This window comes from Sciurus carolinensis, chromosome 17 (genome assembly GCF_902686445.1).
Source record: "Sciurus carolinensis chromosome 17, mSciCar1.2, whole genome shotgun sequence".
NCBI lineage: Eukaryota > Metazoa > Chordata > Mammalia > Rodentia > Sciuridae > Sciurus > Sciurus carolinensis.
In genome coordinates, this window is record NC_062229.1 from 43,608,504 (window position 1) to 43,663,236 (window position 54,733).

At 39.6% G+C, this 54,733-nt stretch overlaps 1 protein-coding gene across 1 annotated transcript; it reads right to left on the reverse strand.

Moving 5' to 3' along the window:
• Positions 1–3,074: 3,074 nt before the first annotated feature.
• Nr1d2 (nuclear receptor subfamily 1 group D member 2) lies at positions 3,075–31,686 on the reverse strand. The gene is made up of 8 exons (XM_047531187.1): positions 31,377–31,686; positions 24,052–24,318; positions 22,792–22,880; positions 20,083–20,227; positions 17,293–17,918; positions 15,068–15,253; positions 12,930–13,140; positions 3,075–6,454 (listed from the first exon to the last, which is right to left on the reverse strand). Exons 1-8 carry the CDS (start codon positions 31,390–31,392, stop codon positions 6,258–6,260), a joined length of 1,737 nt encoding a protein of 578 aa, XP_047387143.1. The 5' UTR covers positions 31,393–31,686; the 3' UTR covers positions 3,075–6,257.
• Positions 31,687–54,733: the final 23,047 nt, after the last annotated feature.

Consider the following 54,733-nt stretch of genomic DNA (forward strand, 5'->3'; position numbering starts at 1 on the left):
AGTCAGAGGTCTACTCAGTAAGAATACAGATAAACCATGGGATACCCATACAAGAGTGCTACTTTGCAATAAGAAGGAATAAGCTATCAGTACCTGAATGACATAGATGAATCTCAGAAATGCTATGCGGAGTGAAGCAACCTCATTCAGAAGAGAATGCACTGCCTGACTCCATTATGTGAAGTTTTAAAACTGGCTGTTCTGATCTGTTGAGGAAATGGCTATGTAGGCCTTCCCTCTTGGCAGAGTCTTTGAATACATTTTGCTTCCTCTTGCCACTTTATTTTATTGCCTCTTGAAGTTAGGAGATGAATTTATGTGTGAAAATAGGGGTGCACTGGTAACTAACAACCAGCCCTCTGGGGAGGAAAAATGTATGTGCATATTTAGTGAAAGGATATACAGAACACAATTTATAAAACATACAATAATCTTTATTGTAAATTCCATACAACCAATTAGTTCTCACAGAATGTAGTTCTTGGTTTCTGTCAAAGTTACAACTGACAGAGTTCTGATATAAAAGCTGATTGGTATTTAATGTATATTAATTAGCAAAACAAAAATGAAACAAAACTACATTAGAACTTATTAATGATGTGAACAGCTAATGTGGTGAATCAGATAGTAGTTCTCAAGTACTGAAGTATTCAATTTTATGTGCTATTCACAACAGCTACACACACGACATGCTTTTAAGACTAGATATTACACCTTGATTCATCCACCTTGATTTTCATAGTATCTGTAGATTTTCATGGTATAAATAACTCCACTCTGGTCAATTCTGAGCTACAAATGTACCATTACTAGCAGGAAAGAGATGTTGCAGGAACACCATATTATAAAGTATTTCTACCATACTGGTAAGAATTAAGGCATATAACCTCAAAAACATGACAGTAAAATTCAGTAACTAGAAAAGTGGGAATTTTATAGAGTATTACATATATATATTTGTACTAAAGATTGATCCCAAGGATGCTTAACCACTGAGACACATTCCCAGCCCTTTTTATTTATTTTGAGACAGGATCTCACCAAGTTGCTTAGGGACTTGCTAAGTTGCTGAGGCTGGCTTTGAACTCATGATCCTCCTGCCTCAGCCTCCCAAGCTGCTTGGATTACAGGTGTGTGCCACCACACCTGGCTGTAATTTTTAACAATGGTTGTGTTTATCACCGGCTCCCTAAATCTCTGGAAAGGTAACGGTCAGATCTTGAGTCCTTCAAGCCAGCTGTAGTACATTACGACTAGAATACCAGGTCCTGGCACTTTTTCTTAAAGATCCTGTGATTGGAGGCCCTCGTGCTCCATGCGAACGCAACTCCCCCAACACAGGATTAACTCCCTGGCTTTTTATGGAATCTCATTTTGCATTCAGATTTAAAAATAAAGATACCCAGGTGTTCAATAAATGTGTGCATTAGTAAATGACTAAACCATTATTGCTCCAAATTCTTATCAGGTAACAGCTAAGAAAAAGAGCAGCTATCACAAGGAGCAAGAAGTTCATCAAGAGAATGAAAGTAGGTGCTTTCCACTTTGGAAACTACCCTATTGACATTTAACTGCAAACCCCAAACAGGAAATGAAATGGCTTTTGTGGTGGAGGGGGAAGCAACAAAGTAATTGGGGGGCGGGGGGTTTGCTGAGGTTAAGGATAGGTGTTCAGAAGAAAATGAGACAACAGGACAAAAAATGCACACATCTTACCTCAGAAACTTTAGGAGATCACAGTTGACTCTGTAGACTCCATTAGGAAAAAGAGGGGGAAAATATCAGGAACACCATATTTATCTATGTATTCTGTATTTGAGATACATAAAAACATTGATCCCACCCTCTTCGGTGCTGTACATGAAAATGTCATATATGCTAATTCCGAAAGCAGGGTGACATTGCAGGAAATGTGCCAGTCAACCCTCTGGAGGGGGCCAAGCTTCCTCCAAGACTGCGCTCCAGGCTCCCACGCCCACTCTGTGTTGTCCAAAGTGCAACCGACCCTTTGGTGTCTATCAATCCCCCCACCAGCAACCAACTCTCATAGTGAGGAGCACCTCTGCCCTGCTACTAGACTACATGCCACAGCTGTTTCTAAACTTAAACTGAAAATTTGTAAAAGCAAACTTAACAAATTTTAACGTGGGCCCAATCCAGTGCAAATACTAAAACCGATCCATCAATTGGTTGTCTGTCCTCACTGACTCAGAGAGAACAGTTTAAAAATTCAGCAGGAATACAACCCTTTTTTTCTATCAACCAAACGTTTATCTGGAGTTCAGTGATAACCTTGTCAGGCTATGCCAAAAGAAGGGGGGACAGAACTGCAAATTTTGGGTAATCACTGAATTTAATCATCCCGATCAACACTCAAAAGTGGGTATAAGATTAACAAGGATTTTTTTTTTTTTTCCTAAAAGCACAATTTGCAAAGGAAAAAAAGGAGGAGGGGAAGTGGGGTTACTTTGTGGAGAAAAGTCTGTGGCAAATGGCACCCCAGTAAACCCTTCCTTAATTCACAATGCTTATTAGAGAACAGGGCTGACAGGAAGCCTTCTGAACCACCTCACTTAACCCAACATTTCCAAATGTATTTGATCAAGGAGCCTATTTCTCCCACGTAACATCAATTAATATCCACAGAAAAGCATTGGGCATTATCTGTTTAAGCAACTGCCCTGATATGATCAGCTAGCATGGGTACCTGTGAGGAAGAGAAGGGGACTGTCTCGCAGAAGTGCTTCGCCCCACTAATGGCCAAGGCTGACTCTTGTTTATATCAAGCACCTCCTCCCTCTCCTTCCCCACCCCCCAAGAAAGACCTCCTCAGATACAGTGGACCATGATTCAGTTGGCATTACAGAACACACCAGCAGTCCTTGCTGGAATCTCTAAACAAACTCTGAAATCTTTTTTTAAAAAAGCCACATATATGTATATGTCTTCCCTAGGCTGAGTCAGAAACTTACATCGGGGTTCCTGCTATGCTCAGGGGAAAGATTAACTTAGAGTACATTAAATTATAAATGGTTTTATAAAAAACATCAAGGGAGGTAGACACCAAACACCACTCTCAGTTAGAAATATTTATTATCCCCTCCCCCCATGTACAGATTACTTCTCAGAAACATGAAGATATTATCCATGTCCTCATCAATTACAGTATGTAGAAAATAAACAACTCACATCCTGTCAACAATATATTTTCTATCTTTTTAAAACAATAGCCGTTTTATTTTTTTCATGTTAGTTTAAGAATAGTTTCAAGTTTTATTTTTTGGATCAAATCAATACAGTCTTTGTTTACAGGTAACAATTTTCTGACAGAGCCCCTCCCCCCAACCCCTAAAAAAATTCTATATCCTAAGTGATAAACTCTTCTTGTACATTCAGCAAACTTTATATTGGAAAAGAAAAAGAATAATTGAGATAGGTATTTACTCTCGTGCACAGTAATAAAACTAGCTGAGCTTCTACACCTTGCTTTGCGATGTTTGCAAAAAATAAATCACCTCTTATCAAGTTACAATGGTAATTTCTTGAAATGTAGATATGAAAGCTATACACTTAATCCACTGAAATTTCCTTCTAATTTTTTAATCTGTAATTAAACTATTACCATAAGGACAAGCTTCATCCCAAGATGTTTCCCCTGTGCCTCAGCCATTCCTCTCTAAATCCTGGAGTCCTCTCTCAGATCACGTAGACATACATGAAAAGCAGAGGGGGAAAAAATGTTTTAGCTTGCTGACATAATGCCCTTAAGTTTGCTGACATAATGCCCACATTTTAACTTTAAAATGTAAAATCAGAGTTAAAGCATCACTTACATTGTACAGTACATTATTAATCAACAGTGTCCCACAGACTCAGAAGTTCCCTACACTGGTTGTCTTCTTTGCATTTAGCAAGTTTGTAACATGACTCAATCAAACAATGTGCTTATAATAGGCTGCTGGTTTAATTTTAAAATTAGAAGTTTTATACTGGGCTATTTTCAAATATAGAAAGGCTATGAGTGGTATATGAACTCTTAATTTTGTTTCCCATTACCTACAGGAGGAATTTATTCAAATAAAATTTTACAAGACAAAATGAGAATCTATATGCCTATATGTGGATGCATACATGTATATATTAAACCTAACTAAAGTTTTACAAGCAATAATAACATAGTTCTGGTTACACATTCCTAAAGACTTAATGGTCTTAAAGATACATGTGATAAAGAGGCTTATGCAAAAGGCAAAAATTAAGAACGTGATCTTTGAGGTTTTCAATATTACTTCAAAAAGCTGTTTCTAACCCTCGTAGAAGAAAACTATGCAACTGTTTATCTTAGGAAAAAAAATATAAAAAGATAATGCTATCATGTAAAGAATTCACAAAAACTCTAACTGTATATTCCATAACAGTCATACCTACTTAAGGTAGATCACAATTGTGGTTTGTATTGTGTTACAGACCTCACCATCACCTTTCCTCTTTTATAATGAGAGGTTTTATCTTTTTTTAAAATTACTTAACAAGTGCCACAGAAATTCAAATCCCAGTAGCAACAAGTTAAACAATATTACAAAATAAGGCATTCTGTTCGCATGTCAGGGAAGTAACAGGCTTAGTGCAGGAAAGCAAGCTCTAACATTTTACAATTTTATATAATCCAAACATTATAAAGAAGGCAATCTCTACCAAAAGTCCAATTAATTTCTATTTTTCAGGGAAACAGAAAAACATACATTAAATTCTCAAACTTTGGCTATTTCTCCCACTGCCATACACAGAGAGAGGCTGATCTTATCTATTTAATAAAGCCATTAGACATGTGGACGAAAGTCTTTGACTATACCATTTTTAAGCCTGTAGGTCACACGATAAATGATTTCAAATTATAGATTAAATCTAATTGACAAAATCCCTGTAGTGTTATTTAGGAGGAAAAAACAAAAACAAAAAAGTGAACTCAGGACACACACACACGTGTGCAAACACACAAAAGCACACGTGCCAACACAGTAAACAGTTTCCTTAATTAGTTCTCCAGAAAGAATCAAAATTCTTTATCATCAAGCTGCAGCATGTATACGAGGGGCAGCAATGCAACCTTAGAGCACAAGGTAAGAATCTGAATGAACTTTTAAAGAACTAGTACCTTGAACCAAAGATTTTACCCAAGATGAACTCTAAAATACACATTTTTTAAAATTTGGATTTGACTGCCTGTTGCACTTTTACATTAAGTGTCGCTTAAACAAAAATAGAGGCATAAATTCAATATTCTACTGTCTAAACATTTTAAAGCAATGGTTATGTTATCATCAACAAGTAAAATGCACCTAAATTGGGTCTTTTGACACCTCTTAAGTTTATTGTATGATAAAGTTCTTCACAGTTTAAAATATTGTGAAGAAATATATTTATGTATAACTATTCACATACATACTATGTACACATACTATGTATTTGATGTATCCATAAATTCTGAGTGTATGTATCAGTAGGATACCCACACATATGCAGGAACCCTGAATAGACTGGTGTTAAGTGTGAAATGTTTTCCCAGAAATGCTCAGAAATAAGAAAAGAATATTATTATGAATAACTGTAATAACAAACATTTTACCTTATTTACATAGTGCCTATCCCCCAAGAGGTAAATATGCTTTATAAACATCTCTTAGTATCTCTGTGAGGTGGGGCATTGGGGACACTATCAATTCTCATTTTCCACAACCAAGTACCTGCCCAAGATCATATATTTTAACAGTGGCAGAGTAAATAAATTACAGACATTAAGCTCTCCCAACTCCCAAAGTCTTTGATAACCAGATCTAACAGTCTTGTGGTGATACCAAGATTTCCAACATTCAACACCACTTCTATCACAAAGAATTAATTTCTACATCCTCCTGTACTTGTGATTGTGCGTTATATGTATATCACAGGGAGATCAAAATGGTTTTTGGTTTTGGCAGATGAAAAAGTCTAACATTCAGTGTGATTATAATTCAGTGTAACTTCTCCAGTTTAAGTGCGACACAGCTGATTGGTCTATTGGGGAGATGCGGTCAATGTCTAATCAGGGCTGAAGAGTTCTTGATCCAAACAGCTACTGTATGATTACAGAAAGAGCCTACAATCTTGTATTGTCTTAAAGGTCTTTTCTATCTCCACATATGGTATACACATATAAATAAGCATTTTAGCACAAAATGTACAGTTAGCATCAGTTCATGTTCAAATAAACAAAGGCCTTAAGGATGAACTTTAAAGGCCAAGAGCTCCTCAGAGTGCATGTTGTTTAAAGATCGAAGATCTGGCAACTTTAGAAGTAGTTTTGTAAAAATAGAGGCCTCATTTGGATGGTTTTTCATTATTAAGGTCCTTAGTGCACGAATGAGGGTTTCCTGCAAAGCCTCCACAGAGTTGACGTTTTCTATTCCAGATCGATCTAACAGGAAGTAAGAAATACAGAAATATAAAGGAGAGGATAAATTATTAACAATAAATAAAAATGCAATTCTTGCTCATCAATCTTACTAATGAATTTAAACAAAGTCTTTATACTTCAGAACAAAGGCAAAAGATAATTGACAAAATTTTAAAAATCTCAATGGCAAGTTTTCTAACTTTATTAAAATATACACATATCACACAATATATTTGATAAATCAAAATTCTTCAGTGCTTTGGAATTTTTGTTCACATAAAACAAGAGGTTTTGATCTGTTAAATCAGACACCATCTGCCAATGTCAATGGCTTCCAAGTGCCAAGATAAAATGAATAATGTGATATAGAAATACATTTTTATTATACACATGGTAGGCATGGAGCCTCTAAAATAACCTCCAAATTCCCCTCACCCTGGTAGTCACACCCCATGTAATACCTTCCTCTTTCATGGACTTGACTAGATAAATCATATCTAATGAATAAAATTTGGCAGAGGATGTCTCATCTAAGTTTAAGTTACAAAAACTTGTGACTTCCATCTTAGGTACTTCTCTCTCCCACTGAGAAAAGTCAGTTACCACATCATGAACTGCCTTATGAAGAGGCCCCCAAGGTAAAGAACTGAGAGCAGTCTCCAGTCAATAGGCCACAAGGAAACAAGAGGCTCAGCACAACTTTCAAAGTGGTGAATCCTGACAATGATCACGTATCTCTGAAAGTCCCCTTGCTTTCATATGAGGTCAGAGCCCTGTCCACAGCTTGACTACAACCTCCTAAGAAACCCTGAGCCAGGGGTATGTCTCTATACCACACCTATATTCCCAATCCTCAAAAAAAGAGAAATAATAAACATTTGCACTTTTTTTTTTTCCTTTTTTGGTACCAGGGATTGAACCCCAAGGGTGCTTAACCAGAGTCACATCTCCAGTCCTTTTTATATTTTATTTAAGAGACATGGTCTCACTAAAATTGCTTAGGGTCTCACTAAGGCTAGCTTACTTGTGATCCTCCTGCCTCAGCCTCCTGAGCTGCTGGGATTATAGGTGTGTGCCATTTGCATTTTTAAGGCACTAAGTTTTGGGATAATTTATTATGCAGTGATAGATAACTACTATGCCATGCAACTTTATTATAGTAGTTACATTACCCTACACTCACTTTCATTTAGCAGACTATGTTTATAAGGCTTGCCATACAAAATGCTAATTAGTGATTTAGCATAAACCAGCAATAAAGTATCTTAAAATTAGCCAAATCATATGTAGTTTGCCCACAGTCTTTTTTCACCAGCACGAGTTATTTCCTCTCTTTACAAACAGAGGCAGTAGTGTACAGGAAATATGCAATGGTCCCTAATACAAGGCAGTTGTAATTAACAAGAAAAAAAAAATTCTTTTCTAAAAAAAGCAAACTTCTCTAGTCATTCATGCCTTTTCATTTTTCACAAGAATGTCTTGCATTAAAACTGGCAGTTGAAAAAGGCCATTTGCAAGCATTCAGAACAAGGACTAAAATTTAATAGCAAAGGGGGGGAGTGTGGTACAGAAAATGCAAGGTAAAAATGATGAAAAGGGCTTATCTTTTTTCATAAGACGACAGGGGAGGAGGGTACACTGGGAACGGAACCCAGGGCCTTGCCCACGCTCGGCAGGGTTTCTATCGGGCTACGATACCAGCCCTTTTTATTTTGAGACAGGGTTTCACCAAGTTACCCAAACTGGCCTTGAACTTGCAATCCTGCCTCAGCCACCCAAGTAACTGAGATTAGAGGATGCACCACCATGCCTGGCTGAATTTATCCTATAAGAAAATCTGAAATTATAACCATGTCAACTCTTATGCAAAAAGAAACAAACTGAATACTAACTATTGATCTGAGGAGTCAAAACTTTTCAGATAAAACTATTGAACAAAAGACCTCTTTCTCTTGGCATCTTTTAGCCAACCGTAATGTTATCTTTGCAAAAATTATTAAAGATTTCCATAATGCTTCCCAGAGTCTTTCTTGCCTTTGATATTCAATTAACTGTTTTTTTAAAAAAAATTTCTGTAACTTATTAAATCATTTACCAAACTGAATATATATGCTGGCTACTTTTCTAGGTGCTTGGGAATCAGCAGTGAACAAAACAAACCAAAATTCTTTCCTTTAAGGAGCTCATATTTTAGCAGAAGAATATAATTGTCTGTAATTGTAATTACCAATACCAAAAAGAGAATGACAGCGATCCCCTCAAATAACCCAAATGAACAAAGACAGAAACCAATGCTAAGTAGGGAAGGCTATTTGAGTGGGAACTCGGATCGTGAGTAATTGGTCCTTCAGTGAACACTTGGTGTTTGGATGACCTATGCTTGTCTACACAGCTCAGAACTCAGGGCAATGGACACTTATACCTAAAATGCAAATCAAATTATGCTTTACAGAAGCCTCTATTTCTTTCTTTTCTTTTGATACCAGGAATTGAACCCAGGGATGCTTAACCACTGAGCTATGTTCCTGGCCCTGTTTTATATTTTGTTTTGAGACAGGGTCTCACTGAGTTGCTTAGGGTCTCGACAAGTTGTGAGGCTGGCTCTGAACTCCAGATCCTCCTGCCTCAGCCTCCCAAGCGGCTGGGATTACAGGTGAGTGCCAGTGTTCCCGGCTCAGAAGCCTCAATTTCTAAAACCATGTTCTTTATGATTTTGAGGCCAAAGGACCCAATTATAAATCTTGCTGGACCATGAACAACAGACTGCGCAGACTGTAACACTGAATGCACAGACTAAAGTGAAAACTCCTAAACAGTGCACTGAATTAAGTAACATGTTCACATCTGTCCCCTGCTTCTTCATCCCACTCCCCAAAGCCTGTATACCTCATAACCTCCTCCAGGATGTATCTATAAAGACAACTGAAATCTCTACCTAGAGCAGTCTTGGCCAAACACCAACATGCTAATCCCTAACCTTCAAGTGGAAATGACTGCTGTCACTTCACACAACCTGAAAAAAACTTACCTTCCAGGTGTAACTCCCCTTCAGTAGCATCAGGATCCTTCCATTCTCACAGACAAGGGTCATGTTGAGATCCCCCTCTCCCTTAGCAGCTACAGTACAAGGGGAAGGCTCTGAAGCCAGGCACTGGAAGCTCATACACCTGCTCAGCCAATTATTAAAAATGTGACCTTGGGTAAATCATTTAACCCTTTATTGTTCAAATCCCTTGCTTGTATGACTAAGCATAACATGTCCTGCTCACAGGAGAAGTCCATTATGGGGACAAAATTATACAACGAGATCTAGAAATTAGCCAGCATTTCTTCTAATAACCCCCAATTTTTTTAAATAAATGAAAAAAAAATCAAAAACCCATAAGATAACTATAGATTCTAAGGAAAACAAAAAGCTAAAGAGGAAGCAAACTATAATGAAGAGAATATAAACAATCCATTTGTTACTTGACACACAGAACACTCCCCATTCAGGCTTCAGCCTATTTGGGCTTTTTTTTTTTTTTTTTTTAAATGTTTTTATTAGAGCATTACAGCTATACCTAACAGTGGGGTTCATTTCTGACATACTCATACATGTGTTATACCCTGACTATCATTTCAACCCAACTAGTGTGAACACTATGAGCACCATTTACATAATCATTTATTCCTACAAATACGATTTTTAACATTTCAACTTTGAAGTTGATCAATGAAGCATGGAAAACAATCAGTTCCAGAACAGGATGTAAATGTTCCTGATCAGGATGATTCCTGATTACACACACAGAAGCCATAGTGTAGCAAGAGGCCAAGATATGGCAGAAGGAAGATACTCTGTGTAATGGAGAAACTCTACCTAGACTATCTAAGAAAGACAATTAGAAGTGAAGGAACAGAAAATGTTAATGTACTTAAATTACAAATAAGCAACTGAAAAAAATAGTTGTATCTGCTAAATAAGAGTTAGAAGCAGTATATTCAGTGTTGGTTGGTCAACCGTCAGAAAATTACAAAGAAAGATTGTTAGAAATTTAGTCCTCTGAAGAATGAAGTTGAGATTAGAGAAAAGAAGTAAAGACTTTTCAATTTATGCTCTTCTAAATTTCTTAATTTCATTTTCCCATTTTAAAAATAGGTGATTTTTAAGTAGTAAAAATTTAAATATGGGGCTGGGGATGTAGCTCAGTTCATAGAGTGCTTGCCTTGCAAACACAAGGCCTTGGGTTCAATCCCCAGCATGGAAAAAAAAAAAAAATTTAAATATGATGTGAAAAGTGCATTTGGGTATGCTTGTATATCTTCAAATACAGACATAACAAAAAGGAGGAGGCATTGCATTCTTTTATAATCAGTCTTTCTGCCTGATAGTTCAAATATTTATATATATTTTATATTTCAAAAATAGGTGAATGGAGAGATGAAGGGATAGGTAAATGGATAAAGACTCAAATTTACAAGATCTTTTTTGGTAATGATGCTGTCATCTTTATTTTCATAGTAATATTTTCTAATTTTTCAAATAACCCATATTAATCATAGGATGGGGGAAAAGGCCTTTTTGAAAGATTAAAACAAAATATAAACATGTGCCTAGTGGAAAACATCAGTGAAGGAAGTAACCTGGCTCCAGCACAGCATTCCCTTCACTTCCCTATCTACTGCAGGACCTGGTCCCTTCTACTACCTCGCCCCGACCTGTTCCAGAGCACTCATTCTGCCGCCTCACTTCTATTGCTTCTGCATCCTCTCAGGCTGACTTGCCAGCCTAGCGACTGCCCTATCTACCCACAATAAAAAGGCAGAACTAAGGTTAAGCTCTGCTGTGTTCATGCCCGATCACTCCCCTACTGAAGAAGTAACAGACTTTGCATTGCCAGCTTCATTTTCAGCTAGCAGCCCACCAGCACGAACTCCTCTAACTCTCAAGCCCTCTGTTCCCCCATCTGACAGACACCCCAAGGTTCTGGCCACCTGCCCCTTCTTGTGCATTTGAGCCTTTCCATCTTGTCCACACTGGGAAAATTTAATAACACAACCTTCAAATTCCAGCTCCACTTCCATCTTCCCCACAAAGCCTTCTCTGATCATTTCACCTTCCTTTCTCTAACTCCTGCCCACTAGTCAGAACTATACAGTTTAGTACCACAAAGTCTTCTGTGTTAGTTGTGTCTCTCCAAACGGAACACAGACACTTTGGGAGTAAGCTTGTGTCTTAATGCTTTTTGTCTCCCCTGAGCACCTACCCACATAGAGTATATTCATCAGATAAAAAATTTAAGTAGTATTGATTATCACTGGTTTCACAAAAACTAATCTGATGTCAACTCAAATCAATACTAATTACTAATCAAGAGACTGCAAAAACAGTACAAGACGCACTACAAAGTTAATAAGAAAACAGGCATCCCTTATTGACTTTCATACTATTCCATGTCATAAAAGTATTTTTATTAATCCAGGTAGAGCTGATCAGAAAAAGCGGCCAAATTGTACTTCCAAATGGCATAAGTCTTTATTTATCCTAACGATATAAAGGCCTTTGAGTTACACAGGGTTCTCTAAGATTTATTATAGCTTAGCCATCTAATCGGAGGCCACAATTTATAACCCTCAGTACCTAGCACCTAAGATCCTTTACAGAGTAGGAAACAAATGGGAAATTTAAGAGTCAGATCAAAACACTGTAAAATTTCCAAAATATGTTTTAAAATAAAGTTAAGTGATAACTAAAAATGCCTGGCACTTATATAGATACCCCCCGGGAAAATCAGTGTCTCAACTTCCAATTTGTTTTTGGGACAACCTGTGTCTTAATGGCTACTGTCTGAATTGAACTGAAAAATTTTGGTCGGAAACAACTGCAATATAAGTTCAAGATGGCAGGGAAATTCAGAAACATTATCAATGACTCACATAAGTAAGTATTAAATATAAGAACTCAAAAACCTTAATCACTCATTCAAACAGTGTCTGACACCACAATAAGTTCACATAGTGAATTCCCTTCCTTTAATAGGATGAGGAAACCAAGACCCAAAGGATAAAATTACTTACCAAGTCACTCAGAAAATTCAGCAAAGCTGGGCCAAAACCACAACTTAATCATGTTTCTTTGCTCTTGATACCTTTAACATTTTCAGGTAACCCACATTATAATTAAAACTCAAGATTCATATTTGAACCACCTACCTGAAGATACGTAATGTTCCAAAAAATAAATTCATGAAATAAAGATTTAGACTCACAAAAGTTATTAACACTAAAGACTATAAGTGGTCAAATTTAAACATTATTTGATTACTATAGCATCTTAACTTGTACTGTCATTAAAAAACTAATTACACAAAAATAACAGATTCATGTAATATAACACTTTCCTTAAGGTCTTATTTCTTCGATGTAGCTTGCTAGGACCTAGTTAATTGCTACCTTCTCCCTGCCGTGGTCATTATGTTCTAGATGTGTCACAATTTAGAACCAGCTTGCTTACCTGCAGACACTAGGACAACTGCGGTAAACAAACTCATCTCTTCATCACTAAGCTGCAGGGCATTTAGCTTCTCACTAAATTCAAACATGGAGTTTAGCAGATCCCCTGCTCCCATTGAGTGTAAATCATCCACACTATACTTCTTTCCACTTAAGAAGGTGACAGTACGCTCCTTTGCATCAAATAATGATGCAAACCGTACCATTAAAACCTGGAAAAAGAAAAAGACTTAAATGTATTTGGAGATGTTCAATAGTAATATTAAGAAATAACTCAGTATTCAAGTCAGTTAAGAAACATCCTACATATAAAAAAAAAGGAAGATGTAAAGAAAAAGGTTTATTTTTACCTAGAACCACTTTCTTAACATAATTTCTCTACCAAAGCAATAAATATTCCAAGGGGAACATCAAGAGAAATTCCAGCAAAGACAAAATACTTGAGTCCTATGATACTCTGAAACTCTATTAATACAGATTTTGAAATGCAAATATAAAATTAAAGCAGGCAATAACACCAAGAAGTTTTAAAACGGGGCCTGACCGAAAGCATTAAATAAACTCTAGACTACCAAATACATCACTTGGTCTTTGTGCCCAAAGTAAAAAGAGTAATATTTTCAGTGCAGCAACTCCTGAAAACATCAAAACACCAAATACAGACAAGGCAAACACAGCAGATGCACTCTAATTGGGCTAGTTCAAGAAACCATAAACCAAAGAGACCACAGACAAGACAACTATCACAATAAAAAAGTATTCTAAATGCCAAGTTATGATTGCCATTCAAACCAAATCAGTGAACAATCACATTACTTACCTACAGCATTCCCTCCGTTATACTAACTGGTGACATCTATGTCATACATTTCTCTCATAATCAAAGGAACACTGAACAAACATCTTCCTTTTGCAATGCTCCCAAGCAAGGACTTGTTTTACCCAAGACAGTTCAAAAGGGAGTGAACCTCCGATGAAAATGTGGTTACCTTAGAATACAGCAATACCAAGACAAATCACAAGGTGGAAAGAATACAAGTCCTGGAATCTGGGATTTGTGTTCTAAACCTGGATGTGTTATGAATTTACTGGTAATCCAAGAAAAGGCTCCTGGCCTCTCTGGGCTGTAATTACCCCTTCAAACCAAGTGAACTAAACTGAACTTGATCACTGACTTCCCTTCTGGCTTTAAACCTTAAACTTAACCTTCTCCCTCAAACTGAAAAGCCTAGCCTTTAAGCGCTACTTTTTAATTACTCCATAGCTGTTTTATTTATGAAAATGTCTTTTCTGTTCTAGTCCAGGTGCTCCAGAAAACAGAGCCTGGGGCAAAAGCTCCTATGGACTGTGGACTGGCACATATGAAAACAGGAATGACGAAAAAGGAAATGAGACAGAGAAGAAGAACAAGCAAATATTAAAGTATGGGTTACTGAGCAGACCACCACTGAACAGAAAAAGCAACTGATAGTTTCATCTTGTGGGAACATCCCAGGTTCCCTTATCCTGTTGATCCAAGGTTCAAAGATCTGGCCAGCAGACGTCACTTCCCACCACCCGCCAAAGGCGTCTCACACCTCAGCAAGCAATAGGGAAGCCCTGGAGCAGACAGAAGTGAAAGGTACCAGCTCACCAGGTCCAACCCAGGTGACAAGCAAAGGCTGCCTCAAGCCCAGGCTGAATGCAGAAGAAACTGGAATAGAAAAATTAGCCAAGGATCCTAAAGCAAGGTGATGTCCAAAGGATCTGAAGTTGCACATAGAGACGTCTGATAAATTCCCAAGATATTCTACATGTTCCTAAAAGACAAAAACCAAATTCTATTCTCCCTCTGATTCTGATTAAACATAGCGAACACCAGGCTAGACTATCAGTAGGTGTCTTAACACTGCAGAAACTACCAAGTCCACCCCTAAAAACAATACTAGAACTTGGGATTTTATATGCTGGGGATACAGAGCCCCTAAGTCACAACTAACTCTGGATATGCCTAGTCTCTTACCTAACCCTGAGACGGTTATTCTTTGGTTGCTAGTTTCAGACTATGAACTATAAATACTTAAGAGAAAAGAACGAAAACACCAAAGAAAATGGGACACTACATGTCCTATATCAATATTTGGGATAAATAAGACCTACCTCAAAAGTTCCAGCTTTTAAAAGGTTGACCTGGTCATGCTGAGAGAGATCTCTAAATCCCGGAATACGTTTTGCAAATTCCACCACTTCTTTCACTGCTGGAGTGAAGCTCATGGAAAATTCTTCCCAGATTTCATGCCCTGATTTATGTGGATCCACATATGGAGACTTACTCATTGGACAAACCTAGTATACACAAAACAGAAAAACTCTTAAATTGTAAGAGGTGGCAAAGAAATTTCAAGAGTAGTATCTCAATCATCAGAAACCCTATGATGAAAACACCCCCAAACACAAGTAAAAATCTACTGATAAATACTCCATTTGCTGCTCACACCTTAACATAGGAAGCCTCGGGGCAATAAATAGATAAAACTGTATATCATAAATTTACAGTAATAATAATTTCTAGTCAATGAAAGGTGTGCAAGCATTTAAAAATTAGAGGTATAATAAAGTCCATAACCTTCACATAAGAAAAAGAGTCTCATGGCAACCCAATATAATAATAATTAATTTACTATAAAAAGAGGTGGCCTAAAGCAAAAATGCTATCTGTAATCTATTTCAAAAACTGACTGCACAGGTTTAAGAGTTTATTTTGTTAACACTGCTGCCACATTATGCTGCTCTATAGTACTTCAGGTTTTTCGAAACAAATTTATGTATATTTGTTTGATTCTCAACTCTGTTAGTTATGACCAATTATAATTATCTTTTTTTTCCAGTGCTGAGGATGAAACTCAGGGCCTCGTGTATGCCAGGCAAGTACTCTATACCAAAGATATACTCTGGCCCATAATTATTTCTTAGATGAAGAAATGAGACTCTGAAAGGTTTAGTGACTTTTCCATATACAGTTAGCAGTCACAGGCTTACAACCCAGAACTGTATTTAGTTAATATCTTAAAACTCACTTATTTCTAAATAAGCAGAATTACAATGTTGTGATTTCCAAGAGGAAGAGAGTAAGGTGTTTCACTTTTTAGAAAAGGTCACTGACTTTTTATTTCATAAACAATTGTGTGATCACTGACTTCCACTGCTCAATTAAGAATGACTACAGATACAAGGTGCACTTTCTAAATGCAGACTAAGGCAGGGAAAAACAGGAAGCCAGGAAGTCAGGAGAACACTATAATAAAACATGAACTGTATATTCTATCAGTAACCAGACTTTAAATTTTCATTAAATCAATGTGAGTTCCTGGAATGGGATGATTCTAAAACCATGGAGACAATCATGAAATCAGAACCTGAATGTTTAGGAATGTTTCCTTCTTTAAGGAAATCAAATGGCTTAACAAAATATAAGTCTATCTTTCACACAGATCCTAGAATCAAATACTTATAAAGGACAAAAAACTGAGAGTCAACTATTTTGAAAAATGAAAAAAAGAAGACTTTAATTACCTGGTGGTAGAAAAATACCAAGCACTATCAAAGGACCTCATGGTTTAAACTGGAAATAGTGCAGTACTTTTGTTTTTGACGACATTTTGGCAGAATATAAACACTGTATTTTCATGTAGAATGTTGTATTTGATGAAAAAATTTGAATGATATGAATACATTAACATCTCACAGAATGAAAGCTGAGAAAATCCTTAGATTAGCCTGTTAAATTAAAATGTTCCTAACTTCTCAAACAATAAATCATCTATATTCTATATTCAAAGACCTTTTTGGATAATAATGGTGGTACATGCCTGTCATCCCAGCTGAGGAGGCTGAGACAGGAGAACTGTTTGAGCCCAGAAGCTCAAGGCCAGCCTAGGCAATAAAGCAGGACTCCATCTCAAAAAAATAAAAACAACAAAACCTCTCTCCACCAAAATCAAAGAATTTCTGACTATGATAAGCTAAAAGATAAGTCCTTTGGAGAAAAATCCCAAAACTAATACGGTACTAATTAACCACACTACTTAAGTTTTCAAAGGGATTTCCAAGAATTAAAGGCCCAACTCTGTATGAATGGTATTTTACATGAAATCTTAATCCCAATTACAGTATCAATTAAATCACATGCTTATATCTAGCCTTGTGTGAAATGAGCATTCTACAGATGCTGTTTATTAAATTATTTGACCTAAATACTATACAAAATTGCCTCTAAATTTCTTAGGCTTTCTGACCCACCTCCCAGGTTGGTACATCCCCAAATAAAAGAAAACCTTCAAAGCTTTCCTTGATACAAGGTGAGCAAAAAATTGATTGCACTATACCAGATGCATCCTCCCTCCAGTGTTGCACAGGTAACTATTCTTGTTCTCATTCTGAGAAAATCCATCTATTGGAACTCTATCACATACTCTTTGAGTATAAGCATTGGAGAAGTTCATACAATGTCCATTTGCAATACAAATGGCATGCCCATTTGGGTAATGCATTATGTTCCTCCCTTTGTACTGTCCATTGAGATGCTGCTGGCTCTCACTACAAGGAAAATGGTTGTTAAGCCCATTGCCACAATGGTCGTGATTTAAATTATACTGCTCCATGTTCTTGGGAATCCGTTCTCTCTGGGGCTGCATGCTCTCAGCCGAGCTTTCTCGCTGCTCTTGATTATACATAAAGGTATCTTTGTGGGCTCTGGTCACCATGCCAATCACTTCTTCCTTTGCAAAGTCAGAAGAGGGAGGAGGAGAGCTTTTGATGTTTTCTTGCTCCATTTGGGGCTTGGGTCGCAGCTGTTCCTGGGCTGGTAAAGCTGTCTGTTCATGATGTTCTACTAATGTGTCATTCTGCAAGTGACCACTGAACTGGCTGTTCATCATGGTCTTCATCGCACTTTGCATTTCAATGAGCATCCTCTGTTTTTCGCGCTTAGGAATACGACCAAACCGAACAGCTATTGAAGAAAAAGATATTTAACATCTAAATTCTGAGTAAGATCTCTTAGTACAAAAGAATAACAAAAAATTATCTCCGATAGCTAAGGCCTTTAGTCTTACAAGTGAAGAACATCTATAGGTCTCTGGACCAGAGTTTTCTAAACTTGGTGTTCATGCCCCAAAGAAAGTAGGAAATAGGAAAATGTTCTGTTCTCCTTCCAAATCAAAGCTAAGGAGATTTATTTCCTGGGTATTTTATAAATAAAACCTAAGAAAAATATAAAATTAATAAAAACCAGAATTTGAAACAGACCAGCATTACTAACTAGCACCTATTAACAAGGCTGAAGATGCTGTTTTCAGGACCCACGACCCAGGAGGCACAATCACTCCCAGAATGTTTAACTCATCAATGCACACTTGAAAGTTTACTCTCAAAAACCTAACTATTAAATCATCTGTACCCCAAAAGCACATCATTTTCAGCTTCCTAAGAAAGAAAATCACTTTAAAACATATACACATATATTACACATACAATCAAAAGAAATGTAGTTATTGGAAAATACACTTGCTGGGTTGTAATTAAAATCAATGGAATAAATAAAAATTAAATCAGTCATCCTCCATTGTTTTAGAAGCTAGCCTGAGGAAGTATACTGTCCCCAATAATCCTATCTCTGAGGCAAAGGAAAGCTACTTTCTAATCTAATATTCAAGCAAAGATAATAAAAATTCTATATACCTACCTAGTGAGAAAGCCTTGCTAGTCTAATTGTAGACCCTGACAATATCATTATCAAAGACAAACAATTTGGGGGCTGGGGAGATAGCTCAGTCGGTAGAGTGCTTGCCTTGTAAGCACAAGGCCCTGGGTTCGATCCCCAGCACCCAAAAAAAAAAAAAAAAAAAAAAGACAAACAATTTTATCATGTTTCATAGTTTTACTACTTCCCTTACAAATGAATATCGGTTTTCTTCTTTTGGGGCAATCATACCTATTCACTATTTTTTCTTTTTTTTTCCCCCACTGTGGCTTTAGGGACTAAATCCAGGGGTGCTCTACATCCCCAGTCCCTTTGTATTTTATATTTTGAGTCATGGTCTCATTAAGCTGCTGAAGCTAGCCTTGAACTGGTGATACTCCTGCCTCAGTCTCCCAAGTCATTGGTATGAGGCATGCACCACCATTCACTATTTTTATAGCACTAGTCTTACTAGTCTTATAAATACTACAAAATTCCAGGCAATTTAAAAAATAATAATAATAATTACTCAAATCTCTTATTCTAGAAATTCCTCATTGCAATATTCAGTTTCTGTTATCAGGAGGATATTAGACTAACCAAAGGGACTGCCTAAATAGTCCTCTTTAGATGAACAGGACTGCTCAGTAACTCCTAACTATTCCTACTAAAGCCTCTGAAAAGCTCACAAGGCTCTATCATGTTACAGAAAGACATCAAGAAATCATTTTCCCAAGTACAAGAGAAGAGTCAAATCTTCCAATCATGTCAATCATAGATAATACTAAGAATTCTACACTTTTATTTTCAATGGAAATGGATTATGCCAAAATTGAGCAACCACCTCCACTTCAGATCCTAATGTTTCTTTCAATTTTGTATCTCTTTTGCATGTGTTTAGAATCTGTGCACCAAAAGCACATTTTCATCTCAGGCTAAAACACTTTAGAGACAATTCACATTAAAAACAACACGTTCCTCAGTAATCCTAAGAAATGAAGAAGACAAGAGTCAAAAACTCCTATGTCAAGAGCAACCAAATCTTTGTCTTAGAAAAAGTCTTCATATTGTTTAGGGGGTAAAAATTGGTTTTTATAAGAAGTAACAGCAACAAAAAACGAAGTCAGTCAAAAGTTGTTTGAGGGCCAGGGATGTACCTCAGTTGGTAGAGTGCTTGCCTCGCATACACAAGGCCCTGGGTTCAATCCCCAGCACCACCAAAAAAAAAAAAAAAAAAAAAAAAAACTGAGATGACGCTAAAATCTGAATTTAATGAATTCAGTGTCCTACAAGGAATCATAATGTGCTTCCTGAAATCTGCTTCACCCTAAATACAAGAGGGCCATAAGTAACTGGCTTATAGCTCTAGTTCATTCTAAGGAATAAAAGTCCAGCTTCATGCACATTACAAACATTCTTTAAACTAGGAACATACCATCTCTCGACATTCCCACAGACAGACACTTTTTGAAGCGACACTGCTGACATCTGTTCCTATTCATTCTCATTATAGAGCAGTTTTCATTCTTCAGGCACTTCTTGTATTGGATGTTTTGCTGAATACTTCTCCGAAAGAAACCCTGAGAACAAAGGAAGATCAACCCACCCTTTAAAAACATCCAGATGACCTCCTCAAAAGCACTGCTCCCACACCTACCTAGTGTGAGACTAGCTACCTGGGAAATCATTTCAACTTAGGACAAAGGGATATATGATATTGACACAGAGAATTTAATCGGATCCTTACTGGTCTGAAATAGGAAGTGCTATCCACACACTGACCGATTCTTCTTCCCTATGAGGCCCAAAGTCCCCCTTTTCCACACTGTACCCAGTTACCAAGTTCCCACCTACAGTCACATTTGCCATCTCATATTTCTAATTACATACAAATTCTAAAACTTTTGAAATAGAAATGAAAGATTCTTAAAAAGTTGGTGGAGAAATGTGTTTCACAGCTATGATTTCCTCAGCAGAACCCGGAATTATGTTGCTAGAGCTTGGTCTTTCCTGAATCATTACTGGCTGACACAGGCAAGGCCTACTCGTACATGCCAGATGTCCTTGGCCAGTATCAGCAATGAGCGTTGGGCACGCACCCACAGGCCACCTAACCACCCAAGGAAAGAGTTCCCAGCTAGAGGGCTACAAATAGCCTTTACTACACAAAGAATTTAAGTACATGCCCTGAGAGGTCCTCAGAGAACTCTGGCTTAATGGTTCCCCAGAAAACAGAAAATCCAAGCATACAAGTACCAACGTTATTTCTTTCCCTTTTTATTTTCTATTTTTCCCCTGTACAAGGGATTGAATCCAGAGGCACTCTAACACAGCTACATCCCCAGTCCTTCCTATTTTTTATTTTAAGACACGAGACAGGGTCTTACTAAGTTGTCCAGGCTTCCTCAAACTTGCAATCCTCCTGCCTCGGCCTCCCCAGGAGCTGGGATTACAGGCCTGCACCCTGCACCCAGCTAACAAAGTCATTTTAAACTGCATTTTCCCTGTATATTATGATTCACTACACACTTCATAAATCTTCACTCAGTACTTGTAGGATTTCACATTTTTATATTTTATAACTGTGATACTACACACTTGAACATGTAAGAGCTAAGTTTATCACATTTCAAGAGAGTACTGAACAAGTATATGTATTTATCAAGATCACACAGTGAATCTCATTCAGTCTGGGTTTATATTTTCTTGCTATAAAGTGAGAATATCTGCCTCACAACTACTTCACATTTTTGTAAAAAAATATATATATATATTGATTTTTTATATATCAATATATATATTTTATATATATCGTATATATGTATATAAGATTTTTTAAAACAGTAGAAAATACCTATGTCAATAAAAAGTACTAAGTAATCTTGCAAAAAGACTTAGGCATTAAAAGTGACTGAACTCCCAATTCACTCTAAGCCACCCTAGAAAAGATTTCCTCTTTCATCATGTACATTCATTATCTTGTTCATCCACCATATCCTGCCAAACTGGATTCCCGCTTCTGGCCTTAAAAGTCAAAAAACAGCAAGAACCTGTCTTCACCACACTAATTTTTGTAACAGGAAAAAGGACTATGCCAGTTATTAAAGAGACTCAGGGAGAAAAAGCTATTGACTGGCTGACTGATTCCTGGGCATAAACTCAGACAGACTTTCTCATTTTGGAATTATATAACCAACATCCTAACGAGTGATAGCTAGCAAATACTCAATTTGCAAATTAACTGTAGCTTTCCCAAGTGCTCAATATATACTCAAGATTTTACTCATTTGGCACTATTTCTTAAGACATTACATTTTTACAAGTAACTAGGAATCATTATTTTCAGCTCCCAGTACCTGACATGTCAGAATATCAACGTATCCAAGACCTGCTATGTGACACGCCCCACCCCCCTACCCACAACCCGCCAAAGTTCATGTGCTGGAAACTTAATCCCCCTTGCAGAAGTGTCAAGAGGTGGGACCTTTAGGAGGTGATTAGGTCATGAGGGCTGGGCCTTCGTGGATGGATTATGTGGTTATCCTGTGTATGTTATCTCGATGCTCATGCTCACATTTTTGTATACTCTTCCTCCCTCTCTCCCTCTACAGTGCTCCCTTCTACAGTGTTATAATGTAGGAAGAACCTCACCATATGAAATTCCTTGATCTGAGACTTCCCAACATCCAAACCTCTCAGCCAAATAAATTTTATAAATTACCCAGACTGTGCTACTTTATTATAGCAACACAAATAGAACCAAGACCTACTTCAAAGTTCTGTTTAAATGAACTTCAACAGGGCAACAGAAGTGCCTTGCCTGTTTTGCTCCATGCCGCTTCCCAACCTCCCAGAACTGTGCCTGAGACTGTATGGTGCACCTGGCTCACACCATAAATCTGTCTAACTGAGACAGCAAATGTATTTTGGTCAACAGTTTAAAGAAAAAAGAAATGCTTCCACAGCATAAAGAATATTTTTCAAAACAAGTTATGTTTACACACTACTTAAAACGCATAAAACTTAAGAGGAACAGCTGACTTTTCTCTTCCTCCCAGGTATTCAGTGGTGGATATCTGCAAACCTAACCCCAATTTATTTAACCCCAGAATCCATAGTTTAAGGAAACGAAAGCATGCTTTACCTTACAGCCTTCACAAGCATGAACTCCATAGTGGAATCCTGACGCCACATCCCCACAGACTTTACACAGTAGAACCATGCCACTAAACTCTAGAGCACAAACAGAAGGAGGTGAAGAGCTGGAAGAAAGACTTTGTGTTTTCTTTCCAACTGAATATTTTATTTCATTCAACTTGCAAGATACATATCTGCTTTCATAATTTGAAAGAAAAATCTCCACACCAAATTAACAAATGAGGAAATCATAGTTTTCTTCCCTTTTTTTTTTTTTTTTTTTTTTGGTATTGAGGATTGAACCCAGGGGCACTTTACCACTGAGTTACATCCCCAGTCCTTTTTGTTTTTTATTCTGAGACAGTTTTTGTTTTGAGACAGTCCTTTTGGCTTTTATGTTCTGTTTTTTATCTTGCTAAGTTGCTTAGGGCCTCACTAAGTTGCTGAGGCTGGCCTTGAACTTGTGATAATTCTTCCCCAGCCTCCCCAGTCGCTGGCATTATAGGCGTGCACCACCACACCAGGCCATGTTTTTCTTTTAAACACAGCTTATGGAGCTGCCAAAAATACCTCAGAGTGCTGTTTTTTTTTCTTTTTTTTTTTTTTTCCCTTTCTTGATAATCTTAAAAATACACTGAAATTTTTGTAAATTTGTAGTTGCTTTGCAGCAGATATGCAACCAGAACTAAGAAAATAGTGCTCCTGGATAAAAATCAAGATTTTAGGCAGAGAAATCAATCAATAAAAGATGCAAAGTGATGTTTCCACAGGCAACTGTACTCATTCTACTCAACTACAGGAGCAGATGAGTCCACTCCTTCTGACCCTTCCCTCTGTCAGTCCTTGCTACTTTCACACTTTCTCAGGAATCCAGATCCCACTTCTCATTGGTTACCCAAATCCTGCTTTGTTGTCTAGTCCTAAACATTCCCAACTCCAACTTCAACAAGTAAACCGGTTCCCACAATTCTTTTTAATACTCTGTTCAAGAAACAAGATTCAATCCAATAGAAAGGTACCTGTGAGCATGTGGTAAAAGGGAGAATCCTAGAGAAACATGTTCAGGCAGATAATATAACCACACTGACAGCCCCTAGGCTGTGACTTCTAAAATCACTGTTGATTTTTTCCATACTGATCTATGATTACCCAGAAGAGAACGAAAATTATACTCAGAAATATAATGCCCCCCCGCAACAAAAAGTTGATGAAATAAGCCCCACAGGCAACTAATGGCAACAACCTTTAAAATACTGAAGTCACTTACTTGTCACACCACTATGACTCTTTGTCATCCCAGGAGCACTTGATTTGCTTGTTTTCATAGAACAATCTATTCGATCATTCTTCAGGATGCCTTCAATATTGGAGAGATCACCATTCTTGGGATTACCATTGGTATCAGAATTAGAGCTATTTGGAGAAGATGGAACAGAAGAGGAGGAGGACTGGAAGCTATTCTCAGAACCCTCACTGTGACAAGAGGCAGGGCTAGAGGCCGAGCTGGAAGAACTGATATAGGCGATCACGCCTCCTAAAAAACACAGGGAAATCAGACAGTTAGACACAATGTGCATTTTTTTATTTCTGCAAATCTGAACATACTAATTTACCGAATTATTCATAAAGTCATTAACTTTAGAAACCAGTTACTAGTATTAAATGTTTGCTTACATCAAAAGTAAAAAGGAACCTATTCCCTTATTTCCTACTAACCTTCTTGCTTCCGCAAAGGTCAAAGCACATATAACTCCCACTGATTTAAAAACTGAGAAGGTCCTTGTTGGCTCAGAGTTGAGCACACACAGACCCAAATCTAAAGCCTTTCATTTTCAACTCTTTTCCTAAAAGGACTGAAAATCATCCTTGAGTGACTTCATAACTTACAGTAAACAAATTGTTCTGGCTGTAAAAAAATCTGGTTCTGGTCCTCTCCTTGGTTCCTCCATTATCTCCGCATCAAACAGAGTCATAAAACAATGAATTCATCATCTGCCTCCCCCCGCACTTGGCTGAAATATGAGTTGATGGGGAACAGATGTAACCTTTGGAACTCCAGATAAAGTAATTTATCTCACAATGTGGAATTTTTCATAGCTGTTGTTCCCAAACCTTTTCTTTTGATGCCTCTGAATATGTCTGTGACTATTCACTAATCCCTAGTTCCTCTCCTTCTTCCACCCCATTATTCTGCCACTGGACTTGTAGACTCTGAGCAGTTCATAAAGAATCCAGACTCACTGCTTGTTCTTCTTACTCACTATTCACAGTACATGTTAAAGAGGCTTAAAGGAAGAACATGTGCTATGAGAGAACAGTAAGGCTGCTGCTAATGCACTCTTCACGGACCTACTCTCAAAATGCAGTTCACCAATTCACCAATATAAACCCATGACCCTCTAAAAACTGGCCTGAACCTCCCAGGTTAAGAAGCCCTTCAAATTATTCTTAGGGTATAATTTTCAACTTCTCTCAAAAAGATAAAATGTTGTAGGAGCAACTTCAAGGCCTAATATAGTATTTTTCCAAATCCCAGGCTAAATAAGTAATTCTCATCCTCCCTGCCAAAGTCTATCACAGTTCTTATTCTCTCGATCATCAACAAATATTTATTGGCTTTTTCAGTGCACAACATATATAAAGTTTAATTATCTCTTCCACACTGTCCTAAAATCTTACATAAACCTACTGTTTTCCTGTTTCCATCTCTTTCTCAACTAGACCACGAGCACCAGGTGCACAGTGTCTTAATTTTCTGTACATGCTTCACAGATAATCTGCCATACATAATTTTTAAGATCTACTTTTCCCCCTTTATAAAGCCCACAGCCAGTAACACAGACCTTAAGCAGTGTGAAACATTACTGGAAAGCTACAAGTGTAACACAAAATATCCTCTTCCTGATAATAGTCTAAAAGCTTCTAAGAGTCTAAACACAAAGAAAACATCTTCCCAACCTTATTTTCATCACAAGAGAAATTATGTAAAATATATATCACCAAAGCTACCTGGTGCTCTTTCAAAATACACGCTTCCAAGGCCCTTCCCAGAATGAAGGTACTCTCAGAAACACGCGTTTTTGCCTGGCAGTGGCACAGCCCTGTAATCCCAGTGACTTGGGAGTTCAAGTTTGAGGTCTCAGCAACTTGAGACACTGTCTAAAATTAAAAAGGGCTGGGGATGTAGTTCTGTTGGTAGAACACCCCTGGATTCAATCCCCGTAAATCTCCCCCAACCCCTAATAAGAAAAAAGAGAAAAAATATACATTTTTTTAATAGGCTCTTTGTAAACCAGAGTTTAATATGGCTACAGTAAATTCAAACATAAGTTGGTCCATAGTTGTAAAGATTGACACCTGCTTGACACAACTGCCCCAAGACCTTCAACACCCTGTGAATTCAGAGAAACCATTTTAACCTGGAAGTGTCTAATGCCATATTACTGGGCCATCTGTCTTTAAAAAACTTTAGGGATCTGAAGTTCACATTAGGAATTCCAGGTGTTAGCAAACTGTTACCTCTTTTATACTCAGTACAGGAAACAAAGAAAAAACATCGTTCTTAGTCCTCAATAAATTCCCAAAGGAATGTCTCACAGCTGTTTGTCTTTCCTATAGTGCCTTAAGTAGAAGGACAGAAGATGAGAAAGTGATTTTTTTCCTTGAAATAAGACTTTCCTAGGGCCGGCATTTTGAATCAATCATCTTTGTTCACAAAGTCTTCTAACTACCTCTGCTTAAAAATAAACTTTTATAAAACAGATGGCTTAAGAGCTGGTTTAAAGCACCAAATAAATAATGGAAAGTATTGTAATGAGTGTCCTTTGCAAAAGTTCCAAAACCTAACCTGAGAAAAGGTACTATGCTACTATCAATTAAAATGTCATTGTGTGAGACAGTCAGCTGACCAGCTTAATAAAGACTCTCAAATTTGGGGGAAAAAAATGTCATTACCATGTTTCAGGAGTTCAATCATTTTACCAGGGACACAACCAAAGATCACCGACCTAGAAGCAGCTGCACCCTCCCAGCAAGATCTTCAACACTGATTCAGTTGTCTTAATATCTATTCTTGCTAATACACACCTATCTACCAACCTAATGTTTAGCAAACCTGATGGGTTAAATTTTAATTTCCTAGAAGGTAAGGACTACACCAAGTAGTTCCTCAACCCAGTGAAGAAAGGGAAGTAAAACTAGTCATCATATACCTTTCGGACACCAAGCATAAAATGACACAATTTCATGTTACATTTCATCCTTCTAAGTGTCTTGTGAACCAACTTCCTTTAACCCATTTCATACATGAGGAACTCAGTTCAGAATGGTTAAGTAATATAGCTACTTCATGGCAGGGCCAGAGAGGAAAAGTGAAGGCTGAGTGAGCCAGAGTACAGACTACCACTTCTTACTGAGAACACCTGAGCAAGCAAGCCACTTTCAATCTCTAAACCTGAGTCATTGTCCATAAAATGGTACCATCTGCCAGAGTTATTACACAATAAAATGCTGTCCATAAAAGGGATTATTAAAGTGCTTTTTTGCACAGTTTTTGATGATAAAGCAATAAGGTAAAATCCCCAAACCAGCAAGTCCCAACACCTCCGGAAACGGGCTGAATATACTTCTTAGAGGCCTTGTGCTAAAATTAGCTGAGGCAGAGTCTTCTCTATTTTTAGCTGAAAGGGACCCTGGCGCTGGGCCAGGTTCCCAGGCTAGGGCTTACCCAGTGGTCAACTGCAGACAAGCCAGAAGTCAATATCCAATTTGCACTGCTGGAAAGCACTGCTCCTGCACACACTGGAGTTTTCTTGCCCCTTTTCCAGGTCTGCCCACCCTCCTGGCAAGTATGCTTGATGTCAAGTCACGACTATACTTTTTTTGCCTTGTGACTTAGAATAAAACAGTTTTACCACCGAGAAATTTCAGTTTTCTCATCCTAAAAGTGGGTTATGAATAATTCCCCCCTCACACCACAGATCTAATAGAAGCACTAAACTTCCATGTCCTGAGTGTCAGGGCTCCAGAGAACAGCATGGTCCCTTCCCTAAAAGGTTTCAGAGAACAACCTGGTAAACACCCATGGAAACGTGTGCAACATTTCACACAAATGACTGAAATGCTAAGGATCATAAAGCAGAGCATAAAGATGGCAGAGATCATGAAGAGCACAGTAAAGGTGACAAAGTCAAAGTGGGGTCTTAAAGAACATATAAATTATTAAATGATGTATCACTATGACTCATTCTTAAATAGGGTGACAAAAAATGAGGTCTTATTCTGTAAAATGAGCAGTACTTCATCTCCACGCAAATGAAGGCCAAGGTGTAATCTTGCATCTAGGGGGAAAAAAGCCAGTTTAGCAACAAGGTTAAAAAAAAGAGACCAATGCTGATATAAGGAGGCTCTGCACAAAGCTACTTTTCCACCAGCTATGATCTCACAATACTGCAATCCAAGTGGATCCTTACAGTATTTTCTTCAAGTCCACGAACACAGAACCCCCAAGTTGTGCATACATTTTCAAATGTTATGTAAGCTAACATCTTTGATAGCATCACAGTAATTTGAGCAACCTGAATGGACTTTGCAGGTTCAAATTCTTGTTCTACTGCTAAGTTATTTAGCTTCAATTTTCTTAGCCCCTCACCTTTAAGACAGTGGCAAAGTGCTTTCCTTCAGAGAATGTGAAGGAATATACTAATGACATAGTACACAGTTCAATATCAACAGAGAGTGCTGTTATTTTGTCATTATCACACTGGAAGAGCTCAATGAGAACTAGAAGAGTTGATTGAGAACAGCTCAAACAAATCTAAACCCCCTTTTCCTTTCTTCTTTCCTTCACTTTTTACTTCCATATGAATCCAGGAGTTTTCTCTGTCGGTTATTTCCACACCACTTTCTGAATCCCTTAACCACACTAAATAGCCAAGCAACTTCCTACTTCACTTCTGATTGTCCCCATTATTTTGCTATTTCTCACTCCTAGTGAAGATGCCTTTGCCCTTTTGTCCCTCTGGTTTCTTCCCCCAAGTCTAGAAAAACATAGAATGCAGATTTATAAATATAATAAACTGTGGGAATGCCTTCCATTTTTAATGTGAATTATAGCCATGGTTATAAAGGATATGCAGTGACTCATCTCACTTTACAGAATTCAGAATACTCAATCAAAATCCTGTGACAAGATTATGTAGTCAATTTCTCTACACAACTTCTCACTTAACTATTTCCTATCTGTGTAGTTAAGGAGAGAGTACAGAAGCAGTGGGTCATGATTTACAGACAGTAAGATGAAATGATCACTGGTGGAAATTCATCAACCTATACCAACCCTAGAGAGATAAGCCAGAGGTGTGCCTCACAGCAATGAACTTGGCCCCACCCTGGTCAATGTTTACAATCTGAAGGAAATTAAAGGGAATTCTTATCGAAACCCTCTTTGACAGATGGCAGAAATTGTTAACATACTGGCTAAAAGCTTGTCAGTTTCGAACCTGTGGCCGAATGCATGAGAAAATTTAAAAAGGTAAGTGCAAATTCGTACACTTCAGGTCAAGCAATTATCTGAAATCTATTTTCAAAACAATTCCTGTGAAAAAGGTCCTAGATGATTGCAAGGTTACTATGAGTCAGCAAAGCAATATGCCAAAAAAAAAAAAAAAAAAACCCAAACCTAAGCCTGCCAGATAACTCATTTGCAAGAGGGTCCAAAACAAAGAAGACAACTTGGAACTTGGTAATTGTCCAACCACTTCCACAGGAGCCCTTTCGCTTCTGGATGCTATATCCCAAAGGGCAAGAAGGTTGAGTGGTCAAGGAAAAAAAAAAAAAAGACACTGAGTAAGGACCAAGAGATGAGAACTAGAAATAACTGAAAAGAATATGGAGAAGAAGCTGTCAAGTCTATCAGAGGAATTTTTATTGTTTATCTCCAAAAGTCAACATTAAGATCATACATATTCCAGGAAGGTTCAAACCAGAGAAAACTTCCACCACCTTAGCCAACACACCTTAAAGGTTGCAAAACCTGAAGAATTAATGCTAAAGGTTGGGTTAGAAGGTGAACCTGATAACCTCTAAAGGCCTATTATTGAAAAGTTTAGTTCCATAAATTACTGAATGTTTTTAAATACCCTCAAAGATTAAGTAGCCCTATAGGTAATCAACACACAACTAGAAAACGACTTTACTGTTATTCTTGGTAAAATATTTACAACATGCTTGTTATCAAGGTCTGATTTTTAGAGAAGCATAAAACTGGGGGGGGGGGGGGGACTGGCTGCTTCTGTAACTTCACTTGCTTCAGGTATAGGGCCACCATTTGTCTGGGTCAGAAAAAGGACAGGGAGCCCAGTATTATTCTCTGGCAACATAATCGGGTAAAGATAACACCAGCGACCTATAGTTTTTTTGTTTGTTTTCGTTTGTTTTCATTTAAATAAAGAATGAGGGATGGGGATGTAGTTCAGTAGTAAAGTACTTGCCTAGCATGCATGAAACCTTGGGTTCATTTCCCAATAAAACAAAAGAACAAGGAAGGACTAGTCTTCCATAAGGATTCAGAGGCACCTATGATCACCTGAGTCATTCTGACCATAGTAACCAGTATGACACGTTTACAGTAAAATCCCAGTGCGAGGGGAATTTTGGGATGTATAATGCGGGTCGTTCTAGAGGAAACTTTTTTTTTTTTTTTGGTCAATATGGGGGGGGCATCCCCATGGCAAGTGCTGTCAGGTCTTCGGGTCTGCGCATCGTTAATGACCTCAGAGGTCCAGAGCTCCTCCGACCCTCGGTCGGGGAAGCGCACGCCTTCCTCGCGGCACTCGCTTCGGCGGTGGTGCGCCCTCGCCCTGCACCCCTTTCGCGAGCTCTGCAAGGTTAGCTGCTGCAGCATCCCCGAGCGCCGTTCCGGCCCGGGCTTGGCGTCGGGGTCACCTAGCGGCCGTGCGAGTGTCGGCCCGCGCACTGCGGCGCCGGAGTCCTCCTTGGGGGTGCCCCGCCGCGGAGTTCCGCGGGCGCGCACGCGCGGCCTCCTCCGCAGTGTGCAACCCCGCGGGGGAGGAGGGAATCGCGGCCACGTCACAGCCCGGAGGGTTCCAAAGGGGCGGGGCCTCCCGGGAGGCTGCGGCGCTCCCAGCCGGCGCGCGCGCGCGCGCACCCGCCCCCACGTGTCCCTGCGGCCCCGGGGAATGTGGGTCACAGAGCCGAGCGGCCTCACGTGTCCCCGCCCGCCACCGCCGCCTCAGCGCCCATTATGTAATGCCGCGTCACGCGCTCGCCCAGCCAACCGGCGCCCGCGCGCCGCCGAACGTAAACACAGCGCGCACGTGGCTCGCGCGGCCGGGCCATGTGAGGGGGGGGCCGGGTCGGGCGCCACCGGGCCGCGCTGCGGCGTTGCGGGGTGTCGGGAGGGCCAGCGCGGGGCGGCCCGGGGGGCGACGGGAACCGAGCCCGAGGCAGACACGCGGCACGAGGCAGCCCACCCCGCCGGCCCTGCGGACACCCCCCGCCGCCGCCCCCCGAAATGGCCCCTGGATTCCGGGCGCCCCCTCCGCCGTCCCCTCGCCGCAGTCCGGCTCTTACCCGCATTCACCTCCATGGTGCCCTCGGGGAGGGGGCCCAGGCCGCCCGCTTCCCGCAGAGGGGGCAGCGCCGCCGCCGCTCAGCGCCGTGCCGCCCCGGGCTGGAGGCGGCGGTGGTCGCGGGGCCCCCTCATGGGCAGGGCCGGCGGGGCGCCGGGACCCAGGCCCCGCCGCTGAAGAGCGGGCTGCAGGGAGAGGGTGGCGGCGGCGGGCGAGCGGCGCTCCTCCCGGGGTCCCTGACAACAAAAGCGGCGGCGCGGCGGCTTCCTGCAGCCAGCGCACCGCGGCGGCGAGGGCGGCTGATAGGGAGGGCAGCCGCGACCATGTGACCCGCGCACACACCCCCTCCCTCCGCCCGCCCCTCGGCTGGCCGCTGCGGCGACTCCGCCCCTGCCCGCGCCTCCGCTCGGCTCGAGTCCCCCTCTCCTTCCCCCGCTCCTCCTTCCCCCCACTCCCTCCTCCCTCTTCCCCTCCACTCCTTCCACCTCCTCTCTTCAGTTTCCCTCCTTACCCTCCCTCTTGCGCCCCCTCCTCCATGCCGCTCCTCCTGGCTGACCTTCCGGCCTTGTGCCGGGAGCTCCTTGCACTCAGCTCCCCCGAACCCCACCCACCCCACCCCGCCACCTATTGACTCCTCCAGTCACCCCGATGGTTTTGAGGACCTCCCGAGGTGTCCAGCAGAAGTGCTTCCCAGGACCCTGGGCTGGGCCAGCTTCTTCAGGCTGGTCCAACCCCTGACCTCCAATCCCGCGGTCCCGCTCTCCCGTCTGACCTCTAAATGCTGGGTTCTGTGGACAGAGACTTTCTCTTCCCTCTATGTTTTCATCCAGTCTCATCAATAAACCTGTGTTTTGATGATTTCCAAATTTACATTTCAAGCAGAAACCTCTCCTCGGAGTGCCAGAACCCGTTCAGTTATGCCCCCTTGCATCTCAGTTGGTGTGACAGGTGTATGCATTGTCAGAACTCAGGGAATGTGCACTTAAGATTGGTGCATTTCACCTTGTATGTAAATTTTAAATCAAAAGAAAAATGAAAACAAATTAGATGCGTGCTGATGAGAATTTAGAAGAAAGTGCATTGAAGTCTGCAATTTAAATGCACTCCAAAAGTAAGGCTAATAGAGGCATGGATAGATGGATAGTAAGGTGTAAAAATTAGGAGGTGGGTTATATGGGTATTCGTTGTAAAATTCGTTCCATTTGCTCTTTGAAATTTTTCAGTATGTAATGTTGAGGAACATATGTCATGTGAAAGACACGTGCAACACTTTTCTTCCCCCACTTCCTCCCAGCCCCCAACACAGAAGTTCCTTCACCATATCTGTCTTTACTATTTTGGTGTATCTTCCTGCTCCTGAAGCCAGCAAGTTAGGTTTCTAATATTCTCTCACTGCCATTCAATCCATTAACAAATCTAACCTTCAAAATGTCTCAAGTCCCTATGCTTTTCAACAGTGGCATTGCTTACTCTAGAGCAAACCACCATCATCTTTTGCTTCAACTCCTACAACAGTTATTTAACCCCAAGCTGCTTCTGGGGTCCACCTACAGTCTCTTTCCAGCAGTCTGTGGGTTATTTTTAAAATGCAAATGAATTCTGATTACTCTGCTTAAAATTCTCTGATGGCTTCCCCTAACCTGCATTAGCACTGCGGGGGCTCTGGGCCTTGCTCCTGTTTTGAAGACTCTCTTGCCACCCAAACCCCCTCCAAACACAGTTCTCTAGCCATATAGTCATTTTTTCTTCTTTCCCTCAGGGCTTTATCACCCCCATGTGTTGTGGATGAGTTTCCCAGGTTACATTTTGTAGCTTGCCATTTCCTTTTATGCATCAGTCACCATCTACTTCTACACAGGTAAAATGGGGTTAATATGAACAGCCTAGAAGGCAGAAATGAAGTCATGAAAGAAGATACCAGCACTCTGAAAAGGATATATACCATGAGATACCAACTATGTGACATTCTGGAGAAGGCAAAAGTGTGATGACGGGAAAAAAAAAATCTGAGCTGAACGCTCACCTGTAATCCTAGCAACTGGGAGGCTGAGACAGGAGGATCCCAAGTTCAAGGTCAGTATCAGCAACTCGACAAGACCCTGTCTCAAATTTTTAAAAAGACCTGGGGATGTAGCTCAGTGGAAAGTGCCTGAGGGTTCAGTCTTCATTGCCAAAAAGAAAAAAGAAAACAAAAAAAAAATTAGTAGTTGCCAAGCATTACTGAAGGGAGGGAGGGATGAATACACAGGACAGAGGATTACAGGGGTAGGGAAACTATTCTGTACAATGTTATAAAGGTAAATACTTGTGTTTATGTATTGATCAAAACCTATAGAGTATAAAATACCAAGAGTGAAGCCTGAATGTTAACTAAGGGCTTTGGGTGATATGTCAATGTAGATTCAGTGGTGGTAACAAATGTATCACTGTGGCGCAGGATGTTGATAGTAGGGGAAGTTGTGCGTTTATGGCAACAGTAAATATACTTTACACCCAATTTTGCTGTGAACTAAGAACTGCTCTAAAAATAGCCTTTTAAAAATATATTTAGTTGCCTCCACATAAATTTGAAAAGAACCTTAAGTGAAAACCCATTGTAAAGGATATAAGACCCTTTCTTCTATAATAATGTCTGTAAAATAAATATATCTATGAGCCTCAGGATCTTTAAAGGTTGCCTTCTTGTGAGGTTTCACAAATAACTGTCAGAGGATATAGAGCTATAACCCAGGTCACTGGCCAGTCACAGCACTGCCCCCTGGAAACTGGTTGGGCTCCTCAGTACCAGAGGAGGAGACTGAGTGACAACCAGATTGGTTGGGCCCCAGAGTGCTGTAGCTGCTGTGGAAACTACCTTTTGCTGCTGTCATTCCAAGGAACCTCATTTATTAACCCTGCTGTGTCTAAGGCTCAATCTGTTGAGATATGCAAACTATGCATTGAGGGTTTCTACCTACTCCATCTTCCTCATTCCTCTGACCAAAATAACTCTGTGGAATGATGTGACTATGTCTTCAAAAATTAATCTGTTTTAAGAATGCAAATTATTTCCTGGTAAAACTGACTCCATTAACCTTTACATTCAACTAACAGGACCCTTGAAACGCAACACAAGACAGGTCAATCTAGATGCAGATGAGGGAAAAGCCTAAATTAAAATCTTCTAACTCCAAACTCAAGTATAATGGGCCAGTACAATAAGAGGACCTAGATGAAGGAAGGATATTAGAGGGGAAAAGGAAGTAAGTAAGGAAGGTGGAATTTCCTTAAACATGAGACCAGTTCCTCATTTTAAAAGTCCTCATTTTAAAATGTTCCAGTAAATTCTGCTAGTTCATATTGCCACAACAATCCACTTAAGCTTTGCCTTTTCTATGCCCAAGATCAGCAGTTCTCAAACATTTTGACCACAGAACTCCTCTATACTGGTAGAATTATTGAAGAGAATAAAGTGCGTTTTGTGTGTGTTTGAGCTACATGAATCAATAACTACTGGAAATGAAAACAGAAATGTTTAAAACACAGGAATTCACAACCCTATGTCAGAGCAGTGACGTCATCACCTGTCAACAAATAGCTTTGACCATTTGCTTTGCCACCTGAAATTGTAGTTGCTATTCCTGGTGACATTTGTGGCTTATCTTTTTCCAGGTTCTCTTTTTCTTTACCATTCTGGTCATGGTACCAGCTTCTATACAGCACCCACACTCTTCATCAATCAATGGCTTTATTTTAAATTCAAAATTTTATCTATTCTTATTTTTTAATTAGGAAAACTGTCATAACTAAGTAAAAACATTTCAATTTAATTATCAGTTATGAGTTACATAGGAAGTACCATGTAAATCATGCCTTCTTGTTTTATGTCTTCATAAAATATTCAAATAAACACATTCCAATATTACATATGCACATAGAAAAAATTCATTCAGTCCGAATCAATCCATTAACACCAACAAAATCCATGAAGTATTTATGAGAAATACTAGAAACCATACCCGCCCACCACCACCACAAACACACACTGCCATGCAAAAATAGTATGAGATGCAATGGTTAGAGTGAGAGTCCTACCAGAACAGTGTACTTAATGGAAAAAACAGTTTACAGGTTACCAGTTTTTTTTTTTATTTAAGTTATTTACAATTATAGAAAGTAAACTTTTGTCCCTCAGTTGCAGTAGCCCTGTATCAAGCATCAATAGCCATATGTAGCTGGTAGCAGCTCTTTCGGATTTACACTTTCTTTCTCTTCCTCTCTTCCTGGGTCACCGTGATAAATTCTTCTTTTTTTTGTTCTGGAAATTGAACCCAGGCATGCTTTACCTCTGAGCCACATCCTGGCCCTTTTTATTTTTTATTTTTTATTTATTTTTTATTTTGAGACAGAGTCTCACTATGTTGCTGAGGTCCTCACTAAGTAGCTGAGGCTGGCTTTGAACTCCTGCCTTAACCTACAGGTGTGGGCCACCTCTCCCTCTTACTTCTTAATTTGGAAATTTACCTTATAAATTTGCTTGCGCTAGTCAGTCAGTTTCTTATTTGTAACTAAGGAAACCTCACTGATACAATTGCTTTCACTCATTCTCGCCTATTTTAGGAAACAGTCCAGTTACTACAGCAGTATAATAAATCACCCCATAACATAGTGGTTTAAAGTAACAACCATCAGGGCTGGACATGTAGCTCAGTAGTAAAGCACCTGCCTCACATGCACAGGAGGCTTTGGATTTGATCCCCAGCATTGAAAGAAAAAAAAAAAAAAAAAAAAAGATGTGGAGGAAATGGTAGCAATCATTTTACCATCCAGTGATTTCGTTTTTTAATATTTTTAGTTATACATACCTATATTTATTTTTAATGTGGTGCTGAGGCTCAAACCCAGTGCCTCATGCATGCTAGGCAAGCGAGCACTCTACCACTGAACTCCAACCCCAGCCCCATCCAGTGATTTCTGAGAGTTAGGAATCTCAGGAGCTCCTGGCTGGACATTTCTGGTTCAGGGTCATCTCGCAATCAGTAGGTGGAGCTGGAGTAGCAGGGGCTGAAGCAGCTAGGTACCCGCTGGTCATTTCTCTCATCTTTGGCAAGTTTCAGGGCTTCTCCACAAGGACTCTAATTTGTGGGCTGCTTTGGGTTTCCTCTCAAATCCCTCAGAGCTGTCAGACTGCTTACAGAGCAGCTCAGGGCTCTAGTGCCAGTACCCATGGTACAAAGCAGAAGTTGCATCTCCTTTTCTGATCAAGCCTCAAAAGTGATACAGCATCCGTTTGTTGCGTTACTGGTGACAAGGAAGTGACAAGCACACCCAGATTTAAGCATAAAGGATTATAGTCCTCTTCCATAAAAGGAATGGCAGGGTCATATTTTGAATACCATGTAAGATGGAATATATTCTTGCAACTATCATTATTCAAACTGAAGACAATTTTGAAGAATCACACAAATATGCAATCCACCCTGATGTGAGGACCACATTGCAGTGTTAAAGTTTTAAGAGGTTGTACTTCTCAAGGTAAACACTTTCATTCCCTCCATCTGGCAACATGTCCTAAGAATGTAAGGAGGAAGGATGCTACAGAGAAAGGAACAAGAGTCAGATAAGAAGTGGAACCCAGAAAGGCCTTCACTTCCCACTCCACGAAATGGTGCCATTACATTTTTTACCTATCTATTTATTTTTGCAGTGCTGGGGATCAAACCCACAGTCCCATGCATGCTATGCAAGCAGTCTTCTACTGAGCAACATCCCCAGTCCCTCCATTCTATTTTTGAGGTATTCCTTCTCCTTGTGGAACTGAAAGCCAGTAGTGACATTTCAGATACAGACTCAGTCTTTTGTCTATTCTGAGTCCTTTATTATCCAATCTCAGTATCTTATGATTTGGAATGGGACTATTAATTCAGATAAGAATCTAGTAGGAAAAAGTGTTATACTCACATGTAATGAGTGCAATCTATACAACATTGCATAAAAATCCAAGACAATCCACAACAGAAGCCATCTGGGTGAGATCCCTCATTAAATACAGTAGAAAAATACCTACCACCATTTGGAAACTCTGGCTGAATTGTTTAAGTGCTCCATTGATTTAATAACATCCTAAACAGAAATTTGAAAAACTAATAAAGAAGAAATGTTACATGAGAGTTCATTAAATAAACATACTATAAAGAATGCCTGGTCATCTTCAATACTCCCTATCACAATTTTGTGTGTGTGTGTGTGTGTGTGTGTGTGTTGCTGGGGACTGAACCCAGGGCCTTGTGCTTGCAAGGTAAGCACTCTACCAAGTTATATTCCCAGCCCCCTATCACAATTTAAAAAATAAAATAAAATAAAATTTCTGCATTACTTTTTCCCCATCAGGCAGGGGTGAACAAAACAAAACAAAACAAAACCAAAAACTTAAAACCTAACGTGAAACACAAAACTAGCTCTAACAAAAAGGCTTACGATCTAGCAAAATGAACAATCCACATTGCTGACTTTCTCAACTCATAATTTTTCCATTTTCCTATTTATTATTTTGAAAGCCCATCTAATTGAGAATCCCTCCTAGGAGTACAATGTGTCCTAATATTACTTTTCTTCCTTTCCTTTTCTTTTTTTTTTTTTTTTTTTGTACTAGGTATTAAACTCAGGGGCAGAGTTTAACACCAAGCTGCATCCCCAGTCCTTTTATCCATTTTTGTTTTGAAACAGGGTCTTACTAAGTTGCTGAGGGGCTTGTTAAATTGCTAAGGCTGGCCTGGAAATTACTATCCTCCTGCCTTAGCCTCTCTACTCTCTGGGATTACAGGAGTGTGCCACCATGCCCATTGTCTTAAATTTTTTATCACAAATTATCACCAACATTCAGAGGGAGCTTAAGACCCAGGTGGGTCCCTTTTCAGCAATCAATTCCTAACTCCTCTACTTCAGTTTATCAGCAACTGTCATCCCCTTGTTAATTCTCCCCAGTGTCCTTTGTCCTTCCTTCACTGGGAAGTTAACCTAGACCAATGGTCTCAAGGATGGTTGCTGAATCGGCAGTACCTGGGAACTTGGTAGAAATTCTACCTTCAAGCTCTCCCGTAGACCTAATGAATCAGAGAACTCTGGGGATGGTACCAGCAATTTGTGTTTTAACAAGTCCTCTAGGGTAATTCTGATGCACCCAAGTTTGAGATTGTCAGCTTGGAAATCAAACCAGCAGTTTAATCAGTCCCAAGAACCAGTTAATAGATCAGCCCAGTATTCCAGGGATATAGGCCAATGTGACTCAAGATAAGGTTAATGTCTGCTTCCCTCCAGACTTTCCACAGCATGTCTCCAAAGTGACCAGGATTTCTGCCCTGTAATATGACAGAATATAATTTTAAATGCAAGCCTGGCAGGGTGGCACATGCCTATAATCCCAGCAATTTGGGAGGCTGAGGCATGAGGATCACAAGTTTGAGGCCAGCCTCAGCACATTAAGGAGACCTTCAGCAACTTAGAGAGACTGTGTCTCAAAATTAAAATAAAAAGTACTGAGGATGCAACTCGGGGGTAAAGCACCCTTGGGTTCAATTTCCCAATACAACACACACACACACACACACACACACACACACACACACACAATTCTAAATGCAAAAAAATGGATTCTATTTCTTCCTCCAGGCCTGGATGCATTTTTACCCATAGACTCTAGTAGAAACCGACTATTCTCATAATAAATTCTCCTGCTGTGCTTCTTACCAGTAAGCCTTTACTAATTATCTGTAGATTTTTATATCTACATCCTAGAAGATGAATTTGTTTCTAAGGATTACACCCATCTTTATGACTGTGCATGAAAAATAAAATATTTTAATAGTAGTAGATAGGATGACCACTTAAATCTCAGTCAGACCAGCCTGGTAGCACATGTCTGCACTCCGAGGAAAGAGGATTTCAAGTTTGAGGCCAGCCTCAGAAATTTAGTGAGATCCTGTCTCAAAATAGAAAATAAAAAATATTGGAGCTGTAGCTCAGTGGTAAACCATCCATTGGTTAAATCCTCAGTACAGAAAACAAACCAAAACGAAAACAAAAAAAAGGGGGCTGGGGTTGTAGCTCAGCGGGAGAACGCTTGTCTGGCATGTGCAATGCACTGGCTTCAACCCTCAGAACCACATACAAATAAGTGAAATAAAGGTCCATTGACAGCTAAAAAAAACATCTAAAATAAAACACAACTAAGTCAATATCCAGAACTATCTCTTAGCCTCTAAATTCATATAAAAGCTTACTCTTCTCCTTCATGATGCAGTCTTAGAAAAGAAAAATGGAAAAACTCTGGGTGCGGCATCACCTGGGAAACAGCAAAGGTACAGAATGTCAGGCCCCATTCTAAACTTAATGAATCAGAATCTGCACATTAACGAGGACTCCAGGTCATGGATCCAGGTTGTGAGTGCACAATGGAGAGGAGAAGCACAACTCTACCATAGCAGGGAGGCAAAGTCTCTCCAGCAGGATGCTTTCGGCAGGGGTGGAGCAGGTGGCCCTCTCAGATGGGCTCCAATGATCCTGCCTCCCAGGACTCACCTCTGAGAGTAATCCCTGTGCTCGAATGTGACCTGGACCAAGGGAGGTGCTTCTAACGATAGAATAGGCAAAGGTGATGGGTATCACTTCTGAGATTATGTTGTAAAAGACTGAGACTTTTATCTTGCCCATACCCTCTCTTTCTGGCTCTTTCCATCTGCTTGCCCTATCAAAGAAGATGCAGTGTTGTGAGCTTCCCTCTGGAGAAACTCAAGTGGTAAAGGACAGAGGGTGGCCTTCAGGCGACAGCCAACCAGGAACTGGATCCTGCCAAGAAAAGACTTGGGAGCAGATTTTACCCCAGTTGAGCGTTGAGATAATGTTGGTCATAGCCAACACCTTGATTATAGCCCATGAGAGATCCTGAAGCAGAGACCCAACTGAACTGAGTCACATGGAGGCTTCTGATCCACAAAACTGTGTGATAATAAACACTGTTGTTTTAAGTCATTATGTTTGGGGGTAATAGATAAATAAGCAATAGATGACTAATATGAAGGGTAATCAACAGACCAAAGACATTGGAATCTCTGGCATCATCCTGGCTCCCCTGAACTCACTGGACTCTGGGAGGCAGATGGGAGAAACACCACTGATCAACTCCTGGGAAGAAGTTGCTTTCTTTGAGTCCAGGGTTATTCATGAGGCTGAGAACAGTTACGGATAGTTGAAAGTTTGCATGAGAAGCTCCTCTGGATGAAAAGAGATTCTGTCTGCGCTCCTCCTGCTCCTCCATCTTCCATCTCCTGCAGGAATTTCATCTCTGAGCCCCCAGCTCCTGGAATAACTGGCACTATAGAAGACAGGAAAACAGATTAGAAAGCCTACCTACTCAATAACGAAACTCTCTGTCTACTTTCCTTCAAGCATAAGATGGGAGCACGTGGGTAGCCTCAGAGATGAGACTTACAGATGACAACATTTGAGAACATAGAGTGATGTGGCAGGTCCCACCCTATGGTGACTCTTGCAGGGCTCCCTAGAGCTCCCCCAATACACACATGCATGCATACGCACACATACGTCCGCTTCTTAGTGCTTCTTTCAAATATAAACACATAATAACAGATCACTACCCTGCTGAAAGAAAAGTCCACCATGACAGAAGGAAACTCGGAAGCAATACAAGGAGCAAGAGAAACTCTTCATCCTATTGGAGTGGTAAGAGATGATAGCCATCCTGGAAACAAGGATGCTACAAAGAAGGAACCCAGAACAAATAAAGTTCCTGAAAATTAAAGACAAAATGTAAAACAGACGTGTTAGAAAAGTTGGAAGATAAAGCCAAAGAAATCATCATCGAGCAGAACAAAAAGACAAAAGAGATGGACATTACAAGAAACTGTTTTTTTACAAATCTAAAGATTAATCCAGGAGGTATAAAAGGAGTTTCAGGAAAAAAAATAAAATAAACAATCAAAATATGATTCAAGATAATTTTCTTGAAATCAAATGAAATGGGTTTTCAGATTTAAATGCTCACAGATTCTCACAAAATTAATTTAAAAAATAAATCTTGAAAGGATAGTGTGGTGAAATTTCAGAACATCAAGGGACAAAGAGAAGATCATAAAAACATCCAGAAAGAAAGATCAGATCACATGTGCTATGGTTTGCATGTGTCCCCACAAAAGTCTTTGTTAGAAACCTAAACCTCAGTGCAACAATGTTGGGAGGTGGAGTTTCACGGGAGGTGTTTAGGTCACGGGGCTCCACCCTCATGAATTAATTCCAATTTTAAAAGGCTGGAGACTTTTTCACTCTCTCACACATGCACATGCCCTTTTGGCTTTCCACCTTCCATCACAGAATGACCTAGCAAGAAGGCCTTCACCAGATGTTAGGCAGTTACCAACACTATGCCCTGGGACTTCCCAGCTTCTAGAACTATGAGCCAAATAAATGTCTTTACTTTATAAATTACGTGGTCTGTGGAATTCTCTCCTAGCAAGAAAAAACAGACTAAGACAACATACAATAGTAGGAATCAGAATATCATTCAACTTCCCAAAAGCAACATTGAATACCTAAAGAATGCCTTCAAAATTCTAAGGATAAGAGTACTGTATTACAAATATCAAATTTCAACGAAACCATCAGTCAAGTGTAAGGGTAGAATAAAGATATTTTTACACAGGTAAACTTTCAAGAAACTCATCTTGTAGACACCTCTTCTTAGAAAGTTACTGGAGAATGTATCCCACAAAAGAAAAACTGATGTGAGATAGATTAAGTGGAAAAAGAGAAGTGTGTGCACACGCACATGCACGTGAGTGTGTGCCAGTATGCACACATCTATGAGAGGAGGGAATGTAACATTAAGATTCTCATGTAGGGCTGGTGTGTGGTACAGGGGCAGAGCACTTGCCTTGTATGCATAAGGCCCTGGATCATATCCCCAGAACTATGCAAAAAAATACTCATTTTCTTTTGGTCAAAGGATATAAAATTTCAGTTAGACAGGAAGAATAAGTTCAAAAGATCTGTTTTGAGCTGGTTTGTAAGGTCAAGGCCAACCTCAGCAATTTAGCAAGTCCTGAAGCAAGTTTGCAAGACCCCGGCTCAAAAACTGAAAAAACGGCTGGGGATGTGGCTCAGTGATTAAGCATCCCTGGTACCCAGAAGAAAAAGAGGATCTATTGTACAACATAGTGACTACATTAATAACTGTATTATATGTATTATATACTTGGAAATTGATAAAAGAATAGCTTTTTTAAAAAAGAATAACTTTTAAGTGTTCTGATCACACACACAATGTATGTGAGTTAATGTGTATGTTAATTAACTTAATTTAGCCATTCCGGATTTTTATTGTTGTTGTTGTTACTGGGGATGAACTCAGGAGCACTTAACCACAGAGCCACCTCCCCAGCCCTCTTTTTGTATTTTATTTAGAGACAGGGTCTCACTGAGTTGCTCAGGGCCTCACTAAATTGCTGAGGCTGGATTTGAACTTGCAATCCTTCTGCCTCAGCCTCCCAAGCTGCTGGGATTATAGGTATGTGACACTGTGCCCAGCAATTTCGCCATTCTAAATGTAGGTGTATTTCAAAACACCAGGTTATCCAATTAAGGAAGTTTTATGTGTCAACTAAAAAATTTAAAAATTTTCATCTTCCATAATAGAAAGTCTAAAATTTGTACATAAAAGAAATGGCATTTTAGGAATATTATTTAGAAATGTGAAGACAAATACTCAAGGAAATATTGGAAGAGTTAAGACCAGGAACTGGAGGGTGGGCAAGGACAGGGGAGGGGACTACTGTTTTTCGTAAGCCTTGTAGTAAATCATGCAGATATCTTACTTCAATGAAAATAAAAATTACTTTAAAACCTAGAACTCTTCGACCCTCCTCAAATACCGCAATCTTCCAAGAAAACAGAGTATGTAAATGAATTACACAGAAGCTGTTATTGTTTGAGTTATTTTTTCACTGGTCTCATTTCTGGTCAGGACACTATTGGTGAGACTCAATCTGTTTCTCTCTTTCATGTTTAAGGAGAAAAAGGTCTGACTCTGTAATTCCATTTCTGAGAACCCGTCCTAACAAAATAATCCTAAGTATAGAAAAATCCTTATGTGAAATGATATATAGCTTTATTTATATAGACTACATAACTGGCAAATCCTGACATGCCTAGCCAAAAGGAAGTATGAGTAAATTCCCCTCAGCTTTTAAAAAGAATATTTGCAAAAATAAGGCAATCAGGTGACAATGTTAAAAACCTAGTTAAAATTTTAAAAATCAATATAAAAACTGCATGTGAAGTATTATCACAACTGGTCTAAAATTCCATGCACTAAAAAGAGAGGGAAAAAGAGAAGATTGTAGGAATACAGCAAAGTTTTTAACAATAGTTTTATTTCAATAGTGATATTATATGTATTATTTTTCTTCATTTAACTTGGCGCATTTTCAAACATTTACATATTTTTTGTTATTTTTACAATAAAAATGCTTGAAAATATAAATTAAAATAATTTTAAGTTAGAAACATTTTTTTGCAGTACTGGGATTGAACCCAGGGGTACTCTTCACTAACCTATATCCGCAACCCTTTAAAGCTTTGAACTTGTGATCCTCCTGCCTCAGCCTCCTGATCCACTGGGATTACAAGCATGCAGCTGTAGAAACTTCTGATCCTACCATTTCAATTCCGGCAATTTGGCCTTAATATTGGATCTTTTTAATGGAAGTCATTTGAAGCCCAGAAATTACTGACTCTGAAAAGTTTATGAACACAGACACCTTAATCAAAATCATCTCATCATTGAAACATTTCCAGTAAGAAAATATTAAGAGAAATTCAGTAGTTCAATTTGACTTAAATAAATAGTTGTTGAGCAAATCAATAAATGGTCAATTTTGCATATGTTGAGGTCAAACTATTTCAAGTAGTTTCCATTTTTATTTTATTTTCCTGGAATCATTCCTAGAAAAAATCAAACTTTTCCCTCAAAATCTTAAAGAAAGAACTTATTTATTGATCAAGATTTTGTTTTGTTTCTGTTTCTGTTTTTTGGCTAATCAGAACTGCCAACATTAGCAACTTTCTCTCATAGACTTATTTTTGAGTCCATCTGCCTTAAAGAATTCTGCAGATTTTCCTTCTGCCAATATTTAATTCTTTTCAAGTCAGCAACAAAACTTACTATGTTTAGTTTTAACCATTATCAGTTTTATTTTTATCATACTATTCATTATGTACTTGATTTAAAAACTAAAGACTGCTGATTTCTGTTTCTTTTTTTAATCTAATGAAAAAATGTGATAAATATCCCTTGGGTATTTATGGATTGGTACAAAGTTCGTGAGTGTGCTACTGCACTGTTCAGGCACTTCTCATAACCAATCTTCTCACCTTGTGCCCAGCATTCAAGTTGCAGATGGAGAAATGACCTACTAAAAATATATAGAGAAAGATAGATAGATGATAGATAGATGATATATAGATAGATAATTTTATGTATATAAAATATCTAGCAATGGCCAGGTTATGTACATCATTCAGTCTTTTGGCACCTGCTTGGTGTCAGGCACTGTATTAAGTCCTAGGGATGAAGGGATGTCAATCTCTACCCTTTAGGGATCCAGGTCTTCCAATGAGAGGAAGGACCAACATGTTTTGCTTATTAGTGGTTGAGTTGGTTAATCTTCTCCCAAGGAAGACATTTAAGATTTTGCTTGTAAAAAATATTTTTCACCATTCCAACAATGACAACAGCCTCCTCATTGATCTCTCTCCTTCCACTCATGCCCCCTGACAATCCATTTTAAGGGTCTTTTTGAAATTTAAATGAAATTATGTCACTTCTATGCTTCAGACCCTCCAACAGTCCTTTATTTCACACAGCATAAATCCAAGGTCTTGCCTGTGGCTTAGAAAGTTCCACATGGCTGGCCCTTTCCTGTTTCCAGCCTTGTCTCCTTCCATGCTCCTGACAACACTTCCATTGCTGCTTCACTGGCCTCCTTTCTGGCCCTCCAGGCTCCCAAGCTCATTCGTAGCTCACAACCTTTCTATCTGCTGTTCCTTCTACCTGGAATGCTTTTCCCTCAGATCATAACAAGTGGATGGCTCCTTCTTATCCTCCACATCTTATCTCAGTTTTGTTTCCTTCTGGAGACCTTTGTATTCCCGTGTGTGTGTGTGTGTGTGTGTGTGTGTGTGTGTGTGTGTTCTTAGCCACTTTATTTTTTGAATCAAATTTTTGAGAATTTTATGGTGCTGGGGACAGAAGCCAGGGCCTTATGCATGCTAGGCAAGCACTCTGCCACTGAGCTACACCTCCAGCCCTCATTTTATTTTTGATTGACAAATCATAACTATACATTTATGGGGCACAATAGGGTGGTGGTGTTTTTTGTTTTGTTTTGTTTGTACTGGGGATTGAACCCAGGGTGCTCAACCATGGAGCCACATCTCCAGCCCTTTTTATTTTTTTTATTTTGAGACAGGGTCTCAGTTGCTGAGAGCCTCTGACATTGCTGAGTATGGCTTTGAACTTGCAATCCTCCTGCCTCAACCTCCTGAGCCACTGGGATTACAGGAGTGTGCCACCAAGTCCACCAAAGTTTTGATACATGTATACCATGTGGCATGATTAATCAATCAAGACAATCAACATATTCATCACCTTACCTACTCTTCATTTTTCATGATGACACATTTGAAATTTACTCTTTTAGTTATTTTGAAAAGTGTAATACATCATCTTGACCATAGTCACACTGCTGTGCAATAGATGTCGAAACCCATTCCTCCACAATCTTTGTCACTATCTGAAATTATTTTATTCATTGTTTATTGTCTCCTCTATTAAAATGTGTGATACATGGGAGCAGGGATCCTACCCCTGTTGTGCACTAGTATATTCCATTTGCCTGACACATGGCTAATCTTTAATAAATAGTTGTGGAATGGATAAATACACGAATACTATGTAGAAAGAGCTATAAAAGAGGAATGTAACAATTGTCATGGGAGAGTCAAAATTTCCATCATGCAAAAAATATGATTTTTGATTGAATTCAGAGGATGGGGGGCAGGAAGTCGAGAAGGGGACTGAAGGGAGAATAGAGATAAAGGAAGGTACAAGAGATCTGGAAGACATTCTGGGCACAGGTGTGTAAATATGAAAGAAAACCAGGTTCACTAAGCACCAAGGAGATCATTATGGTGGAAACTGAAGTTACTTCATTACTGCTTAACAGTAGAAGACCCTGAGCTGGTAGAATAATACCTCGCGTAAAGATGTTCATGTTCTATGGTATGATTCTCCAGGACTTCAATCATCTCATGTTACCTGGCAAGGTAGGATTAAAGTAGTAGGTGAAATTAAGGTTATTAATCAGCTAACCTTAAAGAGATTATCCTGTATTATGGAGGTGGGCCCAATGTAATCACAAATCTCCTCTAGTTGAAGCAGGTCGGTATCAGCATGAAGCATCCTGAGAAAGGTTAGACTAGCCATTGCTGGCTTTCAAATGGAAGAGGGCATGAGCCAAGGAATGTGAACTCCTCTAGAACAAATGAAGCCCTGCCCATGCTATGATTTTATCCCAGTGAGAACTTATTCAGGACTTCTGTCCTTCAGGACTGTAAAGCCATAAATTGGAGTTACATTATGCCACTTAATTCTAGGTAACTTGTTATGGCAGCAATAGAAAACAAATAGAGACACCAAAGTCACTCAAGTAAAATGAGAAAAGGAGAAGCAAGACTCATAGCTATTATGGAGTCCTGTATGGAAAAGTCTTGGTAATCAGTAGAAGGGCTAAATTCCAACCTCTTGGAATGGCGGCTCCACACAGGTCATTGTCATTTATGTAACATGTTGGGGACAGCCTGAAGAACTCAACAATCCTTAAGATCACTTTCAAGGAACAAAGGGAAAGAGGAAGTGAATTAGATTGGAGGGGGTCCTAGTGATCAATCTCCACAGCTTTACCTTCCGTTCTTTTGGGATTTAAAAATAATTTACTGCATGGATCCCTTGAACAATCTTCTACAATTTTTTAAAAAATTGACTGGATAATAAATCTTCCAATATTCTCTAAAAAGTATTTTATTCTTTTTACAAGAAACCAGGAATGGATTCTTTCATTTAGAGGAGGGGTCTAATCCCTGAAGAAGGTTCTATTTTCTCAGGAAGATGGGCAAGCTGTGAATAATCACCATTGTGGTTAACAATCATTCTTGCAGAGTTGGTCCTTGTAGGTCAACCAGATCCCTTTCTTTTGCTTTATAAACTGAGCTGAAATAGTTCCTGCTGACCCAGGAGTGCTGGCTGCATGCCCAGAAGTGCCACCCCTGCAGGCACTGTATAATGAGGCAATCCACAGGGCTGAGCTCAGCATAAATAAAAGTTCAAGCTGGGACTTAAATTTTTAACACATTTGCAGTATAAAAGCAAAATAGCCAGAGGAACTGCAACAGAATGACATCATTCAAATAGCTGAAGAATCGTTTTAATCATTCAAAGACCCAGTATCACAGGAGACATGTCATTATGACAGCATGTCCCACAGCTGCCTAAAATGCATGCTTCTTACTTTATACCTCTGACAAAACATAAGGAAATCATTTTTCTGGATGTTTGACTTTGGTTTATTGGAAGGGTTTGTTGTGGGGTAAGGAAAGGTGAGCTGTTCAGGTTTTCTTTGTAAGAAGAGAAAAAAAAATGTTCTGCATATGTGTGATGAAGGAAGGAAGAAACAAATGATAAACACATATCTTCCCCGTTTCTTGTAGACTAATATAAAACTCAGTTCATTACTATGTCATTCTTCGATGAGCTACATTTAGAAACCTCTCTTAAGCATTGATTACATTTGTAATATACAATTTATATAGTATGGACATTTGGGGGGTAGGCTTGCAAATCAGCAGTACAATATGTGTTTAGCATGTTCAAATCCCTGGGTTTGAGCTTCAGCACCATAAACAAATATTGTCCATTTTATTTGTTTATTTGTTTGTTTATTCTTAGCAGTGCCAGAGCTGGAATCCAGAGTGTCACAATGCTAAACAAATACTCTGCCACTGAGCCATAATCTCAGCCAATGTACAAATTCTCAAAGTCCAAACATTTCATTCTCAAAAAAATATTTATTAGGTTTTTGATATATACCAAGTACGAGGATTGAACCAAAGGGTGTTTAACTACTGAGCCACACCCCCAGTCCTTTTTTGTATTTGATTTAGAGACAGGATGTCACTGAGTTGCTTAGGGCCTCACTAAGTGACTGAGGTTGGCTTTGAACTTGTGATCCTCCTGCCTCAGACTCCCAAGTTGTTGGGATTACAGGTGTGCACCACAGTGCCTACCTAGGTAAACTCTTTAGACATATTGCTTAGCAGAAAAAAGAAGTGTTTGAGTGAAACTACAAATGTTCTATTTTAGATTCTCTAGCGTTAGTGATTATATGTTCATGACTACAGCCTACTATTTGATCCCCTTTTTCAAATTTATGATGCATCTTAGGAAATATGAAGGAAGAATTAAAGACAGGGCCAAATGTCTTCAACTAGATGTTAGCAACCGAACAGTAATTTTGTACATCTGTCTTTATGTACATTTTTAAAAATTCATAAGCATGCCAATTTAAAATGAATTTACACATTAATGGTCTTTGCTTGTCACTTGGCTAAATAACACAAATACTCTTTTAGCTTCTAGGTAAATTCCCCTTAGTGAAAAAGGTCAGAAGAAAATATCTTTGGGAGGGATTAATTTCACACTTTAGTGAAAAACAGTATTGCCAAACTTTTTAAAAAATTTTATTGTCATTCGCCTAAGGAAAATTTAAATATTACTTAAATTCTAAATTTAAAGAAATTGAATTTAATTTAATGGGAGAAATTAAGTACTGAGGAGTAAGATTTCATCAGGTAAGGAGCTGGGCATGGTGGTGCACACCTGTAATCCCCGAGACTCAGGAGGCGAAGTCAGGAGGATCACAAGTTCAAAACCAGCCTCAGCAACTTAGTGAAGCCCTGTCTCAAATAAAAAAATAAAAGGGGGCTGTGGATGTGGCTAGTGGTTAAGGGCCCGTGAGTTCAATCTCAGTATATTTTTTTAAAAATTTCTTCAGGTGAGGATGAGCTTTGGAGGACCACAAACTATTGTACTATCTAAGCTTTTTGCCCCTTGCTATGGAATGAATTTTTGTGTCCCTCCCCAAAATGCATATGTTAAAATCCTCATGTCCGCATATTAGAGGTGGAACCTTTGAGGAGTAATGAAGTCACGACTTGAGTGAGTGCTCTTTTCTTTTGTTTCTTTCTTTTTTTTTTTTTTAATTAGTTGTTGATGAACCTTTATTTATTTATTTGTATGCAGAGCTGAGAATCGAACCCAGTGCCTCACACATGCTAGCAAGAGCTGTACCACTGAGCCACAATTCCAGCCCCAGGGGGATGAGTACTCTTGAAGAAGACTTAAAAATCTGCTCTCTGGGCTGGGGTTGTGGCTCAGTGATAGAGCACTTGCTAGCATGTGTGAGGCATTGGGTTTGATTCTCAGCATCACATATAAATAAATAAAAACAAAGGTCCATCAACATCTAAACAATTTTTTTTTTAAAAAAGGATCTGCTCTCTGACATGTGAGGAGATACCTAGAAGATGCTTTCTGCAAAAGTAGGGATTGGGATCTCATCAGACACTTAGATTTTGGACTTCCCTGCTGCAAGGATGGTGAAGAGAAATCTTCCTTAAGTCACCCAGTCTATGGTAATTTGTTACAGGAGCTGGACTAAGACACTCCCCAAGAAGCAATTTTTGCCTCCTCAAGGGACATATTCCCTCCTGTTTTAGTCAGCCTTTTTGCTGCTGTGACTACAAGATCTGAGCAGAATAATTTTAAAGGAGGAAAAGTTTATTTGAGGGCTCACGGCTCCAGAGGTCTTAGTCCGTAGACAGCAGGCTCCATTTCTTGAGGCTCAAGGTGAGGCATCATGGCTAAAGAGTGTGGTAGAGGGAAGCAGCTCACATGATGATCAGAAAGCAGAGAGAGACTCCACTCTCCAGATACAAATACGTACCCCAAACCAGGCTCCCAATGAACCACTTTCTCCAGACACACTCCACCTGCCTCCAGTTACCACTCAATTAATCAATCAGGGATTAACTCACTGTTAGGTTAATGCTATCACCCAATCATTTCTCTTCCAAACCTTCTTGCATTGTCTTATATGTGAGCTTTTGGGGCTCACCACATCTAAACCATAATATCTCCCTTGAGAATTCATAGTAGAAAGAAAGCAGAACAGGAGCTGAAGAAATAGCTCATTTTGGAGAGCGCTCGACTAGCATGCGCAAGGGCCACGGTTTGAATCCTTGGCTCCTCAGAGGGGGTGAATGAAAAGGAAAGAAAGCAGAACAAAAAAAAAGTAGGGGTTAGTGGGAACAGGTGCAGGAATTCCTTGCATATTGGTCCTCAACCCCTAACCCAGGGATTACATCAACTGATATATGAGTAAACAGGATTTCTCCAACACTAGTGCTACTGTCACTTTGGGCTGGAAAATTCTTTGGTTTGGGGAGCTGACATGTGCATTGTAGAATGCTTACCAGCATCCCTAGCCTCTACCCACCAGACGCCAATAGCAAACTCCCACCTCCTTGTCAGGACAAACAAAAATGTCTCCAGACATTAAAGTGTCCCCTAGGGCCCCCTGTCCCCTGCATCAAGAACCACCAGCAATGGGTGATTGAGAAGAAATTGGCAACAGGGGGAATTTCTGGAAGTGTCAAGTGAGACAGAATAACTTGTGTGTGTGAGATTGTGACAGATGCAGACAGCAGAACAATATTGAATTTGTTTCCTATTGTCTTAGCAAACTTGGTGACTGATTGGAATACAGGTTTAGGATCCTCCAGTTCTATAGGTCAGAAGTTCCACCCAGGTCTCCCCAGACTAGAATCCAGGTGTCAGCAGGTGTGTTTCTTCCTGGAGACCCTGGAGACAGCCTGTCTTCTCACCTTTGCCCACTTTTATGGCCGGGCTGCCCATGTTCCTGTACTCATGGTCCCCTCCCTGCTGCAAAGTCAGGAATGTCAGGCTGAGTCCATCTCACCCTGTCATCTCCCTGGTGCTCAAGCTCTTCTGCTTTCTCTTCTATGTTTAAAGGACACTGTGATTACATTGGGCCCATGGGAACTCTCCCGTCTACAAGTCAGCTGATAGCAACCTTAATGCCATCTCCAACTTAAGTTTCCATTTGTTCTGTAACCTAAGGTACTCACGGTTTCAGGTATTAACATATGGACATAATTGGGGCCATTATGCTGCCTACCACAGATACTTAGGGCGTGATGATATTAAAGTTCCCATTAGTGAATCTCAGCATAAAGAAAACGCCCCTGTTTTGGAAGAAGTGCTCTTTTCCACTAGCTTTCTTTCTAAAACTATAGAAGTTGTTTTATGGCAGGTAATAATATGCAGTCCTTATGTAGAATTTTTTTTTAAGAAACTACACACCAAGTCATGAAATTGTAGGTTAAGACAGGAATCGCTATACCTCATTGACTACAGCACCTTATGCAAATGACTGGAATTTCATAATGTAATATCTTTGTTGAATCTCCTTTTATTGAACCCTATTTCCTAGGCACTGTTCTAATAGCTATGGTTTAAAGACTGCCTTCTGAAAAAAAAAAAAAAAAAAATTAAAGACTGCCCTCTGTTGGGCACAGTAGCACACACCTGTAATCCCAGTGATTTGGGAGGCTGAGGCAGGAGGATTGCAAGTTTGAGGACAGTCTCAGCAACTTAGACTCTGTCTCAAAATTTAAAAAAAATAAATAAAAAGGGCTGGAGATGTAGCTTAGTGGTAGAACACCCCCAATACTGTAAAAAAATAAAAATAAAATAATAAAGTCTACCTCCTGTGACTCACTCAAAACACCCCTGGCAGATTCCATCATGTCTATAATTGCTTCTGATCCTGCCATTTAGTTGCAAGTTTCCAGGGTCATAAATGCATCTCATTAGAAAGAGAGTCCAGAGTTCTAAGCCATGCGCCTCTGTAGTTGATTGACTTTGGAGTAATATAGTTTACAGAGGTTCTTGCCTACCTTGCCCTTCAAAATTTACCTCTCCATTCACAAAAACTTCAAAAGCCATGGGCAGGACCTGGTACCATAAGCAGCATGACGTGGTCGGATACCCTGTCCCTGCCCAGTAGCCAGAAGGGAAAGGGGGCCAAAGTGGAGAGTTGCTCACCTCATCAGTTGGTTGAAGGAGGGAAGATGAATTTGGGCCTGAAGACCCTTTGCTACTTCCTGAAACCCTCCTTTCTTTTCCACCTTCCTCCTCGCTTTCCCCTTTCCCTTCCCTTTCTTCTGCTAAGATTTCTTGAGCTTAGCAAACAAGAAATCTTATCATATCAAAATTGAAACCTCTAGGGGGGAGGTGTTTTGAAAAAATAAGTAAAACAGAGAATGTCAGGTGGTGATGCTATGGAGGAAAATTAAGCAGGGAAGGGGAATGAGGAAAAGCCAAGGGTGAGAATGAGGAATGGGAAATTTTAAATCAAGGGCCTGGGAAGTTCTCACCGAGGTGGCAACGTTTGAGCAAGGACCTGAAGGAGGCAGGGGAGTGAGCCACGTCCACATGTGGGAGAAGAGCATCCAGTCGGAACAACCATTGCACAGATCCTAAAGCCACAGCAGGTTCCATCAGATCTGAGGAAAAGCGAGGGTGCAGAGATGGTCGCAGAGGCAGAAACCGGAAGAAATGCAGTAGTAAATGAGATCGGGGAGGGTTCACCTCCCCAGATCCCCAAAGGAATGATTCTCAAAGGCAGTGAGTGATTCTCCATACAGGGACACTCAGCAGACTCTCAAATGTCTTGCCAGAAACATTCTATTGTCTGAGGCTTGAACTTAACTTCATTATACATGGAAACACAACGTACCTGTTGCAGTTTTAATATAGCCTCTGTTTTACAGGAATGCAATTACCTTGCGATTAAAGTGTGATGGGCTGACAGATCTGGCTCCATGAGAATGTTATAGGCCAGACTCTAAGGGAAATGACTAAACTGACTCCATTTTGCTCTGAGACTCCATGTTATGTAGGAAATAAGCTTCTCCCATGGGAACACCCCACCTCTGTCCCCCTCATCAGTTACTTAGTGTGACATGTTTAACAATACAGAATGACAATTCCTATGTAAAGAAAAATTGCTCTCTTTTGATTCCTATTGCTCCTAAACAATGTACCAGGTGAATAGTGATTGTGTGAATGTTAGTAACCATTCTTTAGTTTGTACCTAGGTAAGGGTCATTTTGACCCACTTGCCCCTCTGTTGATGATCTCATGATGTTAGTTTGTAATTTTGAATCATAGCAACAGACACTTATGATTGATGTGATTTTTGGTATAAGAACCCCTACAACCCTATGGTCAGGGCTGTTCTCCCAATAGCCATTTTTGGGGGCATTGTGTGAGACAGTCAGCTGGCCGGCTTAATAAAGACTCTCAAATTTGGACTCCTCAGTGGTGATTGTTCTGTTCTTAAGTTGCACCCCATAACAAAAGGTTGTTTATTTGACACTTTCCTAAGAGTTTTTAAACCATGTCTGACACCAGGTGGTCACTGATGGGAACCCTGCTTATGGTATCCAAGTTGCTGGTAGCATGCTCAGCTCTATTAGGCTGTGTTCACTGGGATTCTGCCTCCAGGTATAAGCACCGTCTTACAACTTCATTATATGCTCTCCTCTCATCTTTTGGAGGGGTTCCTGGGAAATTGAACTCAGGGGTTCTTAACCACTGAGTCACATCCCCAGCCCATTTATATATGTGTGTGTGTGTGTGTGTGTGTGTGTGTGTGTCTATATATATATATATTTTTTTTTTTCTTTTTTTAGATACAGGATCTTCCTAAATTGCTCAGCCTCACAGTCACTGGGATTACAGGCATGCACCACCACATCCAGTCTCTGATCTCATTGTATCCAGAAATACATATTGTTTGGTTATAGATTTCTTTTTCCTTATATTAGTTTGAAGATTGAATTAACTTTTCCACAATTTTATTTCTAGATTAGTTGTTATCTATCCATTTCGTTTCACAATAAGCATACCATATGTTTCTATTATGAAAAGGGGATGTTGGGACCTTTCATCCCAAAAAGCCCAGAGTTAAAAACTGCTCCTATAGGAATCTTGTAAGCCGCCTTCTTCCCCCGCCCTCCCCACCCACCATTATTTTATCTTTTCCTACAAAGTTGAAGCCATTGCAGGGTTTTGAGCGGGAATGTCATGATCCACCAGTTTCAGAA

Bases quoted from the DNA above. Each gene is read 5' to 3' on its own strand.
- Nr1d2 (XM_047531187.1), bottom strand. The intron at 22,881-24,051 runs GTAAGTGACTTC...TTTGTGCTCTAG, and splicing joins GAGTCATAGTGGTGTGACAA to AGTTTAGTGGCATGGTTCTA. The intron at 17,919-20,082 runs GTATGTTCCTAG...TTTCTTCAATAG, and splicing joins TGTGGGAATGTCGAGAGATG to CTGTTCGGTTTGGTCGTATT.